Consider the following 72089-nt stretch of genomic DNA (forward strand, 5'->3'; position numbering starts at 1 on the left):
ATACATGCATATCCTAAAGAAAAGAAAATTTCAAAACTAAACTTGAATGTGTTTCACTACTTGGAACTATGTAGTGCTGCCCTTAACACCTGGATTCTGATTTTTATTAGTCATAAGTTTTCTTTAAAATATTGCAATTTTGAAACAAGAAAGATATTGTTCACCTTTTTTTAAATATTATCTTAAAGGCTTTCTACCATGATTTGTAGTAAATATGTATTACATTAGTTGTGAAATAATACATTGTTCTGCTACAACAGGTCAATAAATAGATCATGTATAATGATTTTAATTGAGTCTTTATTGTTTTGTCCACAGCAACACTTGTCAGCAGACAGTCCACAAATGACAATGGTAATTTTATCTGTTCAATACCATTAAGAAAGCTTAAGGCTGATCATTTTCTATTAAAAACATAATTCTTATAATTATGCAATGTACATGTTCTTGTAAAATTTTATGCACAACATCCAAGCAGCTTTGTATCTGCTGGATCAGTAGCTCTCTAAAACGTTTAAGCTCTTCACTCAAAGTCATCCTTCAACTTCTCCATGTTCAGTCATATTTGAAGACTGTGGACTCCATGTCCCTCCTTGGTGGTTGTGGAGGGGGCGCTGCAGCGAGCACCTGTCGCGCATACGGTGAGGTATGAAGACCCGCCTCTCTAAGCTTGGCTTCCAGACGCATACGAGGATCTGTGGTAATCTATCAAAAGAGAGAGAGATGTATGTGTGACCAGTCAACAGGGAATGCTTACTCCTCCTAGACACCTGGTTTCATCGTTGGTGTATCTAGGACTCCGTGTTTGCCCTTCTCTTCATTTTGCATTCTTTATGAAATAACAATAAATGATAAAATTCATTTTTAAATTCGGACATAACAACAATAAACACTAGCTATATAATGTCCAGAGCAGGTGACCACCATACCCTCTCACATACCACTGCGAAATTATGGGGATCAAACTCGGATCATAGCGGTGAGAAGCACGTGCATTTACACTTTATATGATTTATGTATTTTTGCTCTCTTTTTCCCCTCACTGAATTAGAAATCAAATCATGTCAGATTTTCATTTTCAATATGCAAGTAGAACTTTGCATCTAAATTTTGTAGTGAAAATCAAAGAGCTGGGTACAATAAGCATCAAAATCGGTTCTGTCCATTTGTAAAGTATAAAAATATGAACCAATTTCATGCATCCAAATTATTTGCTCAAAATCTCCTGCATATGGATATGACTTTTGTTTGGAAAATGCACATGCATCTTATAAAACCACAATGATAATGCCGGTTTTTAATTTATGGTTTTGTCATGTTTAAATAAAGTTTTCTGAAATATACCACATCCATGTAGGTACATGTACATGTACACCAAACTTTCATGAATGCATAATCACTTTGTATGGATTTTTGTAAACAAATTATGTCATAATCATCTATCCTATATTATCTGTAATTACTTACCTGTTTAGAATTAAAGGTGTTAATTTCAAACAAAGGCTTTTGGATGTTAATTTCTTCATCCTCTTCATTATTGCTGTTTTTGGCTTGCCACGCCTACAAGATAATTCATGTAAACACTATAATTTTGCCCAATAATATACATTTTAATTCAAAACACACCTCTAATGTTTTGTCCTTATAAAAATATAACTATATAAGAATAATAAATATTGCATAAATAATCGGATCGAAAACGTACCTTTGTGTCTTGCATCATTCTCACTGGGTCAAATTCTGCAATAACTCGCACCTAAATCAAGAAGGTTGAATAAACTACAAATCAATCTAATCAAATTAGGATTTAGATCTGCTCACATACTTAATTAGTACACCATGTAATATCAGGAGAAGACATTAGCGGACTTACCGGGTATTTCTGATTTGATTACTCTGAATCATACTTTTTACATATAGCCTGCGCGTCTCCTACCTCACCAATCCAATTAGAATTAAATATTTTCAATAACTTAGAAATTGACCATGCCAAGTGCAGTAATTACAAACTTTACTTTAATGAATGATGAGGTAAAAACATCACATTTATGGACAACTAGAAAACTGACAAAATCATGTAGGGCCCTGCTGTAATTTGTTCAGATCACTTATTTAATAATGCAAACCTTGTGCTTCAAAATCGATAAGTGGTTTTCTTTTACTTGCACCTAAACATGCTAAACTTCAAAACAGTGTGAAGATTAAAAATTGTTCGATTTGGCATGTGAAGAAATCTCAAGGTAATTTTCTTTTCATGACATTGACATCAAACTGCACATGTGTCTTAATCCCTGACCACTGGCCATTCAAGTCTATGATATGAAGTCTGTCAGTGCAAAATTCTCCAAGAAATCAAATATCCAAGCACCACACAATCCCACATTCAATTTCTCATATGACCTTAACCTTATACCTTTTAAAAAATGTCTTTCTCTAATTATTTTCCCTTTGAGTACTGAGTATATTGCATTACATGTATTAAAAGTGTTGCTGGACAGATAATGAGACATTTGCATGGACAGACAGATTATTAGGCTCCCACATTTTTTATTTGGACATGCAGGTTCCAGATAAATTTACTACAGTATATACCTGGCCATAAGCAAGGCATCATTTTATTAGAAAAAGAAAATTTGAACAATTTTGCACGATAAGTGAAATGTTCATGAAAATTGGGACTAAATTGACCTCACAATGAATTATTATAAAAATTGTTTTTTTTCAATGAAATATATATTGAAAAAGTGAACCGATGACAGTAGCTTAATCAAAGTTAATATGATGATACAGATATTAATACACTAGCTGTGTATATTGTAGCTATTTACATCATATATATGTCAGGTTAAACTGGTTGTCAGTTAATTGAAAAGCTAATGAAAGGCATCAACCAACAGGGAACCAAATTATCACAATGCGGAATGGCATTTTGGTACTACATGTACATGTATTTCACATGGGGCGAGTAAATTTTCCTACTCCCATACAATTTCACTTTAGCTTGCTGTGGTTGCTATAAAATTTTCAAAACTGTGAGGTTTTTTTTTATGACTGAACCATGCATATAGGTACATGTATTCAAAATTGGCCAAAAGAGAAAACAATCAAATACTTAATAGTAAAATTTGATGCCAATATCAGTTAATATTGTTTTAATTTTCAATTTTGAGGAGGAAAATTTTGGTATTTGTGACCTCATGGAGCATAGATACTATAGGTATACATGTATTATATTTGACTAATCTTTCCTTCAGAATGTTTGTTTGGTATCAACAATACCAATTTTTATTTGCTTGACCCACCAAATAAATATTTCTTTCATGTGTATAGAAATTAACTTTATGTAAAATTTTGTTTGGTTGGCCTAAATCAGAAGGTTTCTTGACTTAAAGTACATGGTGTCATTTTGAGAAGCGCAGGTCAACACTGTCCACAAATCTGCATTACGTTTTATTTTGACAATTATAAGTGGACCAATATCATGAAATAAACCCCTTTACTTGTTCCCTCAGGGCCTCCAGTCTTCTCTCCTTCTCTATTTCTTCCTCAGCTTTCTTTTCTTCTTTCACCTTTCTTTCTTCTATTTTCATGTCCAACTGCTCTTTACGATACTCAACTCTACAAAATACGAGCTCCATTTTTTTTCTGTGCACAGATGTTGCAGTGTCAAAATTTTCTTTTCTTGTCACCACCCCTCATACCTCTTTTTTCTTACCTTTTACAAAAGGCATTGATCAGTTAATGCAATCTTGGTATACTGCAGATTTCTTATGTTACGTGAGTACTTAATATCACAGGCACTTGTTTCTGTAAATAACTTATGACCTCTGTATACTAATAACACTAATACTATACAGAGGTCGTAAGTTATTTACAGAAACAAGTGCCTGTGCTTAATATGGCTAATTACCCATATACGTCAAATCACATGAATTATCATGTGGTCTGTTAATCAAGAGTTCTTAGATGTACATGTATCTATACGACAGAAAAATAAAAGCTAATAATTTTATTTTGTGAGTGATGTCTCTTGCGAAATTATGCGATAATAAAATCCTCGCGTATTATTTAGGAATCAGCAGTTTTAAGAAATGACAGTTTGGAGTGGGAAAACAATGCTGTTTTACATGCTTCGTTTGTTTGATTTCTTTACATCCCTTTGAGAATATTTCACTCATATTGAGACGTCACCAGCTGTAGGTGAAGTACCACAAATTTAGACTTATGCTTAGCGCTCGGGGTCGTAGCAGTGTGAGGGTTCATAATATGCCAATGCCTGCCACGACATGGGACATTCGTTTTTAAGGTCATATCTGAAAGACCCGTGATTCTCATTACCAAATGATGAGTATTTGGCAAAGGAGTAATCACTACCTGTTTATATCTTAAGTTTGATGCAGCCATAGCACTAATATAGGGCTCAAACCCACAACCCCCTGTCATGAAGGGAATATTCTGCCACTGAACTATGAACTGGAAAAAGTGCAGGTAAAAAACCACAGGAATATATGTTTATACATTATAATTTGTCCAAACCGGCCTCTGAGTACTCCGGCGCTCTGTCAATTCCGGTCACAAAATGTAGTCCCTAACATTTCCTTAACAAATCCTTTATCAACAATCCCCTGTACTCCGAATACTGCGTATTCTGTATATCAACCCGCTTACACAGTCCCAACTGCTATCAATTAACTTGAATTATCCTGTGTAAACCAGACAAAAAATGATACCCACCTAATTTTTATGGTCCATCGTAGTCGGTTTACATGAGGTCCAAACTGCACGTAATTAGTTTAATTATCGTCTCTAAACCAGTCACTCCACAATGACCAACCTCTCGGTATTCAGTTGATCACATGCGGTGAACACTAATAGAACCCTTCATTAGTACGAGTGTGGGATATGGAAATTCCACCGAGGAGACAAGATTCACAGTCTAGGATGAGGCTTTGCCGAGTCCTAGACAGCGAATCTTGTTCCAGAGGTGGAATTTCCCTACCCCACACGAGTTAATAATGAAGGATTATTTTTCTCACATTTTACCTACAGTTTAGTGCATAAATTTAGGAGCTTTGAGAAAATTCTAAATTATCAAAATCCTCATTTGAACTTCGATGCAAAAACTAATTAGATAGGTAGAAAGAGCGTATCCGAAAATGGTTTACACTGTAAGTGTAAACTAAAAAACCCAAGGTTGTCCAACAGAAAGCTATATACATTAAAATTTAAAGATAACAATGCAAAATATTTTTGCTTCACCGTGTAACGTAAATCTTCACCGTGTAACGTAAATCATAGAAAATATATGACGTCATAATCAAATGACGTCGCAGCAGTGTGAGACAGAAAAATCTCACATGACTGTCTCACATGAGTAAAGTCGATCTCACACTGGTGATAATGTGAGAAAAAGAGTGTCTCAAGGGGAGCCTCAGGTAAGTAAAAGAGTTCAACTGGCAATGAGTCGTAAGTTTAAAATACAACCTGATTTTTTTGGGGTATGCACTTTTCAATTGTGACAGTACCAAGCACGAGGTAATGGCGCATGGGCCTCCCCCATAATGACAGAGACAAGAACTGACATTAAAAGACAAAGTTCAATTAATCAATGAATTCGATACATTCTTGGAATGAAACAAAAATCGTAAACAATTCAGTCATGTTTTCTAAAAGCAGGGTGGACCTCTTGGAGCTCTCTGACAAGTCAGACAGTGATGATATGTAGTTAAGTTAGCTCAATCGCCATGTCCGGTCAATCACTCGGCATTACATCAGTTTCCGTTTCAAAACTTGAGACAGTTGAAAGCAATATTTCCATTTACGACGAAAGCTGGGAAAGACAAATTTTAAACGAACACAATACAAACTTGATGAACGTACATAATGTAGCACTTGAGGACGGCGATGATGTTGACGAAATCAACAATTTACCATGCAACAGAAAAGTGCGCAAATAATTCTCAGATTTCAAACTGTTTAATAAAAATTTAAACTTTTTCAAAAAGAACACGACAATTAAACACTGACATCTATATTTTCACATTTTGAATTCTTTTGTGATATATTAAAACGTTAGCAATCATTACACACGCATGCATAGACAGTGAATACAAGGGAAGCAACTCTCATACTTGTCAACATTCTGCACTTCGGACTGTGTTAACCGGCCAATTTCTTTGGAACCACACACAGGCAGTTTAGACAGATTATACTGTAGTTCAATAAATTTACTTCATCCATAGATAATTATATAATTTTGGGGGTGGTGATTAATGGAGGTGCATGAGTTACCTTTCCTTGTCGACCACCATCTGTTCTTCCATCAGTCTTCTCAGTTCCTCCATTCTCTCCTGATCACGGATAGCCTGTTGTCTTCTTTTTTCTGCTTTTTCATCAATAAACTTTTGAATCTTCAATTAGAGGAAATCAAATTAATTCTATGTGACTTACAAGACAGTTTCGTAACATTCCAACTTTAATTTACAACTCCTAAAATTAAAAACATTTAAAAAGTTGATAAAATATACATGTATATTGATTTTTGGCATCTGCAATGATCTGTATTCTTGTAGACATTCAAAAATGCAGTTTTCATTCACCCTAATTAATTTTGTAAGGCAAGTTTGAACTGTAATACCTTTGCGATAAAATAACAATATGTTTTAATCAGATTTTAACCTTGATAATGTCTTTAATGATTTAGGAGAGCGACCTGTGCAAGTTGTTAGAACTTGTTCCCAATCCTTTTGATTTGATCTACAAATATGTTCAAAACAAACAATGATTGTTCATAAGAGAAAGAGTGTATTTTTTTGTAGATATTAACGACATTATCAGAGGCCTAATCTGAATGCTATCAGATGTGTCAAAAAGCTTAAACAATTAGCTTTTTTAAAAAAATTAGTGTAAAATCATTTTCAAAAGTTGGTTTATGAAATGTGTAAATATGGCAGTAATCAATCAAATTTAGATCAATTTGTGACCTCTGTAAAAGATTAAAAACTTAACTGACAAAATGAGATGTGTTTAATAACAAATTGTTACATAGGACTACTGAATCAGATATAAAAAGTGACCAAAATTTTAATCGGAGTTATCTCTCTTATCACATATATCCTCACGGTGTAGAAGACGAGTCTTTGATTGGGAGTGCTGATTGACCTGCTAAGGGTCTTGTAACACTATGTTCATTTCTATGAGAGCAATGAGCAATCCTCAGATACCCTAGATCTTAAAGATCCTGGGGGGATGGATCATGTTCTGCTATGGGTGGTGGATACATTCATCTTCTCTTCCTTGAGTGGATCATCCACAGATCCTCACAGTATAATGGGGATGATGATTGATAGACCCCCCCCCCCCTTACTCCATCTCCCTCAGAATAAGTATAGAGAATGGTCTTACTGAAGACTTAATGATGGAAGCAGTAGGAACACAGACTGAAGCCTGGTTCCTGGTCCAGAATTTGGAGGTGATTGATTGATTGATTGTATCTTGTTTAAAGTCCCTCTCGAGAATTTTTCACTCATATGGAGACGTCACCAATACTGGTGAAGGGCTTCAAATTTAGGCCTATGCTCGGGGCTTACGGCCATTGAGCATTGAGAGTTCTTTAGGGCACCACACCTACATGTACTATGACACAGGACATCCAATTTTAAGGTCATCTCTGAGGACATGTGACATTCACACCTAATGCCGAGCCTTTGGCAATGGAACTGTCACTACCTGTTTTAACGACTTAAGTCTGTCGCAGCCGCGATTCAAACCCCGACCTTCCACATGCGGGGCGAGCGCTCTACCTCTAGACCACTGCGATGGTCATTTGGAAATGAAGAGCATTGGTAGATATTGCAGACAACCAAAACAATATCATCTAACAAATTTAGATGTTTGCATAATGATCCCTATACCAGTATATATATTTCAAAAGATGAAAGGATATAGTTGTTTAGCGGGTTTTTTCCACAGGATGATAAATTTGGCTTATTTTAGCAGTTAGATATAGCTTTCCGCGAAAATTTCACTTGCCCAATATGCACTGAATTGCAACTTCAGCATTTGCAAAAGAGATAATTCTACCCTGTCCACCAAAATTTATTCCGCTAAAATTATTAGCATACATTTGAGTCAGCAAATCACCAAATTCTGGACACGCAGAAAAAACCTGCTATGAAAGAGTGTCTAGTGTTGAGTTTACCAAACCTACACCTCCATGACTTTGTAAGAAAGCCACAGAAAATACCGTCCGCCATGCAATACCTTAGGAAGCAGATAGCCTATTGCACCCGTGTGATAACATTGTTAAACAATAGGAGTTCTCCATACACTGCACCAACATCTAGTTTACATACCTGCTCCTTTTCATGGGTCCGTCTTTTCTTCTCTCTCTCTTCTTCAAGCCTGTGTTGTTCCAGTGCTTCTTCTCGATTTCTCTCATCGATCTTTTGTTGTAACATCATGGCTTCTAACTTCTGTTCCCTCCACTTTCTTACCTACACAAACATTAGGCTGAACTGATGAAACTTACCACTAAAGTCTAAACTGATGAAACTTACCACTAAAGTTTAAACTGATGAAACTTACCACTAAAGTCTGAACTGATGAAACTTACCACTAAAGTCTGAACTGATGAAACTTACCACTAAAGTCTGAACTGATGAAACTTACCACTAAAGTCTGAACTGATGAAACTTATCACTAAGGCTGAACTGATGAAATTTACCACTAAGGCTGAACTGATGAAACTTACCACGAAAGTCTGAACTGATGAAACTTACCACCAAAGTCTGAACTGATGAAACTTACCACTAAAGTCTGAACTGATGAAACTTACCACTAAAGTCTGAACTGATGAAACTTATCACTAAGGCTGAACTGATGAAATTTACCACTAAGGCTGAACTGATGAAACTTACCACAAAAGTCTGAACTGATGAAACTTACCACCAAAGTCTGAACTGATGAAACTTACCACCAAAGTCTGAACTGATGAAACTTACCACTAAAGTCTGAACTGATGAAACTTACCACTAAAGTCTGAACTGATGAAACTTATCACTAAGGCTGAACTGATGAAATTTACCACTAAGGCTGAACTGATGAAACTTACCACTAAAGTCTGAACTGATGAAACTTACCACCAAAGTCTGAACTGATGAAACTTACCACTAAAGTCTGAACTGATGAAACTTATCACTAAGGCTGAACTGATGAAATTTACCACTAAGGCTGAACTGATGAAATTTACCACTACGTCTGAACTGATGAAACTTACCACTAAAGTCTTCAAATCTTTCAATGTTACAGGTTCAAATCCAAATACAGTATGATCTTAGAATATACAATTTTCTTGCATCCTTTGCCTTCTGGGAGTGCCCCAATTACTTATTCACTCAAAACCTGATCACTGGTACATGAGGTACAAATAAATATTACAGGTAAGGATCACAAAATATACAGGTATGTATTGTAAAATAAATAAACTTACATGTACATTTTGTATCGTTAGGTGTAAGTATATTAGTTCAGGAAGAACGGACAGCAATAAAAAATTTACTTAACAAATTTGGCCAATGATTTTATTAATAAAAATACCTTATTGTTTGTATTCATTAAAGGATAATATTTTTTTAATTAATTAGTCTTAACATTTTATAAAATCCTGGATCCACCACTGCTATAAATACTAGTATGTTCTACTTATGATATACCTGGACAGTACAGGTACCATGTCTAAGTTTTTTCTTCTTTAGAAACATAGGTGAGATAAAACAAGAAAACAGCAAATGAGATAATATGCTCTCTCAGTGCAATTATTAATTTATGGTTAGCACAAATTTTAAAATACAGTATATTCTTTAAAGGCATAGGGTCTATCTTTTATCTCACAAATGACATCACAATATTTTGCAAGAAGAACTCCAAAAAACAAATTTGTAGTATTAATTATGAGTTATCTATAGCTGCAGCGCCTTGAAATTGAAGTCATTTTGACGTTTTAGCCCTTTATAAAATTTTTGTCTGGAGGACAATATATTAAACTGATACTCCGCTGATTGGTGGCTACTCACAAATATAAGAAATGCAAAGTCAACAGGGTACCAGTTTAGGCAAATGAGAACAGGGAATTATTTTGTAATTACTATCGTATCCAATGTGTTCGTAAACATTCTGAAGAACTTTTTGTGATTTTCTAGTTATGATCTTTACTTTCCCCACCTTTTTGGAACATGCAAAATTTTACCAATATCTTAGACAATATGCCTTATCTATCATAATGCATATATATTTAGTAGAACATTGTAGCATTAATTAATAATTAGATGTACAGCCATATATATTTGTTTCAGATAAATTTTTACAATTTTTGCTAGAGATCAAAATCCAGAAAATAAAACTGCAGTGAATGTAACCTATACCTATAGCATTTATTAAGAAATAAATTCCATTTTTGAAAACGTTAACTAAATGAGGGTGTCAACTGTGCGGCACTTAATTAATGCCAGCATAATTCACGAAGTGCATTCATGAAAGGTATGTCAACGTAAAGCGTTGCAATTGATACCCTCATGTTTTTTTCAAAACTAAAATTTTATCTTTAAATTTTACTTTCATTAATTTCTATTGGAATTCCCAGATTTTAAAATAGTCGTACTATATCTATCAACATTCATATACGAAAATAGTTTACATAAAATTCGTAGCAACTGTTAAAAAATCGAAGGCGAAAACTTTGGAAATGTAAATGCTGCACATGTATCATAAAATAGACATAAATACCACAAATTTTAAAACTGTGAAAACAATAGATTGTTGATTTTAAAATGACCTGATGTGAATTTAACAGTTTAATGTATTTCTCTGCCCTAAATAAACATGTGAGGCACACAAAAAGTACAGTACCTAAGAACAATGTTGTAAATCTGTCAGTATTTTGTAACAGAGAGCATACCTTCTGGTACAGTTCCTCTCTGATTTTCTTCTGTTCCCTGCTGTACTCGGCCTTGACCTCCGCCAGCTCTTTAGCGATTTCCACTTCTATGAAGGTACTGCGGGCCTTGTTCATAAGTTCACTGCGACCTTTCCTCCAGGCCACCACCAGCGCCCTCTTGCGTTCATGGAAGTATTTGTTTGCCTCGCACCATTCCTCATGAGCAACCTAATGAACATAAACATACAACAGAGAAAATTCTAAATAAAAGTTTTAAAGCTTTCCTAGTGAAGCAACTTAATATATATGCATGTAAACACAGCTACATCATTTGTCATGTCGAGGCGAAAAGACAACAAAACGATATTTAGCGACTTTTCGTCCCGAAAAGACAACAAAATAATATCAGCTATTTTTCGCCTCAAAATAATGAAAAGACAACACATTGTAAAATGGCACAAATCAGCCACCATACCTAGCCCCTAGGCTAGCCGCTACGATCTTGTACGCAGCCTTGGTTAATACATTCTCTGGTTACAGGCAAGTATGGCAGTCTTAGACTAATGAATGCCTTTATATGCATATCTTAAAGGGATTTATCAAGGTTTTTTCTACTATCAGTAAAGGGTATCTTTCCCCTTTTACAGGTAAAATATTTCCCTTCAAGTGTAGAAAACTCCTAAATTGGACAATTTTCCTACAAAAGATTGTATAAAACTTCTAACAAAAGTCTCTTTACATATTTTACAATCATTTTCTATCAATGATCAGAATCCAATGTTTTCGATATCAGTGATCTGTCATTTATAGATATGAAATGGGTAGTAATATATAAAAGCTTGATAAATATCTTCAATATGCCAAATAGAGTTCAAATGTATTTGTTTGATAGCTTCCTAGGCTATCACCAGATTTACACAGGTATTGTTTTGTAACGGGAAGGGAGAAAATGCAATGGACCAGACCAGGATTTGATCTCAGGCCTCCTGAATCTCTGGTCAGGTGCTCTACCAACTGAGCTACCTGGCCACTGATGATCAAACCTTGATGACCACTACATTCCTCCCTCCTTATATGTCTTCACGCCTTGAAGACATCAACCCAGGATCTTTATCCCATGGCAGACATTTTCGTCTGTCATTTCCATACACTGGTCTACGACACTAAATGTAACAGAAAGTAAGAAAATGCAGTGGACCAGACCGGGATTCAAACCCAGACCCTTTGAATCTCAGTCAGGTGATCTACCAACTGAGATACGTGTATCTAGCCACCGGCGATCAAACCCAGCTGACCGCTAAAGGTTATTACCATGAACTATACAGTTCATAAGTTTAATGTATATACATGAAAGAATTTGTACAAAAATACATAATCATTTCCAGTGTTACATGTACTTAAGACAAAGCAGCAGGATAGTCAAAATAAGATGAAGAAGAAAAAAATTAACCATGAATTTAATCAAATCATACCAGACAAACAGCACCCCCCCCCCCCCCCACACACACACACACACACATAATATGCTTTACATGCATTAATTATTCAGTGTTCTTCCTTACCAGCTCATGCCTGGCTTTGTGAGGGAGGTGTCGCCTCAGTCTGTCCAGAATAAGCTTCCTTCTGTTATTGAGATCCCTAGGATACTGATCGTAATTCACTAAAAAACAAAAATGGTCTTCCTCACTCCAGCCACCATGCAGTCCTCTACTGTAAATAAAATTCTTGTTATGTACAACACTTTCTATGTGGGTTCTAATACTGCAAAATTTAACTTCCTTCCTGACATATAAGTACATTGTAATCTAAATACAAAGCCTGCTCCTGGTTCATGATGAGCAGATGTTTGAAAACAGGCAAGAGAAGTGCATTAGGCCATGATTTGAGCCCATACATTCCCTTGAAACTCTAGTTAGGTGCTCTACCAACTGAGCCTCCTGGAAACCAAATTATCATATTTGGTAGACCAACCCAGATTAAAGACTAACCTGCTTTAATTACCTACAATCTAATTAAGATTAGATCCTTTGATCTATACAAGAGAGAGGAAGGAGGGCAGCAAGAGGAAAGAGGAGGGAAAAAGAAAGGAAATAGGAAGGGAGGAGGAAAGGAGAAGGGAGGAAAGAGGAAGGGAGGAGGAAAGGAGAAGAAAGGAAAGAGGAAAGGACGTGAGCGGATCAAAGGATCTAATTTTAATTAAGATTCCTTTACCTAAGAATTTTGGAATGTTCATCTTCTAGGAAGTACAGTCTCTCTCGAAATTTTTCATCAATGATGATAAATTCCTGTAACACAGTGATCTTGAGCTCATCGTCTGAACATTCAAGGTCAAATGCCTCAGCAGGAATCCCCTCGGCAAAGTCTATATGTGGGGTCTCAGATGTCCCATGCGTTATATCCCACAGAAATCCTGTAACATAAATCTACAATGTATACAACTGTACATCTCCATTTCTTTAGGAACCATACATCCAAGACCAGATCTTTTCACGTAGCATTAAAGTAGCTGCCGGACTGTAGCTTTCTGGGATATTCTATCCAAACTTTTTCTTCACAGAGTGCTGAAGTTCTGCAGGTAATTTTGATAAGCATGATTTTACATTGACATGTTATTTCCATCAACTGTCCCCAATAGTCTAATGTATGGAATGGGGGGAGCCTACATCTCCCTTATGATATTCCATTTCTTCTTTTCATCCTCCTGTCTCTCTTTATTCTCCCCTCCATCTTCCCTTCTATTGTTTCCTGCTCCCCCTTCTGCCCTTTTCTTTCCTTCCTTCCTCCTCCCTTCCTCTTTCCTTTCTTCTTCCCTCCTATCTCCTCCTGCTTTCCTCCCTCCTCTCTCTTCCTTTCCTCTCTTCTTGTTTCCTTCCTTTATCTTTCTATCTCTTCCTTTCTCTTTCTCATCTTTCTTTCTTTCTCTCTTCTTTTTCTCTCTCCTTTCCTCATATCTCCTTACTTCTTTCCTCTCTCTTCCTTTATCTTTCTCTCTCTTCCTTTATCTTTCTCTCTTTCTTTATCTTTCTATCTCTTCCTTTCTCTTTCTCGTCTTTCTCTTTATCTTTCTTTCTCTCTTCTTTTTCTCTCTCCTTTCCTCATATCTCCTTACTCCTTTCCTCTCTCTTCCTTTATCTTTCTTTCTCTTATCTTTCTTCTCCTTCCTCTTGTTTCCTTCCTTCTTCTTTTCTTCATCCTCTCTCTTTTTTATCTTTCTCTTTCCCATCTTGTTTCTTTCCTTCTTCTTTCCTCTCTCTTTTATATCTTTCTCTCTATTTCCCCTTTCCATTTTGTTTACTCCTTTCTTCTTTCCCCTTCCCCCACTCTCCTTCCCTCCTCCCTTATCCTTCTCTACACCCCCCCCCCCCCCACAATTCACATTCTTCACCTTACCCTGTCTGCCCTCATATCAATATATCATTTATTCATGTTACATGCATAATCCCTAGTAGTACAATAACTGTTTTCAATACATAAGAATTCAAACAAAGGAACATATTTCAAACCAATGATGTAGCCCTCACCCGACTGTAATTCCCCTTCCAGACACTTTTGCTCATTATACAACTGTTGCAGTATGCTGTTTTGTTGACCTTTGACCTGATTAATGGTTTGTCGGATTTCAGCATGCTTGTCCACCACATCTGGATCCCCAAGCCTGATCCCCTCATGGTTGTCTTGAATCCAAAACTGCAAGTCCTCCCTGTTTTACAAAATATATTTCATCATTGCTAAAACAAAATTTTCAGTCACATATCTATATAATCATGTGAATAATGCAGCAATGTCATAAGTCCCATATACTCAATCCATATTTTATAAAACTTTCATAATAAGACTGATAATTAGGAGATATCTAGTTTTACACTTTCCTTTTCTCAATTTCAAATAAATTTAAGATCAATACTGCTTAGGAGGTGGTATGGAACATCAATGAGTTTTTTTGTTTGTTTGTTTTTTGGTTGTTTTTTTTAAAATACGTACACAATATCACTGTGAATATGATACAGTGGCTATTTTACATACAGAATCCGATGACAGATCTCTGCAAACGGAACAGATTTCTGTTGGTTCTATATCTCTAGCAATATCTGTTTTATTTTTATAAGATAATGAATATATCACACTCTGAATAACTAAGCTTGTATTGATGCAACTCAGTTACCGTAAATTCCATATTGGCTCACACGTATTAAGCTTAAACTTGGCAAACTCTTCATCCAGAGACGATTCGTACAAGTCAAAGTGTTCATACATTCGGCAGCATCCACTGCCTTCTGTAGCATTCTGTCGGCGGTGACTCTCCACTTCCGCCTGAATTCGTTTTCTCAGATAGTTCAGCCTCATAAATTCCTTTTGCCAAATTAGTTTGTGTTGCTTCAGCAACAGATTCTCCTTGCTTTGTTTGGACATTTGTTCAATTTTCTTCACTTTTAGCAAGCTTTTCTGTGCTGCGAATTTCTTCTCAGCAGCCATAAGTTTAAGTTTGTCATAATCCACAGGCTGATATTTATTGCTGCGGATTCCATTGTGTGCCCTCAGCTGTAACCTATCTGTGATAATCAATACTCATATATGATTAGTCTGTCTGTAATGATAAATACTTAAATATGATTTAAGTCTGTCTGCGATAAGCAATACTTAAATATGATTTAAGTCTGTCTGCGATAAGCAATACTTAAATATGATTTAAGTCTGTCTGTGATAAGCAATACTTAAATATGATTTAAGTCTGTCTGTGATAAGCAATACTTAAATAGGATTTAAGTCTGTCTGCGATAAACAATACTTAAATAGGATTAATCTGTCTGCGATAATCAATGCTTAAATATGATCATTAAAGAAATATTACATAATTTTGTAACTCTAAATCTGAAAATATTTTACTGTAAAAATGTGCTATTATGATAATTTTGTATATAACTTTAACCATATTCATTGATAAAATTAAAACTAAGTTCAAGATTGTATCAAAATAAAGATTTTGGTTCTGTTGAATATATAGCATTATATAGAAATCAATTTCCGGTCTGGAAGACAATAATGTAATTTCCTTTCATTTAGAGCCTCTGGATAGGTTACCTAACACAAATATCAATAACAAATGTTTATCAACCTTACTATTTTCTCTCATTGAAATAGTAAATCACAAATTTGCAACAAAAATTTTCAACACCCAAATGACAGCTAGTAGTGCTTTAAGACCGAAACCAAGCCAGATCATTCTGATCAAAATACACAATAAATGTTAAACGCTTCATCTCACTTATCTTTAAGGTACCAAAAAAAGAGAGGAAAATTGTCATTACAGATGTGTCTTTTATGTTGGCTAGATTACACACTGAGTCTCATTTATTTTAAAAAGACTGTGTGCAGTAACAATAGATAAATACAAATGAATTTTTCTTTAGCTTAGCTGTAAGGACAACCCATGAAAGCTTAAATTCTGATATATATATCTAATGGGGACTTTGGTGTGTTTATTGCACATATGTTGGTGTGTGTGTGTGGGGGGGGGGGGGGGGGGTCTATAGAATGAGAGGAAACATGAAAGCAAGCAGCCACCACACCCTCTCACTCACAAACACTGTCAATAACAAGGATTGACTTCAGGATCCAGAGGTTAAAAAAAATGCTACTATACAACATGTACTGGGATGCCCTTCAATTCATCTGACTTACAATGCTTTACTTGTATGAATTTATCATGAAGTGTATGCTTTTACAAGACATGTATTGGGTAGTACAAAATTCTTTGATATACAAAGGCCTCATCTCATGAATAGATACCATCTGCATTTGCATTACAGTGACATTTTGAATGGATTTGATTAATCAATAGAAATGAACAAAAATCGGCAACTTGGCATGATACGTGTAATTTACATCTACTGTGTAACTACTCCAGAAAACAATTTCTGAACATGTTAATTTTGAACTAATTTCAATTTCACCATGTTGAAATTCTTCTTATTTGTTTATGAAAGAATCTAGTTAATATCAAAATAGAAATTCAGTTGAATTATTGTGCTTTGTTACATGTATATACATGTACTCTGTATGTGCATGTAATATATGAACGACATTCAGCATGATAAAAAAAAATAGTGCATACTGTTCAGGGTAACATTGAAAATTTCACCCCTTGGTTGAGCCTCAGTTGACACAGTTTTCTTGGGGTGAAAATGTTCACTGTTACCCTCAATTACATGCACTATTCATATAATATATCATTATATGGAACGATCTACAATTCAGACTTCGACCAAGCTCTTGATCTGCAGTTAGAATGATTTTAAGAGTAAATCTAAGACAGTGCATGATAACTCTGACATTTCCTGGTTATATATGCTTCATAATTCAGCCATTTGTTGTTTTTTTTATGTATTATGTTTACAAGTGTGTCTGTGTGGGTTCATTGGGTAAATGTACAGCTGTATATAAAACATTTTCAAGCAACAACACACACACACACCCACCTACGAAAAAAAAAACTATATAAAAAATCATTAAAAAGCAATTCATCTGTTAAATATTTTGTGTATTCATGTTGTTTGTTCCCAATCTAATTAAAATTAGATCCTATGCTCCGCTCATCTACTATCTACAGTGTAGCGATAGTAGATGAGAGGATCATAGGATCTAATTTTAATTAGTTTGTGGTTGTTCCTAATTTATAATCCCTTTAGGGGCCCATGCATGATCATGGGAAGACAACAAGGTACGTATTGTTACATTCGTGTACTAACCAGACTCGTCCGATGTGTACTGAGTAATAAACGGTTTGATATCCATAGTTCTGTTTGGCCAGCTGGGACTGCTCATATTTACAGGCACCTGTTACAACAGAACCGTGTCAAAATATCACAAATACATGAGGAAATTCGAACAAATATATATATAAAAAAAATTAAAATTCAAATAAAAAAATAAAAGCGCAGAAATGAGAAATGAAATCTAACATCATATATACATACTGTTGTTCAAACGATCACTGTAATCTGAGTAAATACAAAACGCAAGCCGAATACTGACAATCAAATTATATTACTGAACATTGTCTTGGCCTTGTTTACCATCTCAACGAAAATATGATATATTCCAAATCTCGATCCCGACTTAATTTCCAAATACAGAGAGAGAGAGAGAGAGAGAGAGAGAGAGAGAGAGAGAGAGAGAGAGAGAGATGCTAAATACTAGGTTCGTAGATGCATTTATGCAAGAGTAAAAGATCAGAAAGAAATTTCATGGAAAAATCGGAGTGTTTTCCTGAATTACAAAATATGTCTGAAACTGATCTGAAAAGACTTTGAGGTCATGCAAAGAAATGTTGATCGCGGACCAATATTGATTAAACGGTATGAAAACCTCAATTTTTATTCTCCGTCCGTGCACCGCCGTCCTATGTACATGTATATGAATGAACACTTGGTTATCTAACTTTCGTCACTCTTTCTCCTACAATATGTTCAAAATTTCGAAAGCTTGCATAAAATAATGTTCAGACACTAACTATACACATAGCTGATTTATTCAATAATCTTGATGCCAAAAAAAGGGGGGTAAGAAATCTATTTACAATGTCTAATACTTTAATATTGATCTGAGTGTAATCATACTTTTCCGAAGACATTTCATGGGTGTGAATTTTTATTAATGTTAAAAATTCATGTCCTCGGCGCAGTCTGTTCACCGCAAACCAAGGCCGTGATGCGTGTCAACCCAGAAATTTGACAATTGTTTAAATTCCGTAATTTATTTCCCGTTATGGTGAAAGAATGGCAATAGCCATGAACATTTATTGATGCCCGTTAATTGCCTGGACATAGTACGTGTGAAATTTGACACCACGTAAATGTCCATTGTAATTAGTGTCGTTTTAATTAATGACAATTTGCCATGTTGAACTATTATGATATTAATGCACTGTTAAGTTTGACTTATGGTGTGTTCAAGTCCATGTACCGTTGGTGACAATTTTAGTTTGTCAAAAGAAAAAGCAGGTGTGGTCACGATTATTCAATCTCTGGTGTTGTTAATTCTTAATATATTTATCCATTTACAGAAACAAGCGTCTGTGTATTGATGTTACAAATAGTGTCATTTAAAAATAATTATACATCCCCAAATATAAATCCATGCTCACGCAACGATTAGCTTTCTTTTATATAACTACATCCACAACACATACAAAAACAACAACATCATTAATCATTTATTCCTTCAATCGGGCGATAAAATTTGTGTCTTTAGAGAAAATATTGAAGGATTTTATTTGTTAGAATCCAGAAGTTTTTGTGAAATATATTAATGACAGTCAAATAATAAAACATAATGATAAATAGTACAGGGCTTGAAGCTAACTTTTTATGTCACCAGTCCAGCCGGACTGATGGGGTATAATTTCAACCAGTCCGCAGAAAAATTTACCAGTCCAACAGTTTTCCAGAAATAATTAAATATATTTCGTTTATGTTATTAAAATGAAATTTAACTCAATATGCCTCAGTCAATATTGTAACACTTAGATGTGGGATTTATATTTACGAACCAGATTCGTCTAATATTTACAGATCGAAGCATGCCAAATGTGTGTATAAAATTTCATAAGTATAGTTCCATCGGACTGACTAAAACAAATGTATATCAGTCCGCCAGACTTTTAACCAGTCGATCACGGACTGATGGGCATTTGTTAATTTCGAGCCCTGCTTAGTACCTAGTCCCTCATTTAATTTCATTATTAGAAATTGTTGGGGTTTTTTTTCTCTCTATCTCTACATATATTCAAAGCAACTTACTAGTTCATGTATGCATTTCCGACACCTTATTCGCCCGCGTTCTTTAGTTGTTAAAAAATAAAATTGAATATGACAGAAGATGTCACAAGATGTTGCATAGTAAAAGTTTTCAATTTTAAACAATATTTTATTCATAATATGAATGGGATTGGACAGAAGGCACAGTCTATTTTAGCCCTCTCCCTACATCAAGGTCAGAATGAAAGCAAAAACACAAAATATGTAGATAAGTATAAATATACATACAAATACATACACATACATGTACATACATAAATGTACACATACATACATATATGTGCATACATTTACACACATATACCTATAAACGTAGAAAGGGTAAACAAACAAATAGATTGAGAAAAACATTTATATACAGTACCGAGAGAGAGGTGAAGAAAGAGAGAAGAAAATAAGAAAGGTGTAAACAAATACAAGATTGAACAGAAAAGAGTAGTACAGGTAAAAAAAAGAACAAAAAAGAAGAGTAATTGCATATTTGGCTAACTAGTGCATTCAACTGTTTATAATAAGACACTTATAAGAACCTTTTTGTATCTAATACACTTTTGAACAATTAAAAAAGCTCATTGTCTTTAAAACTTAGACATTTTTCACCATATTAATGTACATGTATTTCGTTAGATACCAAACAATGGGTGATATTTGTTCATTTTGTGCCGTGATTGACATATGAAGTGTACATGGAAACCGAGGAAAATGAGCAAAATTTGTCTTGTGTGCGTTTCTCGCGTGTTACCCACTGGCGTTATTCCTTTGTGTCATTTTTCTTTTAATTAAGAATTAGCCGTTTCGCTGAAGTCGTATTTTTACACAAACTACTGGGATTACAAAATTGATCATGGTAATACCAAAAGATATGCCTGTAGACATTAGATAAAAAATGTTTAATTTTCTTTTAATTTTAATTTTTGAAAAAGCTAAAAGAAATTAACGCATGCTACATCGAATTACCGTTAGTTGATAAAAAATTAAATCGATCAAAAGTTACGTCACTTCAAATTTTACCTGTAAACTACGCCACGTCTCGCATTAATATCTTTTTAATTGGAAGTATATTTCGCTAGTTGTAACGGCCATAAATCACTTACCTCACTTCGTTTTAGGGCATTTTGTTTGAACATTTCTTGAAATTATTGACAGGGTATTAAAGAAGTTAAGCCGACTTTCATTTTTCTTCTCAATCCGAATTTGCACCTGTCTGGATTCGGTCAAGAGAGATGCCTCCCCTCTCATGTTACTCTCAAAAACTGCAGACAAAATAATTAATTTTTACCCTTAAACAGAAAACGGTTTAAATTGATTTATGCTTTTTTAAAACCGTGACAGTCAGATCATCCTTTAAAAAAAAAGATTCAGTGTTTTTACCGATAGTCCTGTCTTCACAGCTTCAGTTGTAATGTTTCGATTTCACGGTAATTTAACTTCTTGTATTTTTTTCTATTTATGAGAGAGAGAGAGAGAGAGAATCTTGGGGACATATTCCTCGACTAAACCTGCATTTTATCGCGAGATAAAATTGTCATGTTTCCACAACAATGTCCTCTTAAGATTGAGCGCTTTTATTTCAAATATTCAGAAATTTTTCATTTAGTAATATATTCGCTATATGTTACAAAATGTAAAGCTTCTGAAGATTTGAAATGAAAGCGGTAAAGTTTTACTAACCGTCCTAGTGTTGTTGTTGTTTTTTTTTTGTTGTTTTTTTTTATATAAGTCTTTGTATATATATATATATATATATATATATATATATATATATATATATATATAACACAAACCAATGACAATCTATGAAACTCAAGATATAAAGGAATACGAATCGCATTAAAAGACATCATTTTCCAAGGTTTTCTCAACAAATATGAACAATAAGTACTAGTTTATTTAAGTAAATAACTGTACAAATAATAATATAACTTGGAGAGAAATTTTTCAAAAAGTGTTTTATCATTCATCATTTGAAGTTGTTTCACAGCCAAAATTTTCAATACAATGGCAGACGTTCAAAGGATGGAGAGAAAGAGAAGGACAGACAGACAGAGATCGAATACAAACTGCACGTGTTGCTGGAAATTTTTTAAATTAGACTCACGTTTTGTTCGGAGTACAGTAATAATGAATTCATTATATATATACATGTGTACCCCTTATCCATTGATATGATACTAAGCAAATAGACACACAGTCAAATTATGAATTATAATCATTAATACTATCCTACAACATGTACTTATTATTGTTTGTTTGTTTGTTTGCCTGTGACGCTGTCCCTCATTTTCCACCAAAACCTGCATTGATACATTATGACGTCATTAATTTTGGAGAATATATATAATTATGATATAGCTTTTTCTCAGGTGTTGGATAGCATTTTCTCATTTTTGAATGTTAAAAAAGGTATTAAGCTTTTTCTTCAGAGAGGTGACTTTTTTTTTTTTTTTTTTTTTTTTTTTGCATAAACGTAGCTAATTTCAAACATAAAAGTAATAAGCGAGTTAGGTATGCATTCAAATCCTTGTTTATTATCATTATAATTTTTATTTTACAGGCCGGCATGTTAAAATTATGACATTTTAGAGCTGAACTGATGAAAGGTTCGCATTTAGATAAATTTGAAACTTGTCAATCTTTGGGTAAAATTATATGAATATGAAAAATAAGATTTTTCTCAAATGAAATATTCATAAGTATATTAAAAAAAATATCTAGGCTAATGGCGATTTGAAGACTTTGCACGAGAAAATCCTCTCGGTCTATTTGCATTTCTTTTCTTGCAGAAATCACGTTAGTTCGAGAGTGCTATTTGACCACACCATGAGATTTGGAGAAAATTAACCCTCCTAATGCCCTATTGAACGTCAAACTAAGCGTATATAATATACAAGTGGGTTGCGTTTATAATCCTCTGGGTTCAAAGATTGGAAATCGGCAAATTCAATCATTTCGAACGCTGGTTCAACTTTCCGTTATTGTGTTTCAAGATTTTTTTTCTACATGTCAGATTTCACAATTTCCCCTGTGAATAAGCCCCACTTTTCGTAAAGTTTCATGGATTTTTTCTCCATAAATTTTGCAATTACTGCTGAAATATGTTTTTCAATTCATACAAGTTCTTTTCTTTTCACAAAATTTCAAGTAATGACTCAGTGACACATACTATACATGTGCATCAAATGGAATACATGTGCATCAAATGGAATACATGTGCATCAAATGGAATACATGTGCATCAAATGGAATACCTTAAAGCTTGCAATAAAATTCGTGTGCGCGCGCACACACATATAACAATACTGAACAATAAACGCAGGCTGTGACTATACATATATGTACATAAAATGCACACATAATTTTATACATATATACATACACACACACATATATATATATACTTTTCAACGTTACTATGAAACTGAAACATTCAAGACAAACTGCCTGAAGAGCCGTAAGGTGAAAGTATCAGCAGGAACTGATCGTTGATTATTATGTGATCATTTTGGATTTTATTCTTTTAAATTATATATATATATATATATATATATATATATATATATATATATATATATATATATATATATATATATCGTAAATCATATTGGTGCACTCCTGAGTTGGCCTACAAAAAGTACACATACTTAATATCACATGTGCAAGAAAAATACCGAGCATTTAGATGCACCATGATTAGCAGTACTTTGTAATACTACAGAAAAGAATAGAATAGAATATGATTTATTTCCAAATTAGGGCCCTCTCGGGCATACAGTATACATGAATGTTAACATTTCAATGTGCAATGACGATAAAAAGAAAAGAAAAATCAAAACAAGAGTAAAATATGCACTATTAGTATGAGCAATGTTCATACACGAGACATTTGAACATGATAATACTTATTTGTATTATATGTAAGTGCCACCGTGTATCCTAATGCAAAACAGTCAGAAATACACATAGGGAAATATATATATATATATATAATATATATATATACATGTATATATATATATATATATATATATATATATATATATACATGTACACAACAACTCTACATGTAATAATAGTAAAGGTAGTATAAGTACATATGATTAACTCCACTGTAATGCAAAAGATACCACGGGACGGTGCATTGGTACTAGATCAACATGTCATGTTTATAATGAGTGCATATGTGCAATATGGTTTCATATGGTTCACACATAATATACAGTAATACTAGTAGTATGAGCTTAGACAATGTACATAACATGAGACATTACTTGATGTAATATATGTAAGTACCACCGTGTATCCTAATGCAAAACAGTCAGAGATGCACACAGGAAGAAAATAATAACTACCTGAATATTCGATTCAAATCACTTTCTCGCGTCAGACTTATAACCTCTTCTTAACATGGAATGATATATATTCATATATATATAGTAAGCCATATCAAAAGAGTTTTTAGTACAATCAGCACAAGAATTACAATCAATATATCACGAATGGAGGATTTTTATAGAACGTAAAATCTATTTGAAAGGCATGGTTCAGAAACTTTCTCGAATTACAGATACCCTTGACCTTGTTTACAGAAGTTAAACATAGATGGGTTTTTCCCAGTAGAGCGTTTTAATAAAATTCATACATAAATCCTTATATAGCGTAAAGACATTTTAAGACAAAATGGAATTCGACCAATTTCGAATCTTCAAGCTTACAGTGGGCTGGATGCATGTATCAGTGAAAATCACTAAACCACCTGAAACAAAAAATGAAATAAAATACAATTTGAAAATTAAATAACATATTCGTCTTGTCTCGTGTGGAGAATTTAAGTAAACAATATGTTAAAGACGGCAATCGGAGATTACCAATTGTCTATTTGTAGTCAATTAGCTTAGTTCTGCTCCATTAAAGCGCAAATAAAAGCCAACCAATATTTGACACACCAAAGACACACTGCATGTGCTTCTTTTCTTCATCTAATTACGTTATAATAACTGCGTTCGTTTTCTCGCGGACTTCGGCAAAAAAGACGCAAACTCCCCATTGTGTTCTTTGCGCCGCACAGGAGTAATGGAATATTACGTGGAGATTACAAAGGTCAGGTTTAAACCGTCTAGTTTACCAGTCTTCCGGATGTATCGATCGTTGCTGGCTTGTTCTTTTTTCCTTCCGACTTTGCGGGAGGTGTTGACTTTCATGTAATAAAAAACTTCAAGCTGTCTCGTCAACAGTCCCTGGTACATTTGCAGACAGTCGCATTCCACGCATCATAGCCACGCCTTCCAGTGCGTGTCGTAATCTAAGCTCCACCCCTTGCACGCGCTGCCGTCTTGAAGTCTCTTCTTTCAATTTAAGCCAATAAAATTGCGGTTGTCTGTTGCCAGGTTCAAAAAGGCAATGGATCTGGTTATGGTCTCGTCCTTACAGTAACTGTTGCGACAGAGATATAAATTCTCTCATTCGTAGTAGCAGACATTATTCCCCCATCCTCTGTCGTGCAACTGGTTTGGGGGACAGAGATAGCATAACTTCCATAGGTCTCGCTGTAAGAAGATAGAATACGACAGTTTAAAGAATATGGAGTTTACAGATGTTGATGGGGTGTGTTCTACTCTGTATGGGGACTCTCTATACCAAGCATCAGTACCATCTCTTCATTTCCACGATGCCGTGTATCCGATGCATTCTGGATGGCAACACGATCCAACCCCACCACAGAATATGTTCGACCATCCAGCGTTTATGGGGGTTTCTTCTCCATCCGAAAATGATTATTCACAGACTGACATAAACTGGGACTTTGCATTATCACCTGGATGCGGAATGCAGTACGATGGAAGTGCAGACTCAACTTCAAGCGAAAAACAAGTAGTGAGCAAAAACGGGAAACCAAAACGAAAGCGAGTGCAGTCCGTGGTACAGCGTAAAGCGGCAAACGTCAGAGAGCGGAAGCGAATGTTCCATCTCAATGAAGCCTTTGACGAATTACGGAAAAGACTTCCAGCTTTTAATTACGAAAAGAGACTTTCCAGGATCGAAACCTTAAAGCTGGCTATGACTTATATCTCATTCATGAAGGACATTTCTGATGGCGAGGACCCACAAAACGTTCAATTAAAACCGTCCGCAGCCGACACCTTCAATATGTTCAGTCAACAAGAAAACACCGTCGCCAGTAGTAGTGATGATTCCCTGAGTGCCTGATGTTACGATTCCATTTACCTAATACAGACACACCAGATAGATAAAGAATCCATTCATACTCTCCTTGGATTTGTGACGAGGTATTTAGGCTTTCTATGTAGGATGAAAAGACAACTTAATAAGTGAACAATTCACCACCATTGTCGATCTCCTCATCACTTGCTTGAGGTGCTTGAATAATTTTCTAACACCATATTTATAACACTGTTGATGTTCCTTATGTCTGTAAGGCGTTGAAACTTTGTCCGTCCGTTTGTGGTTATAACACGATATAGAAGATAGCCCGTCTAGAATATTTATAAGATTATTATAAATTTAATTATGTACGTGACAGAAGGTGAAAGCAAAGTGTTAAAATATGATCACGGACATATGAAATCCATAATGTGTTCATTAGAGATGAATTAAATTCTATGTATGTATCATTATACATATGCATGTGTTCACATAAATATTTTTATACATTTATTGCAATTATATTTTTATATCATATTAATCCTTTGTTTGTGTATTTTCAGTTGTGTTCAGATTTTTTTAAAGTATGATTATACAGTTTTTATGACTATGTCGAATGATTTGATATTTTAACATCTTATTTTTGCACGGTATATGCATATTGTAAAGGGGGTAGCATTGCTAAGTAGTCGAAAAAAGTTCAACGTGTTTGAATATGTTCATTTTAATCCCAGAAACGCTCTAAGCCTTTGTGCTATGGTACGCGTTTGAATTCCAAATTCCCATTACAGTTTATGCAATGTAATATGTATTTCATCAAGTTTTTTTTTCTCCTGAAGCTGGTCGAGGTTACGCCTTGGCGTGATGCAGTCTTCCTCTGTTATATATACAGGTGTGAATACACCTGTAAAACAAATGTTTTACTATGGTTGAAATAAAAAAAAGCTTATACATTAACACGTTTTATTCAATTTGTTGCATTTTCTTGCTGTCAGGATGAATAGTTTGTTACAACAATGATATCATTTGCAATTTCAAACTACATAAGGCAGAGGGCTTATGGCGGGTGTGACCGGTCAACATAAGGCAGAGGGCTTATTGCGGATGTGCCCGGCGAAGTTGTAAACCTATTCGTAATTGCAACATTAACTAGATTGAGAAGCATGCGATTTGTCTTTGTCTTTCTTTGCCAGAATGTTCTCTGATTTCTGATATGGAAAACAGTGTGACATAAAATGAATTGAGACCTTTGGGATATATATATATATATATATATATATACACTCCCCAATCTATCTTATATCGGGTGGAGCGCTGGATTTCTCGGCGGATTACTAGTTTTTGCGAAAAACCCGCTAAATATTCCGGACGCCAAAATTACTCAATATACGACATTGTAAGCCTTACTTCTCTTGTTTTATACACAATTTGAAATGTCTGATGGGAAGGAATCATTTGCTGTTGTCGAAAGTTAGAATATTTCTATAAACGAGAGGTGATAAGGTCAGACAGAAAAGGAAACTTATGACAGACACTCAGCATTATAAATGGAAGTCACGTGTCTTTCAGATGAAACTATTCAAGACCGATGACATGTGTTGTGGTTTGGTTCAGAGCCCTCGCTACAATTGTAAAAAAAAAAAAAAGCAACAAAATTAAGGTTTCAATTTGCCAACACACATTATGGTCACAGTTCATTTACTTGATTTAATAGAGACTTTTAGTTAAACAGATTCACGCATCTAACTTATTCCTGCATGTGAAACGTTTCAATTCTAATGAGTATGATGTACATGTAGGTGATGTACAAGACTTAACATTTGGATAGGAGGGCGTGGCGTGCCTGGGAAGATGATGAGTGGGTCTATAGTGCAGACTGCCTGGCAGGGGCCCAACTACACCAAGTGCAATCTGCACTATAGATCCACTCGCTAGTAAGGTACAAAGGTTCGGTAAGAGAGAGTTGCGGGTCTTTCGGATGAATTTCCTGTGTCACGAAAGGAGTTCCGTACAGCACGATATGCGACGGTTCTGGGTGCCAAGCACTTCACTTACAGCTGGTGACAACTCGATATGTCTGAAAACTTAAAGCAAACAAAACAAGGTGATGTGTATAAATGATATCAAAATTACTAATTAAATGATATCAAAATTACTAATTAAATGATATCAAAATTACTAAATTTAATTAAATGATATCAAAATTACTAATACTATGAGTTGAATTTCTTTTCTTACAATTAGTTACAATATTTATCACAGGAGTACTCCATTCTTTTTTGCATCAATTCTGTTGGAAGAGGTTCACACTGTATATACAAATAAAATGGAAACCATGAAGGCATTCCTATCGTTAAGAATGGCTTACACGTCACTGATGCTACATTTGGATGTGGTACAGGAGTCAGGTATGGATCATTAATGCATCTAAACAAAGAAAGAGATTGGTCCAGATTTCTCATAACGAATTTATAAACTTCCAAAATTGTTTATAAACTTCCAAAATTGTATGGATACAGAATAAGCGTTTCCATTTATTGATGTTTAAACATAGCGAAAAGTATTGTCTTATAATTTGTGTTTTCTACACTCAACAGAGCTAACGTTTACGGTCACATTTATTATAATGAAAACATTTTTCGAATTGTTTTTACTTAACACTAAAGCTCTCGAGACAAAACACAGGAGCGTACATGTAATGAACGTGACGGTAATTTATTGCAGTATACATAATTTTGGGATGAATAAATGTCTTGATCCGTCCCCATATTATGTTTTATTCGTGAATTTATGAATTGCACTTATTCGTTTGTCGTATACACACGTTTGTCACAATAACAAAATACGAAGTGTAGATCACCAAAACATGCTGACTTGTAGAATACACCCGATCAATAGGTAAACAAATCAATCTTTTACGATTCCTGAATGACACTGTTGTGTCTCTTACCTGTGTGGTATTTCATTCATGCCCAGGTGTGAGGCTCCGCCCCCTCGTCGTGAAATCCCGCCCATATCTCGCCCAGCACGCGACTGACTGTATGCTTGGTTATTTACCTACCTGAGCGAATAGGAAACCGTCGATCTGTTACCTGCACGCTCTCCGGATGATATATTGAATGAATATAGATATACATCAAAATTTTATTTCTTGTAGCACAGTTTTAAGAACCTACCACATCTTTTGACAGATTTTGTTTCGCAAACTGTGGTGTATGTGAAAGAATTTGTAAGGTAGAGTTTTCATTTTATAGATTAAAATTAAACGCCCAGGAACACACAACCTTTTCTTGGGTCAATGTTATAGTGCTTGTAAATTTACGAGAAAACTACGGATTAAAGAAGAAACTGATTGATTTCTAAAGCGTCTTTCCAATCATCGTGGATCTGAACGCGTGACTGAAGGACTCGTATATCACCGTAAAAAAGAACTTTGCACTAAATGCTATGTCTAAACTCCCCGCACTCTTCCTGATCCTCTAGGTGTGTGTAAATGTTAGGTCTGAATAATTCTCACTCTTCCTGATCCTCTAAGCGCGTGTTAGACTTGGGAATTTACATTTAATACCGTTTGCTTTAAAATCTAAACTTAGATGCACACTCATTAACTTTCTATAGAATTTGATGCAAAGCAGAAAGTATAAGAAAAAAAATTGAAGTTCTCAGCGAGTAAAAATGTTTGTATTGCTGAGTACACACCACATCTTTGTTGCCTACAGCTGACTTTCTTGAAAATGTCAGCATGGTAACTACATTTTAAGATTTACAATGATGCATGTAGAAAAAGGTGAAGGTATTTTGTTTCATCTCCATCATGGATTAATATTTAATATGTATCAATATGCTTTGATTAATGAAATGTCTTTAGATGAAATAAAACAGAATCTAGGACATAATTTAACTTCTAAGATGTAAATAGTTGAAATTAGGGCAGTTTGTAGACTCTTAATTACAATATCAAAATTAATTGAATCTGTAACAGGGAACGTTGCAATGTTAAAAGAGTTTGATTGATAAGCAAAGAAAGCAATACTTCGGATCTCAAGTAAATGACAACCTAAGAGTACTGTTTTTAATTGTTTGTTTTATGCCCTTTTGAGAAATTTTCCGTTTGTCAGTTACACATGAAGATTTCCATATTGCTTATGACGGCAGTAACCCGTGGAATTCTGGAAAATGAAATGTTTTAAACATGATTCATTGACGTACGATCAAATGGACTGGGGACGAGTTTTGTCAATTTGCAGGTACAATATACCTCTCCTTAGATATAACAAATAGATGTCATGAAAGAAATCATCACACACACAACCTACTGGTTGTACATGTGAAAATCATATATAAACTATTTGAATCTACAATATTCAACTATGAATTTTTGCACAGGGGCGAAAATATTTTGTTTTGAACAGTATAAAAGACAAATTTACATTGCTCCAGAATACATGATATGAATATTCGGTTGGAGAGAACGTTTCGAGAACTGGGACACTTTTTATATACAACAAAGAAGTGATGTGCATATTTCTGTTTTAGATATAAATTACACCTGTTCCTGCTTGGAGGACCATGCAGACCGAACAAGGCGGTGATTTGCGCCAGTTAATGTTAACGGCCAACGTCATTGGTGACAAACAATCAGTGTTCTTCACGGGTTGTTTGGTTCTTCACGTCGCCGATTCTGTGATTTATTGTACGTGAACATTACAATTGCAAGCCTGTCGTATCTCCAGCTGATGCTACATGTAGGTATAATTCATATAGTTGAATATACACCCATTTCCAAAAAAAATTAAAAAAAATTCCTTCCATCAATTTGTTGTGTTGTTTTATTTTGCGTAGAATTTTTAAGTTTCTATACACATATATATGTAATGTATACGTATAGAATATGCAAATAGATTTGGGGTAATCTTAGCTTTGAACATAAATCAATTTAAAAAGCTTAAATAAGAAACGATGTCATACATCTTCTTTATTGTACAAGGTAGTTTTCCCCGTCTGCACTCTCTATACATTTACCCACGTCAATTCAAAATTCACAACACCACATGCACTTTCTAAAATAACAGTTCAATCATCATACATAAAAAAAATTACAAATGATTTCTAAACTTGCATTGTGTATGGCATCTGCAAATAAGTTGGAATCTGAGTTTAATTCAAACAATAAAAATACATTCCCGAAAGTTTACACCAAGCGTGAACGATGGATGGGTGCTGGTAAACACTCTCTCCAACATTGACGTTTATCTAATAGACAGTGATGAGATAGTTAGTTGGAAATTGAACCCTGAATTCGAAATAAAAACTATTTGGATGAAAAAAGCACACGCTTAGGCTCCATAAATAAGTAAAAGAATGATAATGGCATGAGGTATTTTGGACATTGTGCACTGTGTGTACATCCTTCTTTCTTTGACACTTCTTTGCTGGCAGACAAGGCTATCACGTGCCGCTAAAGGAAACCATCCTGGCATCATCATCAAGCATGCGCACTCTCGGTAATGACGGAGAACGGTCCTCGTTCAAGCCTATTTTGTTCCTAATTAAGGATTATTCATTAATCAGGCACGCCTGCATTTGTCGATGCACATTGTTTATATATTGGGCTCTTCCGCGATGGTATATTGGCAATTTTCCGTATGTGACGCTTGTCAATTTACCGGTACAAAGAAATTATAGGATATGCTTAAATTCTGACACGTGACGATAAGGACACTAGAATCAACCACATTAATAAGCGATTAATTATTAATCAATCCGTCGTCATTATTAGGTTATTGTACATAATTGATAATGAATTGCCACTTCTGCACGCACGTGTTGTGTTGTTATTTTTGTGCTTACACTCGATTCCATACGCATAATAAATGAACGACAAATACAATAATCATAAATGTGCACCGTGCTATTTATAATTTTCTCGAAATATAGATGAATTTAGCTGACAGATATATGCATCATTGTACGATAATGGGAAATGAAGTACGTTATAATTTGAATATTATGCTTTCAAATGCAAGAAACTGTTTTGATATGGATGAATAGTATAACTTGTGTACTGCACGTATCGAAGTAAATAGGGGCCTCAAAATTTCACGCATTCAAGAGCAAATATATACTAGTTTGCGATTATTGATAACTTGTACGTATATGTAACGAATGTTCAAAGACATTACACCCCACATCTTTAAAAAATTCCACTGTATCGGCGGTTGGGTATCTTGCACGTCGCAATGTATTTTGTTGCTGTCCTTTATTCTGTCACATACTCAAGTGGTGGCCTAAATTGGTAAAACGCAACAAAAACGATAAATTCACCACCACAGCGCGGAAACCCTTAGATATACCAGAGACGGAGTTCGTGTAACAAAAATCCCATTTTTCATATTTGTAAATAAATAATTGTAAAACTCCATGGGCCAATGCACGGGCCTTCTGGTATTAAATCCGTTAGAGATGATGAATTTATTTCCAGTCTTTCTATTGAGCTCTGCACGCTTTTAAACTCCCCGCGTATTTCTTTACAGCTGCAATAAAATAAAGGACAAAAGATGGAGCGAGTTTTATATTATTTCTTTCTTCTGCCTTTCTTCACTTTTATTCAATAAGTTAAATATCCCTCCTTGCTCACTCTGAAAAGAGAAGTCGTGTAAATAATTCCAAACATAAAAAGGTAGAATTTTCCCTATATCTTAATATTCCATCGTCTTCGCCTCAGTTACCATAGTAAAATATTACAGACGCAATCGTATCACTTCCGATTGAATGACTACCCGCACATTTCATCGCTTGATTATGTCCCCATCTGAAAAACGACAATTTTCAAACCGTTAGTCCATATACGATTCAGTAATATCACATTAGTAATTTGCAATGTCATTTGTATAATTCCGACGAAAACAGATTTAAAAGGTAGTGGAAGAAGTTTTCTTTAATGTCCTTGGCGACGAATTTCATTATATATTCAATTGTCGATATTTACAAGATCAAAGAAAAACAATGTTTATCATCTCGACATATCTTATCTAGACTCATTGTTACTTTTAAAGAGTTGTCCAGTGATGAAATGTACATGTATATGTACTCTTTTAAGATTCTGATTGAAAATTTACTTCCTATTTTTGCATATTCTCCATGCTTGACAACCTTTTCCACTTCCACGTTCTCCATATTGCATGTCATGTTATTAGATATGTTAAAATCCATATCATATGTCATGTATCAGCCCGAAGGCCGAAGACCAGATGAATTTTGCGGTCAAATGATTGAAAAGAAATAAATGATTGAATATTCATGAAATGTAAACTCGCTAAACAATCTCAAACATCGAAACTGCATGATTAACGGGTAAAGCACATCTCTCTCCCCGCTAGTGGGTTTAATTAGATCAGTAATTCTTTTTTGCGAAAGAGGTTGAAGGGGAAGGTGGGTTTTTTCCCAATTAGATGGAACATTTACTTGACTTTCTTCGTTAATTATGATAATACTTTTGATATTTCTAAACAAAATGGTTTTTATTTCATCAACATAGAGGGACAATTGGCACCAAGAGAATATTTTGAAAAAAAGATAGATTTACATGAAATATATAGTGAGAGTTTTCTATGACCTCCATTGTAGTGTTGTAACTGTTTTCTGTATAACTTCATTTCTCTATTACTATACATGCACTATATTGTAACATATGAAGATTCCATTGATCTCGGTACATGCCTTAATTTCTAAAATTAGGATGTCGTATATCCGTGTAATCGATCATTAAAATGTTTAACGGATGATGGTAATGGTCTTCCTCTTTTAAAAAGAAAAAAAAATTACTTATTGCTAAGACGACACACACTGTATGCGTCACAGAAGACCGGCGTCGTGTTGGACACGGGAAGTTAGTGACCTACTGCTTTCCCATATAAATAATTTAAGACAATTTCTATGAAACAAACTGAATTTCAGATCATGTTCAGTCAACTGGATTAAAATTTGATTGATTTTATATTGTTTAACGTCCCTCTCGAGAATTTTTTACTCCTATGGATTGATTGATTAATTGAATATTGTTTAACGTCCCTCTCGAGAATATTTCACTCATATGGAGACGTCACCACTGCCGGTAAAGGGCTGCAAAATTTAGGCCTTTGCTCGGCGCTTATGGCCATTGACAAGGGATCTCAGTTTTTGCGGTCTCATCCGAAGGATAGCCCCATTTAATCGCCTCTTACGACAAGCAAGGGGTACCAAGGACTTATTCAAACCTAGATCCCCAGGGCGAGTCAACAGGAAAATTGAAATGTAATCAATGGAACGCCTTCAACTGGAACGGTTGCGAAAGTTACACATGTATTATATATGCGACCATCATTCTATAGCGTTTCTCAATATTCTTTGAACATGTCAAAGTGAATTTCTTTGAATTTCAAAATTTTTCATTTTGCGTGGATGCCTGTATAAACATGTATCTCTAAATGTCCGCAGGTGATTTTAATTTAACCATGATTTAATTGTTGTATTAAGATAATGCGTTTGAATATATAGATGTTAATTTTAAATTTTCATTCAATGGAAGTCTTAAATCTTAATGTTGTACAGTAACTGTTACATTCCATGCAAACAACCCACTGTTTACTCAGCTTGTTGAACCGATTTGCTCTCCTCTCAAACCTCCATATATTTAAGTACAAGGAGACAGAGCAATTAATCGATACTTTAACTGTTTTTTTCATTTGCCCGAAGACATGGGATACCCCCAAAACATTTATAGATGTTTGAATATTCTAAAAACCGATATTTACCACAAAATTTTCCAATGAATGCACCCATGTATTTGCATTTTTCAAAATTTTCAATGGAAAAATATCATCCCAAAATTTCATATCCTTCAAACACGTCTTTATTTTTGGTCCATGTCATGTATTAAGGAGCGATTTACATTGTCGTTTGATGAAATACGTGTAATAGGAAATCCCATGTAAACACAGTAAAATTTTACTTCATTTGATGCGTCCACGATCTTGGGTATCCTATGACATTAAATGGATAAAATTAGAAGAAACACAGGCTGTTGTAAGCAGGTTTTGTGACCCCGCCGAGGTTTACAACTTAGCTACCGTTTGTGAAAATAAGATGGTATTAAATTATCATTCCTTACACGTATACAGATGTTTGATCACAATACGATCGCGAGGTCCAAAGTCTTCAAGGGTGAAACCTTTGTACCAACTTTGTGTCTGGTGACCTATGATTTTGTATTTGATGCAATGACATTTATTTTTCAAGCACTTTTCAAGACATTCACGCCCGGGGGCTCATTCTCACACACTTCACAAAGCCCCACACACCTTTTTGAAAGGAAAGTATTATCATCTCTTGATATGATATAAAATCATAACTATAGATACATGTAGTTTATATACATAACATATAATTCGGCACTTTTTTATGGACTTTTTCACTTCGGAATACATAAAGGAAATCTCACACACTTACTTAAAATAAATAAATACATTGTAAGGATATTTTTAGGAAAAGTAAGCAATTTCCCAGGGAAACTTGATTGATCTATAATAGAAAATCTAATAAGATATTGTAGATATGTTTCTAATCTAAGCTCAGTCATGGTCTGTTCGAACCCATGACTGACTTATTTCAGGGTATTGATGATTATTGAGGGCATTATAATTACCGCTGACTGCAGAATGCATTTTTATTTCAATGCACGTCAGCTTGACTTTCGTTTTGGATTGGTATTCATTCGTGTGGTCTCCTCAGCGTGCCGCTTACCACCCTGTTTATCGCAATTTCATTCTGCTTATTTGGAGTTGTTGTACATGTATCAAAGTAGAAAACGAGGTTAACAGTTAAAGTTCCCAAGCCGTAGTAAATTACATGTCCTACAAGGAGGCACACTTATATCGCTTTCGTTGTTTTGCGTGACATTACAGCCTAAATCATCGACATCCATCCCTATTTTACGTAGGAAAGAGCGTATTTGATACAGTCAGTGTTGTTCCGCCGTATGTGAAAAAAAAACCCTGCGCCGTGAAGTTTTGATATCATGAAATACAATCCATATGTATTATTGGTGAAATACGGTTTATCCTGTTATCTAGATGTGTAATTAATTCGCAATTAAGAGGCGGCGTTATCACTCTTATCAGGGCCTAGATAAAGATTAGGGGATTAGTTTTTGTGATCACGTAATTTTAAACTCCGCAAATTTTACTTCCGGGTTGATATCTAAACCAAGTTGTACAAAGAGTGTTCTTGCGGTTTTAGTTCAAAAAGATTATTTAACATAATAAACTTCATATATTCAGTTTTCGTTTTTCTGTCACAAAACTTATCTCGCAAAATTTTCTTAAATGTTGCCTCCGATTTTTAAAATAAAATTCATGTTGCAGATTTAAGCTGATAAATAATGCTGACTCTGAGGAGTTTCCTAGGATTTACACGGCACGGTCAAATTACCCCAAATTATCAATATTTTCGCCAAATGTTACCCGACGATAGAGTTTTAAGTTACCCGAGGTTAGATACCATATCGATAAATCTTCGGATGATAAGTACAGTTGTATCGCAACACTTGTGAACGTGATGTATCGCTAACATAGGAGACGTTTAGTGTAAAAAGGTCTGCTGAACGGTTTAAGTTTTATATGAAGATGTTACACACACAGATTCATCACACATACACACACACACAAATATATAGATAGGTAGATATATATAGATAAAGATAGATACATAAATAGATAAATAGATAGACATATATAAAGATAGATAGATAAATATATTTGATAGATATTGATAAAGATAGATAAATAGATATAGATAAAGATGCGAGCCGAGTCGAAAATTAAGCAACAGTGTCGTGGCCTCTGCAGTGCTTCTGAACACATATACACACGCGCACACACACACACACATACGCTTTTGTTAAGGCCCATTGCTCCGCTTTAGCTTCGCGGCAAATTGTTTCTGTGTTGCTGCCACACTAATTACAATAATTATCTAAGGACTTTGAGAGTACTATTCTGAATATAAGTACTGAAAGGGGAGTTCTAATGCTTCAGACATTTTCGTGATTTGTAAATCTTCATACATAAATGTTAATATTAGAAATATTCTTCGCATCCCCCCCCCCCCCCCAAAAAAACAACCTTACTTTTTCGTCAGGATCATTCATCTTCAATCTTAGTAATAACGAGATGTAAAAAATTCTGAAACTGACAGATGCATGTGTTTTTATTAATTTTGTTGTTGTTTGTTTGTTTTGTTAAGCTTTATTAGGGTTAGTATTAGTATATAAGAAAATAATTAAATAATATAACAATCAACTGATTTAAAGGTTAAATAGGAACGTTCGAAATGAGAGCCCTACATTTTTAGTGGGTCATAACCCCATGCAAAAGTAGGGCTCACATTTAATACATATAAAACAAGCAGACATAGATTTCTATGGATGTACAATAAAATTTCAATGTATCATTATAATAACAAAGACTTTAAAACGTCATGATACTATCTCCATAAAATTTCATAATTTTATGTCATTAAAATGTTATGGGTATATGATTGAAGAAATAAATGTAGAAATTGGACCTCGTTTTCTTCCTATTAGAATAAAAGGTACCATTTATCACCTGTCTTTAATATGAATTGTAGCCGTTACCATTAGAATGGGCACAAATGTAAAAGACTCTAATTGTAAAATACATAAATCCAAAGTTATCAAACATGGAAATACCGTAATAAAACTGCTCCGCGGCATTTAACGAGATTACGACCAGCTAATATCTAACCCAGTCATCTAAAAGCATGGCATCGCATTATCTTGGTCCTAGAGCACATACAGTAAATGTAAGCCTATCTACCCTACATGTACAGAACATCAGCACATAGAAATATCATTCCCCAAGAAGAGATTTATCCAATCCACACGGAGAAATTTAATACATGTCAATGCGCTTAATGTAATTACAAAGCTGTATGTGTATTTTAAACGGAATCAAAAAGGGTTAGATTTCGTCAAAACAAAAATTCAAACTTAAGTTTGAGTTTTCTTAATTGAACAGTCAAATTTTGAGTAAACTCTCAGGTTTAAGTCCAAGTTGCGCGAAATCCAGGTCTGAACTTCCTAACTATGTGTAGTTACTCGGGGAAGAAACCTAGGTGGTCCTCAGTACATCTGCCACCCCCCAACAGATGTAATTCTTTACATAGACCTTTCTGGATAAGAAATTACTCTGAAATAATTGTTATGCATAACGTATAATGCTCATTATATTATCAAATGTTCAAAATGAACAAACGAAGTGTCGATCCGCTTGATGAGTGATGTTCCACATGATTTGGCACATGTGAATGACCTTACTCCGTTGCGTAGTCTACTCATATGATTGATATATATTCATAATTGGTTCCGAGAACCTTGTTTGTACGAAAATTATTTTCAACTTCTACAATCGTCATTGATAAATAAACGACAATTTTCAACCAACACTATACGTATTGTGTTCTTAATCACTGCCAAGAAAAATAAAGCTGTGACTCTGGGAAAAAAATCGGTTTCGTCAAATGTATTATTCTGAAAATGGAGAACATGTTTTTTAAAAACAACAATACACACGATAATGGCATGACGGTTATAGCGTCAATAATGGGATATTTCTTTTTCCCCCTCAACTATCTTTTAAAAGCGTACATGAAAAAGTGAAGATAACGAACAGTGATCAATCTCATAGATACTACAAACAATGCAAAATTGAGAGCAAGATAAAAACGGGCCCCAGGAAACACCTGTTAGAATGTGGTTCTATTGTTTTAAAATGGTCTGTTCAAACTCAGGGAGAATGATATGCAATTGTATGATTTTGAAAAATATATTTGAAAAAATAATACATATATAAATTAGATGCTTTCATAAGACAGTAATACCCACACGCAAGTGTTTGCCCTAATTACACTTTCCGGCGTACATGTACTTGTGTAACTAGCAAACAAGCCACAGTAGTTATCATATAACACATTGTTGTTGCACATTTCAAGATGCAATGAGTATTCTTTAGGGCGAATGCCCTGGGGTCATCCAAAACACTCTTTCATAATAGTTGAAATATATTCCAAACAATTGAGGTCCTGACCCTTAAACCATATGCATTCCTGCTGCACATATAATGTATCAAGATGTTTTGAGTATTCTGATGGGCAAGTGTCCCAGGGTCATCCCAACCCCCATCATTTTTTGATTGTTCAAATATCTTTGAAATGTCAAGATTTCAACCCTTAAAGCAAATATGTTTTGTTGCACGTGACAATGTACTGGGCACCAGGGTTTTGTTCGTCGTTTTCCGTCCCATTCGCCCCTCAATGTGAAAAGATAATTCCAAATACTAGTATTGCACAGCTACAGGGCACGACCAATCACCTCCCAAAAGATGATTTGGCTACTGTATAAAATGTAAGAGGAGTTCTGGGAACAAGGTTTTTCTACATAAAACTATCATATTTCAACCCCCAATTGGCCGCAGGTTGAAAATGAAAATTCTGAAACCCTATTGCACATCTATAGGACACCAACAATAGCCTTCCAAAATATGATTTGACTACTGCGTAAAATGTAAGAAGAGTTTTGTAAAACAGGGCTTTTTTTGGTCGAAATAACGTCTTTTTTATCCCCATTTTGACCCCGGAATAAAAACGACAATTCCGAAACCTTATTGCACATCTACAACACACCTTCAATCACCGTCCAAAAGATAATTTGACTTTTGCGAAAAAAGTAAGATGAGATCTGGGAACCAGATTTTTGTAAACACACACACAAACCCCATCGTTTCCGACCCCTAGATTGAAAAGGAAAATTCTGAAACCTTCTTGCACATCTATAGGACACCATCACAGGCCTTATCGGTCACATGAGTACTAATGAAAAAGTATCACTACTATCAAGTTCTATGAAATCTAGAAATCATTTCCTATTCTGGATATCTACGCTAAATTCTAATGTTCAGCAACAGTATAAAACCAAGATGTGTTTTAAAAACTTCAATGCCCTCAAAGTGCATACACTGAAGAAAGGCTTTACATGATATAGTAGGTGTATTAACATTAAAACATTAAAAGATATGACTAATTTGGACCCATCCTTGAGTGAGAACCCTGTGTTGTGAAATTCACCATTTTGGTACATCCTACTCTGCTATTATTAAGCATGCATTTAGATTTTATACAGTATCAACAAACTTACACATAGATACTATACACTAAGTTTGGCCCACCCTAATACAAAAAACCCTACCCCTGGGATCATCAAATTTACAATTTTGGTAAAGGACTACATGCTCTTTCTAAATATTCATTTAGTTTCAATCTAGAATCAATGACGCACAAAGAAGATGCTATTTAAGTGTTTCACACATAAACACTATATAGTAAGTTTGGCCCCGCCCTGGGGGTCAGAATCTCTTCCCTGGGGATCATGAAATTTACAATTTTGGTAGAGGCCTTCCTGCTCTACATCACTATGCATTTAGTTGTTTTTAACATGTGCGGTTGTAGAGTTTTGAAAACTGGTCAATTTTGAACAGTTTCCCCCGCCCCTAGGGGTGTAGCTAGGAATCCTGAAATTTACAATTTATGCCCCCCCCCCCCCCCCCTGTTCCAAAGATGCTTCATACCAAATTTGAAAAGAATTGGAATGATAGTTATCAAAAAGAAGTTCAAATTTCTATTGTTCACACATTTAATAACTGACAATTTTGGTCCCACCCTAATACCAAACCCCTACCCCTGGGATCATCAAATATATGATTTTGGTAAAGGAGTACAGGCTCTTTCTAATTATCCATTTAGTTTCAATTTAGTATCAATAGCACTGAAGAAGATGTTATTTAAGTGTTTTACACATAAACACTGTATAGTAAGTTTGGCCCCGCCCTGGGGTCAGAACCTCTACCCCGGGGATCATGAAATTTACAATTTTGGTGGAAGCTTCCTTGCTCATCATTACTATATACTCACTTTCTTTGCTAGATGCCCAGTAGTAAAGAAGAAGATTTTAAAAGAAATACATCAATTTTACAGTCCTTTACCCACTTAGGGTGGGGATGGGGATCATAAAATTTACAATGCCCGGTCTCCTTTACCTACAGATGCTACATACCAAACTTGGTCAAGATAGGCCCAGTAGTTTCTGGGAAGAAGTTAACGGACGACACAGAACGCACGACGGACGCAGACCAATAGCAATAGGTCATCTGAGTGACTCAGGTGACCTATTGATAAAATCCAAATAAGGAGAAGTGAACAAAACATATATCCAAACACTGTAAAGGTATGCGTGGATCCATTCTTTTAATTTTAGGGGCGTGCATCCCTTGTAATGTCATCCAGATGGGAAGTCCAACCAATATAATTACACGTGGTATATGTACAAAGTATATTAGAACTTGAAGTGCATAAATATAGGCTAATATATGAATTTTTACCAATCCCAATGAGGAAGGTGGGGTGTGTGTGTGTGTGTGTTCCGGGCCAATGGTTTTCCCCTCTGTATCCAAGTCATAGGGTTTGAACTATTAAAATCTAAAGGAGGCATGACTCGCTGAGTGTAAACGTTTTTTTTTTTTTATATATATAGAACATCATTTTCTATATAACTTTCACTGATGTAATTCCTCTTTTACACTTTTATAGTAAATAAATACATAATACTAGTTCTAAAGGCCACGGTACGCGCCTCCTATACACAGTGAAGGGTTTATAGAGTATAAGATGTTAAAAGTGATGCAAATAAATTTTAGTCTTGATTTTAAAATATCATTTTATGATATTATCTTGATTTACAATATTTATATATTGTACTTAACTTGATTGCAGAATTGAATTGTGGATTGTAGTTTTGTCAATTTCCCAATTTCCGTCAAATGTTTCCAATTTGACAGAAGACGTATAGGAAACTTGGATTCCCAATGTCTGTTCAAAGACCTTCTCTGTGTTCTGTCAATTCGTATAATTGAAATGTTTAGCCAGATTTCTTTCTGAAAAGGATAACTTTGGTAAATGTTTACCAAAGTTATTGATTTGCGGTCGAACTCGCCAAACACTTTCGTCAACGAAGTCAGGTGAACTCATTATGAAACAGACAACGCCTGTTTGAGATCGGATCCCTCTGTATTTGCCGAAAAACAAATCCAGGGGATTTAAAAAATTGCACACAGATTATGAAATCGATCTAGAGAAGCATTTCAAATAAAAAGTACCCTTTACTTTCAATAAGTTTTAAACAAAATTCTGACAACGAACTGCAAGGAACATTGATGAAAGAATATGAATGAAAATCAAACAGCGAATCATTTGTTCATCATGTGTTGCAGACGTTAATCATGTTGATGTAAATGTTTGGAGTGTATTAATGAATAACACTCACTTTGATATCATGGAAACAGACGTTGATTTCGTTTATTCACAGACTATCGTTGTTACAGAAGCAGAGCGTGAAATGATGTTTGCCTGTCGTACAGGTGACCACGTCTTATTGTGGCAATGGAACATATTGTGTATGATCAAAATAGCATTTTTGTAGAATGCTCGATCTCTTTCACAACCTGAACACCGATTCATTCAGGACGCATGCATAATTATCGTTCTTTTTAAGTCTTCATTTCTCAATCTTCGAAATCAGATGGCACTAATATGAATAGAAAATACATTTGTCGTTTTTCTCTCATTTTCCCTAAAGAGAAATGTATGTGATATTAGTATTCCAAAATAGATGAATTACACAGTTATAAAACCTTGCCCTGCAGTTCGGATCCTATTCCATTGCCCGTGTTCCCTACTTTCCATTGAAATGTATTAGATATGCTAACGAACTGGACCTAATGATTCATAAGACATTGCAAACATACACACTACGAAAATTCAGCACCGACTTTATATCTGTAATAAAATTGTCTGCAAATGTAAAACTTATACGGTACCAATTTTGATGCACCAGATGCGCATTTCGACAACATAATGTCTCTTCAGTGATGCTCAACCGAAATATTTGAAATCCGAAATAATAAACTTGTACGAGCTATTTTAGGGGAAAAACAGAGTGCCAAAACCTGAAGTCATATTCGTCTAAGGATAAGAGCTTTGCATGAGGGAGATAATGTATCCTTTCAACTGCACTTGGGTTCATAAATAAATGTAGCTTAAATGTATATCTATATACTTTATTTAATCAGAATGAATGACAATGGGAAAAAAAAATTAAATAAGAAAAATTGATTAATAATCTGAATATTAATTTTGCATTTGCTGTTTCATGAGATTCGAATATTCAGTGTTTCTTATTATGAAATGTACTTTACACTTTACATACCGCACGTTACAGAGAAATCACATTGGCTTCAGCTGTATGGTTTGACGTCATCGAAGTATTTCAGAGAGAAGAAAGAAATGCAATATGGAATCTGTCTGTACCGTGTCCATAGACGTCACCCGGATGTGGACGGGGCAATATTCAATGAAATTAAAAACTAGTGCTGGGAATCAATATACAAGTAAATCTCTACACGTGTTACCCGGATAAATATCACAGGTCACTTTTGCACCAGCTGCATGCGGTTGATGACAAAATATGAAGTACCTGTGGCTATGGAGAGTTTGGTTCAAGGTGCATGTGTCTCTCCGATTGTTTTCTGTAATTTGAATTGTTAAGATTCCAAACAAATTTCATTTTTCTGAATGTTTTGGGAAAACGACTCTGGTCGATCTTTTTAAAACAATATTATCATGTAAACAGTAACATAATATACATTTTGAGCTATTATCGATACATCCTCAAAAAATAGAGTGTGCTTTCCGACAAAATTCTTTGAAGAATCTGAACATTTTATATTGTACGTTTTCATTTTCTGAAATTGAACTCTGTCAGAAAGAGCAGTATATGCACAGTCTCCATGCTGTCAAATAAAAGGAAAATTATCACTCGTTAATTCTAGTGTCACGGCGGGAAAGATCACTCTCTTGTTTTACAGTTTTTGTATAGACCTTTACTGGGCTATCTTAAAAGGGGTATCAAATGGATTTATCAAAAGGAGCAATGTTATCGTACAGATATTTCGAATTTCCTGACGCTGTCAATCATTCCCTTTTATGAAATGTAATTATGATTACAAATTACGCATTCAATGGAAAGTAAAATGTCGAAGGTTTAAATTTTTTATAATACAAGTTGTAAAATGCATAACTATTGTTTTATTTAAATGATAGTCTCCTTGATTGTCACTGAGACAGAGAATAAGCTTGATCCGATTTCATATTGCAAATTTCTGTTTGTTGAAAACATATTCAAGTGTTGACAAAACATTTTGCCGTGCCGCAGACTGGTTTTCAAGTTTGAAAAGTATACAAAGGCGTTCTTCCTGGCACGCGACGGGAATATGACCACCATTGAAGGCAGTCCCGCACTGAATGACGCAAACGGTCGTGATCGGTCGTCAAATTAGCCAATTCAGTGGTGCTAAAAAGTCTCTTTGTTGAATAAATGTAGTCAAATTTCTCTTTGACTAAAAAATCACTAAAGTCGGTAAATTGACATCATTTACCATACATTGCTGTTAAGTTCAATGTATCAGAACCCATTTAACTCTCTAAAGTAAGCAAATTATTATAATTAAATGCGAGCGTTGGTAATTACCGTTGTCATTATTATATTGCTATAGACGGGGTATTCGGGTCTAAAGTATGAAACATCGAAAAGACATTGAAAAAATAAATAAGTGGAGATTCTTTCCCATTTTGAATGAGCCTGGATCTGTTATAGATATTGCAACGATAGCAGGATGCTTTGTCATAGTAGCGGTACGCAATCACCGCAGTATAGACACCACAATTAACAAAAAAAAAAATCTTCTATGATAAAAAATGTGAAAATACAAAACACATTGTATTTCCTTGGTATTAATGATCACAAGTGATGTATTGGCTGCGGTTATTTGACGAGGAACAACATCAATTCATTCGAAACATACATATACTGTCATTTGTTTTTATCACCCCTTTCCTTAACAAAACATTTTTACTTTAAGTACATAAAGGATTTGACAAAACCCCTTAGTTATGAATCATACATTTTAATTGTAATACCATATTACCCAAAATTATCTAAACACATGCAAATGGTGTTTGGATGAATGATATAGTTTCGCATCAAACTTAAATACATACTTGTACATAAGCATTGTGTTTACTATTCAAAATGCCAATATTTAATTTTCCCTGTTGAACTCATATTTACCTAACTTTAGTTTACATCATACATTCAACTCAAGTCGCTCAATATTTGTCAATACCCAAGCGTGACATCTGTATTTGGGTTGCAGTCTGAAGAAAACCAATTTTTCTCCCGTGAGCAATAATTTCCATGTAATGCTTAAAGCCCTCAATACCACACGTGCATGTTGATTACACATAGATCATGTGCACGTGCATACCTGCGCATTTTAATTCTCGATTTCCCGGAATTAGCGCCTTGCAACTGTCGTTTATAAAATGGCCATTCGCCGACCGTGCATCAGTTATGTCTTTGATAATATTCCCGATTTCGCGTACAACGCACTGCAATGGGTTTCATTGACAATGACGTATTTCAACGTCTGTATCATTGTTTTATCAGTTTTACTTTACTCAAGAACTGAATTCAAGTCCTGATGCATAACATCGAAGGCCATTTTCGCTTTCATCGAGCAATAATCATTATGTCGAACAGATTTAACGGTCTACCGAAAAGTATTATGAAAATATCACGCAAAGGGTTATTAACATTGGGGGTTTGGAAGGTTTTGAGATTTAAAGATTAAAATGTGAGTTACAAATGTAAGATGTAATTGTGCTTTGCAACGGCATGAACAACAAAATCGGTAAGATTAGCGAGAAAATATACAGAGATAAATACAATGTATCCGTTAATACTTATTACGACTGGATTAATTGCTACATGTATGTATGATGCGTGAAGCAATCATTTTGAAATGCACCAAACGATGCTTACTCCACCGAGACTCCTGGTCCCAGGGTCATGTAATAAACGCAGACTTAAGTAAAAATTTCAGTCACCTATATTTTTGAACGGAAACTTAATTTGCAGACACTAGACATTTGATGAAAAAAATATTCTCAATCGTTTTATCGCAATGTTCAGCTCAAGAGGTTTCATGATCCTGGGAGCTAACCCCACCAGGTTTCCGTGTTTCCCTTTCACTCAACTTTGTATTTTTCATAGAATTTATGAGATTGATCACTGTTCGTTATTTTCACGTATAAGTCGTAATTTTTACTTTTTCATGCTTCACCCACAAGTAAATTAATTACGAACATGTATATTGTTTAACGTCCCTCTCTAGAATTTTTCACTCATATGGAGATGTCACCATTGCCGGTGAAGGGCTGCAAAATTTCAGGCCTATGCTCGGTGCATACAGCCTTTGAGCAGGGAGGGATCTTCATCGTGCCACACCAGCTGTGATACGGGGCCTCCGTTTTTGCGGTTTCATCCTAAAGACCGCCCCATTTAGTCACCTCTTACAATAAGCATGGGGTACTGAGGACCTATCCCCACGGGACAAGTAAATGCGTAATAATACACAATCACCCGGTTCCCGAACTACTTATATTTCACTAGTCTTACACTTGGAAACTAGAAACGTCAGATGTTCAGTTTTACAAATGTGTCAAGTTTCATTAAGTAGATATACTGACATTTGTGTGTCATTCTGACGATTGAATTATCACCTTGAATTGTACACATGTTCCTCTTCAGATACAAGTTCGTGTGAGGCGTGCAGGCGAATTCGAGCTACGTTGTCATACTTGTTCCAACACTGGCATCGTATGTGAGGGAGGTACAGCCGGTACATGCCTCATACGATGTCGTCATGTCTAGGTTAGAGAAATTCACTTAACATTAATCTTAGCAAGATTACATTCAGACGGAAGGGATTTGGCTAACTGGCAATGCCAAAATATACCCTCTCCTAGCAAGCATTGACATCGGTGAAACAATTTGATATTGCATGTACATGTATTTTGTACGCTAAATATTTTTTGTTTACATGGAAACTAGTTTCCTTCAAAATTTTGATTAATAATGTATTTCTGATACAGCATGTTGTTTAATCTAGTAAATAATTTGATTTATTATTTATTATGCAATGCACTTGTAAGTATACATTTTGAATGGTTGGTACTAATCGTTAAATTGTTTATGATATACCATTGTTTGCTATAAAAATATTCTCTTTTGAGGTCTGTGCAACAGCTTGCGTAAATCAACGCAACCACGGCGTGCTTTTCAGAGTAATGAAAACCATTCATCATATTGCCTTATATTCTGCACAATAATCAGAACGAACTAAATTTTTGGGCGGATGGTCTTCCCAGAGAAAAAAAACTGGATATACGTACGATTTTCTTTTCGGTGCTCTCTGATTGCAAGTTTAATATTTTAATTAACATCATTGACGAAACAGAAGTTTATCAAATTAAAACCATACATTGTATGGCAAGTTGAAAGTGTCTTCATGAGTAGATTTGGAATAACATTTTAAATAATTTGCTAAAACTGCACGATAATTTTACATCAAAATTAAACTTGCCTCTCTTTCCCGCAAATTTCAACATGGATTTCTGCGCAGTCTTTTATACTCACACTTACATGTACGTTTTGTGTCTTTTACTCATGACTGTGTACGATCACGAATAAAAAATACATTTTTACTACCCGGGATTGAACTCACGACCTGCACAACCAAATCTCCTAGCAGCATGTGAACAGCCCGCTCTACCATCTAGGTAAGTCAATAAACCTTTTTGGTTCCGCAGGTCGTGAGTTCAAACCCGTTTAGGGACGGAAGTGGGTTATCCAATTGAAATAAAGTGATTTTTTGTTTGTTTTATATCAAACTATTTCTTCACTTAGCTAGGGCAGTTATGTTTATCGAAGATTGATTTTGATTGACGTTTATATTGTTTTAACGGTTCCGTGGGGGACAGAATGGGATGGCCCTTTGGATGAGACCGCAAAAAACCGAGGCCCCGTGTCACAGCAGGTGTGGCACGAAAAAGACTCCTCCCTGCTCAAAAGCCATAAGCGCCGAGCATAGGCCTAAATTTTACAGCCCTTCATCGGCAATGGTGACGTCTCCATATGAGTGAAATATTCTCGAGAGGGACATTAAACAATATACAATCAATCAATTTATTGTTTAAAATCCCTCTTGAGAATTTTTAACTCATATGGAGACGTCACCATTACCGGTGAAGGGTCTCGGTTTTTTCGGTCTCATCCTAAGGAACTCCCCATTTAGTCGCCTCTTACGACAAGCAAAGGGTACTGAGGACCTATTTTAACCCGGATCCCCACGTGATGTTTATGGAAGAGTTCATTGCCATATCAGTGCGCTTAATCGCAACCACTCTCCATATGAAATCCCCACTAATTCTGCATAGTTTACTATGTCAAAGTTCTGAAACTTGGACAATGCACACAGTATCTCTGTTAATCTTAAGGCCAGGGTCAGATATGTTTTTTTTTAATATAAATAATTTTGAGATCCCGTTCAGTCATCTTATTCAAATTCGATATTCCGCAAAAGCCTAAAATGCTCCAAGGCATAAAGGAATTACTATATTTGTAAATACAACTTTTTACCACTATATTTTCTTTCAACTCTTTCAATTTGCACTATGACCTTATAAATCAGTGCTGTAATTTCTTAGAGTTTTAAAATCTTCCACTGTTTATAAATGGGCCTTACAAGTGTTCAAAAATGGTCTTTCTTTAACATTGAGGTTTAAAAACGCCTTCGTGACACGTGGTTATGGGGTAAAATATCAACCCTGATAAAGGACTCAATCATTTTAATCTTTCCGACAAATTCAACTCTGCCTTTGCGTAAATATTTTTTTTTATTTTACTTTTTGGGAGGAGAGAGTGTTCTCTACTGATACTGTTAAATGTTCGAAGATATTTCTGATTTTTTTAAAAATTAATCAGAACTTACCCACATGGGTTGCAGATTCAGAGCTTTCAATCGAATATTTGTTTTATACGGGGATATACCGATTTATATTTTATGTATTGTCACAAGTGTTACGAATGGCAATAAAGGAAACAACTCCCAAGACATATCTAATTTTTCTTCGTACAGAAGTATAATTTACAAGTAATTCGATTCCTTACAGTGTCAGTCTTTGATTTTTAATATGAGGTACGCGCAAAAGGTATTCTTGTCTACCAAATCTTTACATTTTTAGGAGGGCATTAATAAAGGTATGTTCAACTATTTCAGGATCAATTTCATGTTTTTTGTACCTTGATTCTGGCCTATGGAAGTTTGTACTAGTGTACCAAGCGCCCGGATGTTTACATCGCTGGGTTTACCTAATACCAAATGGATTTGGCTGCAGGCTTATACGTGATTAGCTGAATTCCAAAATAAAAGAAATACTACCCGTGTTCTAAGCAATCGAGATAAGAAATTAATACATAAAAGTGAGAACAGGAAAGATAATTATCCTTGGAAATGTCTGTTTAAAATGCAGGCCTGGGTGTCATTCACTGCGAATCGCGACATGTTGTAAATTAAGATTGATTGAATATTGTTTAACGTCCCTCTCGAGAATATTTCACTTATATGGAGACGTCACCAATACCGGTGAAAAGCTTCAAAATCTAGGTCTATGTTCAGCGCGAACGGCCTTTGAGCAGGGAGTTGTTTTTTTTTTATCGTGCCACACCTGCTGTGACACGGGCCCTCAGGTCCCCACCCCCCACCCCCGCCCCATTTAGTCGCCTCTTACGACAAGCAAAGGGTACTGAATACCTATTCTAACAGACGTATACAACTATTTTCACACTATATATATTGAGAGTTCTGCGTTAATAAATGGTACTAGTTGTGGGGTGTTGCTAAAACGCGGAACGGAATTTAAGAATTAGAATGATTAATGCAGCTAAGATAACACCAAAAACCGGAAGACAATACTTTGATATGATTAAAATCAAAATTTGGTAATTTGTCTACAAGCGATAAAACAGTTTTATCTTAAAATTCAGCATTATAAAATGATTAAGCGACGTTTAACGTGCAAGAATTTACAAAGCGTTTTCCAAGAATTTTGAAATGTCGGTATTGACAGATGTTTTAGCGAGCAGCGACACCTATAGGTAGAGAATGGAAAGAACACACGTACTTTGCATCCCACGGTAGCAAAATGTCATAAACGAACATTTACATGTGATACCGTGTATGTGTATACTTACGACAGGCAGTGTGCTACATTTATGTATAAAACAACGACAATTCGTGATCTTATTAAGTCAGCATTAGTTAAACATCTTGTGTTTGATGCATTATTTTTTAACTTACAGATACTTTGTGACCGCAACACTCCAATCCTAAATAGGGCGGACTTCTAGCAGTTTATTTATAAGCTAAATACTTGTATCTTTTAAAATATTTAGATTAATAATGAAACAACCTTTTAATTCCATTCAAGCATAAATTGTCTGTTATTTATTGAGCTATTTCATATCTGTTAATTCCTCAAACTATGGATCGTAAACTTCACCTTAGTTTTCATTGGTTCTGTTTCAATTTGTCTTTCTCGCTGTACCTTTTTGGGTTCAACACTAATCCACAGAAATGGGTTAAATGTACGGACTTGCGCATAAATTAATCTCAAATGAGGCACACCTTTTCTACACATCGGACTCGTTCACTTTAAAATTTGATGTGATACATAAATACATACATGTATACCAGGTGAAGATAACGAACAGTGATCAATCTCATAACTCCTATAAGCAATGCAAAATAGATAGTTGGGCAAACACGGACCCCTGGACACACCAGAGGTGGGATCGGGTGCCGAGGGGAAGTGTATATATGTTTATAGCGACATTTTGTTAATAGTTTTGCTTTCAGAGGACCAGGATTAGTATCGTATAAGGAATAATACTGAGGATTTGGGCTTTAGATTTCCCCCCGGTTTTTAAAGGTTATTGTAAAAAGATCGAGTTCACCCAATGAAACCCCAAATTTCTGCACAAGATACTAGTAAAACTAAATTTCTTATTCATTTTTGTTTCAGGAATGGAACTTTGCATTAGTTTTATAGCTCTTCAAAGTTAAACCACCGCGGTGGTCTAGAGGTAGTGCGTTCGCCCTGCATGCGGAAGGTCGGTGTTCGAATCCCGGAAGCGACAGACCCAAGTCATAAAAACAGGTAGAGACGGTTCCATCGACAAATGCTCGGTATCAGGTGTGAATGTCACGGGTCTTTGGAGATGACCTTAATATCATGTACCGTGTCACAGTAGGTGTGGCACGCTAAATAACTATCAATGCTCAATGGCCGTAAGCGCCGAGCATAGGCCTAAAATACGGAAGTTCCGAGTTCCCCAAGAAATATTTCCCTTTGTCGAACTCTTCCGTAAATTATGACGTAAAACATGATGACAGTGGGTACATTTGCTAATTACTATCGTTGTATTATTTCTTAAAAGATGATATCCAGAGTTTCTGAGACTAATAGGATCCTTCATTAGTACGAGTGTGAGATAGGGAAATTCCACCGAGGGGACAAGATTCGCAGTCTTGGACGAGGCTTTGCCGAGTCCTAGACAGCGAATCTTGTTCCAGAGGTGGAATTTCCCTATCCCACACGAGTAAATAATGAAGGATTACTTTTCTCACATTTTAACTACAGTTTAGTGCATGAAATTAGGAGCTTTCAGAAAATTTTAGATTATCAAAATCCTCATTTGAACTTCGATGCAAAAACTAATTAGATAGGCAGAAAGAGCATACCCGAAAATGGTTTACACTGTAAGTGTAAACTAAAAAACCCAAGGTTGTCCACCAGAAAGCTATACTACATTAAAATTTAAAGATAACAATGCAAAATATTTTTACTTCACTGTGTAACGTAAATCTTCACCGTGTAATGTAAATCATAGAAAATATATGACGTCACAATCAAATGACGTCGCAGCAGTGTGAGACTAATAGAATCCTTCATTAGTACGAGTGTGGGATAGGGAAATTCCACCGAGGGGACAAGATTCGCAGTCTAGGACGAGGCTTTGCCGAGTCCTAGACAGCGAATCTTGTTCCAGAGGTGGAATTTCCCTATCCCACACGAGTAAATAATGAAGGATTATTTTTCTCACATTTTACCTACAGTTTAGTGCATAAATTTAGGAGCTTTGAGAAAATTCTAAATTATCAAAATCCTCATTTGAACTTCGATGCAAAAACTAATTAGATAGGCAGAAAGAGCATACCCGAAAATGGTTTACACTGTAAGTGTAAACTAAAAAACCCAAGGTTGTCCAACAGAAAGCTATATACATTAAAATTTAAAGATAACAATGCAAAATATTTTTGCTTCACCGTGTAACATAAATCTTCACCGTGTAACGTAAATCATAGAAAATATATGACGTCACAATCAAATGACGTCGCAGCAGTGTGAGACAGAAAAATCTCACATGGCTGTCTCACATGGGTAAAGTCTATCTCACACTGGTGATAATGTGAGAAAGAAAAATCTCACATGGCTGTCTCACATGGGTAAAGTCGATCTCACACTGGTGATAGTGTGAGAACATCCTATCTCAGGGGAAAGGCAACTTTAGTGAGTTTATGAGTATTGGATAACAAAATGGCTCAAACAAATACTGTTAATTGCCATCTTCCTTTGATAAAAGCGTCACTCATGTAGAAGAGGAAACGAATAATGATTTAATTGCCAATTTGATGATCTTATTCAAACAGATTATGCTTGATATGGCCAGAATATACATACCAGTGATTGATATAAACAAAAGTTACGCTTTTATTACATTAATCGTACGTAATCGTTATGTACAATGCCAGTCTACGATATAATGTTCACATTATGTACCCACCATACGTCATAAAATGCGAAAGAGTTCGACAAAGGGAAATAATTTTTGTGTAACTCTGAACTTGCGTATTGAAGCCCATCACCGGTATTGGTGACGTCTTTTTATGAGTGAAAAATTCTAGAGAGGAACGTTAATCAAGATAAAATCAATCAATCTTCAAAGTTAACTGTCAAAGTCAATGAGGAAAAAATCCGATTCTATCGTATCTACAATACATTTCTCGTTTAATGTTAATCAAGTCCTTGGGAATGATAACCTTGCTTTTCAATCTAAGTAAAATTAGATCCTATGATCCGCTCATCTACTATCGCTACCCCTATTTGTAGCAATAGTAGTTGAGCGGATCAAAGGATCTAATTTTAATTAGATTGCTTTGCTCTTGGGACTGTAACCCTAGATCCAAAATTTCAATGTGATTGATCACTGTTCGTTGTCTTCACCTTTCATTTACAACTTATGTTATGATTCTTGTTCCAAAGATGTCCCGTGGGGATCCGGGTTAGAATAGGTCCTCAGTACCCCTTGCTTGTCGTAGAAGGCGACTAATTGGGGCGGTCCTTCGGATGAGACCGCAAAAATTGAGGTCCCGTGTCACAGCAGGTGTGGCACGATAAAGATCCCTCCCTGCTCAAAGGCCGTAAGCGCCGAGCATAGGCCTAAATTTTGCAGCCCTTCACCGGCAGTGGTGACGTCATATGAGTGAAATATTCTCGAAAGGGACGTTAAACAATATTCAATCAATCAATCAATTTTACCTTTGAATAAAAAATGGAATGTTGGTTATTAAGAAGTTAAAAATGTTTAATGGTTGACACATTTCATCACAGACTATTTTTGCCCCCACACTGATACCAAAACCCTGGCATCATCAAATTTAACTTTTCGTAAAAGACTACATGTGCCTCCTCTTTCTAAATACTCATTAAGCTTCAGGGGGCCGAGTAGTTAGTGCATCGCGATCAAAATCACACGGCCTCTCACCTCTGGTCGGCGCGGGTTCGAATCCCGCTCGCGCCGGTAAGTGAGAAAGTTTCCCAGTTTACTTTCGGAAGGTCGGTGGTCTCTTCCCAGCTACATTGTATCTGGGTTCTCTCTTCCACCAATAAAAACTGGGTGCCACCAGATAACTGAAAAATTGTTGAGTGTGGCGGAAAACATCATTCAACCAATCAATAAGCATCAATAGCACTATCCTATACATCTTCGCTAGCCAAGAATTTACGATCCGCTCCGCTTGGAGTCAGATCCTCTCTCCAGGGGATCATGGAATTTAAATATGGTAGAAGCCTTCCTCCTTGTCTCAAAAGATGCTTCGTAACATATTTGAAAAGCATTGGAAAGATATTTATGAAAAGGAAGTTTAAAAAGCACGAAGATGTCGTGCGACGACGGACGCAGACCAAATGCAATAAGTCCCAAGTCACTGAAGGACCGAAATTCATTATGTACTTATTTCAAAAACGCTTGCGAAGGGATGCCCTGATTTTCGAAACCATTGTTTATCTTGGCCTTTAAAATAAAAGAATTCTTCCTGAAGAAGTAAAGAAACCAGTCAAGTACATCTATACTCAATCGGCAAAATTTTATCTGCATGTTGAAAAGAGTTAATCGACCCTTGCGTTTATCAGCATCACTTTTAAACTATATTTTATGATGGGAAATGTGCATAGAGGAACGAATTAAAAGTTTTCATTAACGCTGAAATATGATGAAGGTTGTCAATTGTGCTCTAGTTTTTTTATGTTTCCCCCAAAATATAAAACTTTATTTTTACACCATTTTATGTCTTATACCACCTTCTAACAAAGACATATACTTAAGGAGGTTATGGTAATCATTTTCCGTGGATTACACAACAATTGAAGACTTTCATATTTGAATTTCAAAGTCTAAATGCTGCATGTCTGAAAGTTTCAGTCCATAAATATCATTACCCTTATGCCCTCGACATGCCCTGATTACCACAACTATAATGCAGTTCGAGTGTTTTATTCCATGTTCATGGGGGTCGTTTTTATTTTCCTTTTAAATGGTTAGATGCATGAATTGATAGAATTTTATATAACTCAGCAGAAAACACATAAAACATTGTTCGAAATTCGCATCTGACCTATGCAATAACAAATTTAAAATAATAAATCATTGAAAATATTCATGTCGGATTTATCAAATATGAATATGTGTTCATCGTCTAAAAACTGAGTTAATCCCCTTAGGAAGAGGACAAATTTAAAAGGATATTCCATGTGGTATTCTGATATTGACAAGAAATAAGATATACTATTATGTATAAATACAAATGTATAAGATTAGCTGTACACTGGGGACAAATGTTCTGAATTAATCCTTTACAACACAATACGCAAGATCGTAAATATCGAGTTAGCGAAACTCTCTTGTAAAGAAGTCCGGCAAAGCGTGTCGATCTTGGGCATTTTTTGTTTATTCAAACATGGCATCGGAAGAAGATTTAACCCTTGCTTTCCACAATTAAAAGCATTTTTAAATGAAAGGTGCGTAAAAACGTCTGGATACAGGAAAAATGAACTCCTGAATTTAGCTCGTGAAGGTATATGTTTTGACGCAAGCTCTTCTCAGCTTTGGGAATTTCCTGGCTGACAGCAGTGGGAAAAATCCACCACATTTCCATTAAAATCTATCATTTGTGGATATTTCTGCGTATTTTGTTTCTTTCTTGAATCATTACTACAGTATACTGCAATGCAATAATAGTGTGCCAATGTTAAAATCAGTTGAATCGATCACGACAAAAGTTGCAGAAGTAGTATTATTTACCAACATGCCCAAATTCTCGTATATTCTGGGTCTCGCGAGACTTTGAAAAGGGAAAGTAAAATTTAAAACCAAGACAGAAAAAGTAGTCGCGATCTTGTGTATTAGAAAATAATCACATTAACAGAAATATTTTGATGACTATCAGAAAGATTAAGGTGTTAATTACTCTGGCTGTTTGTAATCTAGTCACTTAATAAAATAATATTGTAATAAGAAATTGATAAAATTATTTTATACCTCATGTATAGTCAATCACGTTTGAGCATGCATGTGTCTTTTATTTTTGCTTAAAGTTGAAACTAAAACGAAAGTTTCATTAAAATGTAGTCATGACTGAATAATGACGTCAAACTAAAGATAGGCCATTTATTTTTAGGAAATTTATATGTATCGGGGGAAAAAAAACAAAAAAAAAACCAACCTGAAAATTAGGACTGTCACGGTTCAGACATTTTTCGGTTCGGTACAGGAAAAAAACCCTCGGTTTTCGGGGTGTTTTGGTTCGGTTTTATTTTGTGTAATAAAATGAAATAACTTAATGACTTGAAGAATAATGAAGGCTCATAAGTAAGTATTTTTCTGTACAAATCCAAACATCAATTTTTTAAAAATGCATTTTATATAATAAGATAAGAATTAGTAATATTTATTTAATGACGATAATATAACAGGCAACATAAGCTCTCATATTTGGCTGACACACCATGTACATACAAATACAAACGCGCATGATCTCATTTTGGCACAAAATTACACTTAGTAAAGAAACAAAAATAGCAAATATCCTGTTAAAACCGAGTAATAATATTATATAAACCAATAAGCGAAAGAGATTGCTGGGTTCAACAACGTCTCCAATATCCTTAATAATTGCGGACTTTCAAACATTTGGTTATTATTTTAAATTCGAAGCAGGCTACTGACAAACAAGTTGATGGTGCAGGGGTTCCAATACTTTCGTTTAAAGTCAGCATTTAGCAAAATCTGTTGTCGTTATAAAGATCTAGTTAGCCAATACAACCAATAATTGGGTCAAATGCTGTCTGATGCGTTTCATGCTGATTGTTAGTCCGTTCTTGGCACACTGATTTCGACTACGGATAACTCCGTTTACCTGATCAAGATATAGGGTGTGATCGATCGACAGGGTATGCTTACTCCTCCTAGGCAACTGATCCTACCTCTATACCAGAGGTAGGATCAGTTGCCTACAGGGGTCTGTGTTTGCCCAACTCTCTATTTTGTATTGCTTATAGGAGTTATGAAATTGATCACTGTTCGTTATCTTCACCTTTCATTTGGCAAAATAACGCATGTAATCCAAATTGGCTAAAGTCAAAAGTAAAACTTATTCTACTCCATCAATTCAAGCGAAAGTGGATTTCTGACATTAAAACGCTATCAAAAACTATGAACTGTAAAATGTGCAAGGATAAATTAAAATTCGAAAAATGTTTTAGTATCCTACCTAGCAAAGATGGAAAGTGGATGCTGGCGAAATGAGCCCAGAGAAATAAGACTTTGTAATAAATGTGATTTAAATGAAATTGGTGATGAATTTCACTAAAAGTTTAATTGCTAAGAAAAAACAATTTTATCACCGAAACAAATACATTTCAAAAATAGTATTATATTTGAAAATATAATGAATTCAAACAAGCAATCTTTTCTAAGAAAATTATGTACCTTTATAAGAAATATTAATGAAATATGCTCTCCGACCCAATGACTACTCAAATCTTAAACTGCTTAAGTTGCCAATCTTCATACTCGTACATGCTTTAAAACACTTACTGAGTTATTACCATCACTTTTATGTAAAATACTAAAACTCCGTATACAATTGTGTAATTGTGACGAGATCAATGAACGAAAGCAGAAGTGAGCAAGCTCACATACCCCACGTTCCAACATCGCTTGACAATGCCTCGCATAATGAATGGTAATGCTATGCATTACTGCAAGAACTGGACAGACGGGCTCCAAATTATAAGTTCAAAAGGGGCATAACTCCTTAAAAAAAATTGAATCAGAATTTCCTGGGAATATGCACATCTACAGAGTGTGTCCTTATTAACTACAAAGTTTCACGAAATTCTGTTGAGCGGTCTCAGGGGAGTTGCGCTGACAAAAAAGGGACTGACGGACGGGTCAAAAACATTATACCCTCTGCAAGTTCATTGCATGGGGTATAATAAATTAAGTTCAGTATAATCGGCTATACGCTGTAGGCGAGGTACTGCATGTAGACATATGTATGACGCTTACTGTCGTAACAGTAAGGGTTTTTAAAAGTGAAACATCCATACAGTAAAATATAAAAATCATAATATGACATCTCCAGCTACACAGTAGTTGCATCGCTGGTTGTTGAAAGTGTTTACTGAGTTTTTGTCATGGAAATTAACGTTTTCTACTAATATGCTTTTAAGTCATTTGTGTTGCATACTTTAAAATTGTTTGCTAGATAACTTATAATTCGAATAAATCTTCGATTTGCCGTATATACCTATGAATAGTTTGTCCCAAGTTCTGTTACAAATAACCCAATGTTTCTATAGATATCTGATATAAAGGGCTAACCATCCGATATTTTTGATATCAGAGAGCTTCCTATGTCTCAGGTGAGAAGTTAATCCCCTGTATGATATCCATTTTGGATGCACATTGCACACACAGTGTAAAAATTCAGAGATGTGATAAATTTAATTTATAAATACCCTTACTGTCGATTTTACGTGATATAGAATCGTGTTATCAGATCTGATATCTTACTTAGACGGCAAACCAGGATATGCTAACATATCAAATACTATAAAGTGTTCCCAAACACAAATCTAATTTACAAACTTACGGTCGAGAGTGTCGTATATCGTTAATTGGAAAGACATTTCACTCCGAGCTAGTTTTCGACAGGTTCCGAATGTATCAAAGATAAGATAGCACTGATTTCAGTGTATCGAATATCCTTAAAATACTGATATTAGATACACCTAATATTGCAATGATAAAAAGGAGTGTGGATGGCGCACGCTTGCACGCCGTGAAATGATCTAGAGATGCATGATAATTCTTTACTATACATATCAACAACAGCATGACTGTTTGTTTTTTATATACGTGCATATAATGGAATTGACAATGCGTTTAGACACCGAATAGTTAAAGAGGATTCAAGTGTTTATTTCCAAAACTCGATAGTGATTACAGGAAGCAAACAGAAAACAGTTTTTATGGTGGTTCCACCTTCGTGTGATTCAAGTTATTAATAAAAATAGTTCAAAGTAGAAAAACTATATTAATTTCCACTTAATAGTTTAGTCTAATCAATAACCAAAGAAAATGTCTATGTCGCCTCCTTTTTAAAGCTGTTAAATATACATGTATACATCAACAGAACTATGTATCAACATCATGTATACATAGACAGAAGTATGTATCAACATCATGTATACATAGACAGAAGTATGTATCAACATCATGTATACATCAACAGAAGTATGTATCAACATCATGTATACATAAAAAGAAGTATGTATCAACATCATGTATACATCAACAGAAATATGTATCAACATCATGTATACATAAAAAGAAGTATGTATCAACATCATGTATACATCAACAGAAGTATGTATCAACATCATGTATACATCAACAGAAGTATGTATCAACATCATGTATACATCAACAGAAGTATGTATCAACATCAGAAGGTAGCGCAGTTTTATTACATAGCATCCACACAAACTGTCTAAAATTGCAAAATTTTAATATCAACAGTTTTAAGAAACTACTACTGTAAAAGTTTATTGTAGATATTAGGGAAATCATTGTTTAGTAGACAAACCAGCATAGGAGACAGTGCCCTTGATAGCATATAAACTTCTACAGCATCAAAGTTCTTGCAGTTGTCTTTTATACCATGTGAATAAAATCCCTTCAAATGATATATTTCTTCTCATTCACAAAGTTTGATTATATAAAGATTTTGCAAAAACCTTTGACATCACGAGGGCGGGGAGGTAGATACAAAAAGAGGTACTGTGAGCAATGCTCACTAAGAATATCCCCCGCTTACCCCAATCTCCCAAAGGGTGTTGGTAATAGGTATAAACTACCTCTTTTCTGAGTGTAAAAAACAAATGGCATGACAAACCTTGGGTATTCTCGTTTGTAGGGAGAAATGGATTATCCAGGAACACAGCATCTCCATGCGATGAAAAAAGCCGTTAAAGAATTTAAATGAAAACCATATTGCTACTTCGATGTCCAGTGCACGTGACCTTTGACCCCAAAATCGATAGGGAACATCTTCATTCCATGGGTAGTCCATGTGTATGATATGGTGACTGTAGGTGGAAAGGATAACGCTTTAGAGCCCGGAAACCATATTGCTACTTCGATGTCCAGTGTGCTTGACCTTTGGACCCCAAAATCGATAGGGAACATTTTCATCCCATGGGTAGTCCATATATATGATATGGTGACTGTAGGTGGAAAGGATAATGCTTTAGAACCCGGAAACCATTGCGTCTACAGACGGACGGAAGGACGGACAACCCGATTCCAGTATACGCCCCCCCACAACTTGTTGCGGGGGGTATAATGAGTGTGTGTTTGAAGAAATTCACAACTCTATACCTTTGGAAACCCTTGTGAAGATATGACAATGTATTTTTGGAGTATAAACACAAAGGAAACATAAGATAATTAATTGATGAACATGGTTTTGCAGAAATGACCCTATACCTGTAAATTTATATTCCCTACCCCGGTATACTACACAATATACCAGAAAACTTGTTTTACGTGTAAATATACATGTATGTTTATATCAGCTACGTGTATATTGAATATCGGAATTATAATTTCGTCTCCGTTTTAATATTTAGTATGACCAACGATATCTCGTTTTCTGCATTAGCTGGGGGCAACTTTTCAGTATAGGAATTAGAGTATTAAGCCCCAGGATGCGTAACCTGTTACCCCAAGATTGAGTGGAGGTTTAAATGTTTCGGTGTTGCGTGATTGGCTAATATCAAAAGAGAAATTATTACAGGTTTAAGTTTCATGGTAAAATTTTAATGTAAAACTTTAAAATTTTACTCATTGCCTAGTTGCCAAGACCAACAACAGCCACAATGGGGAGGGGTGGGTGGGTATTGTTTTAAAATACAATAAGTGCAAAAAATAAAACTTGTATAGGTAAACATATTGTTATGTCTTTATTTCCATCCCAGGACAAGGTCAGCTTGCACGTACAATGTACACAACAAACTGCTATCATTTTGAAGTTTTGCAAGGCTGGTCTATAATAATATACATATAGTGCGAGGACCAAAGGCTAGTATTGATGTCTATGGGAAACGAATTGATACTCCTTTTCCCTATAGTACGTCACATGTACAACGAAGAGACCTCCTCCCGTCGTTGCCTATTGCGATATCATTGCATAGCAGTCAGTTGTTATACGCTTATTTGAAAGACCAGTGATTTGAAATCATTTCAAATGAAGAGCGTCTGGCGAAGGAGCAATCACTGTGTCTTAGGGTTGACGAGGCTCGATCTCACCACTTCCTGATTACGAAGCGGACGCTCCACCAATGAGCTACCCCGGTGGATGCATTTAAACACTTTTGTTTTCAGAATGATATCATGTAATTTCTATTATTCTGTTTGACCTTGAAAATATGATTTAATAGACCTGATGTACACGAGTGTCAAACCATAGTTACATGCGAACTGTTATTGATTAATTGATTTTCTATTATTTAACGTCCCACTGAAGAATTTTTCACTCGTTTGGAGACGTCAACATCGAAGGTGAAGGCTGAAAAAACCAAGGTTAATGCTCGATCGCGGCGCTTACAGCCTTTGAGCAGGGAGGGGTCTTTATCGTGCCACACCTGCTGTGACACGAGGCCTCGGTTTTTGCGGTATATCTGAAGGACCGCACAATTTAGTTGCCTGTTATGACAAGCATGGGGTACTGAGGACCTATTCTAACCTAGATCCCCACGGAAATTGTTATTAGTTAAGAACTTCAGATTCACAGGATTGGCAAGGGAATGAATCTGTTAGTATCTATACAAGGTATTTATTTTCTAGTCCGTAGATACCTTATCTGTTCTTTTAACCATATACGAAAGATCGTGTTAATGTGGTTTCATAGACATAGTTCATACAAGGTTTCCAATAGTATAAAACATTATTAAGTTCATCACTATAAGTAAAGCCATAATGTTAAGGTTAGTTAACTTTCATTGTTAGTCAATTTAATGTCAGAAAGATTTTGAGCGTATCGCAGTTAGATGTTTATCATATATCCTTACCGATCAAATATGAAGATGTGTAAACGATCATATTTCACTTGTATCATTTACCACCGGAGAGACCACCTATCACAAGGCTCTGCAGGTTATCACGATAGCAACAGTTAATGCAGATCCGTGCATAGATAGAACGTTTTCTGCTCTCTCTTCCATGAAATTGCATACAAATAAGTCTGTCCCAGGAACTCGATTTAAGAAAAAAAAATTCATGAGGTACGCCCGCGTGAAGTTCATACTCTCATATATCAGAGACTGTGTGGGTGTCTCTTTCTCTCGCTCTCCCTCTTTCCTTGAGGATCAGGATTAGAATAGGTCCTCAGTACCCTCTTGCTTGTCGTAAGAGGCGACTAAATGGGGCGGTCCTTGGGATGAGACCGCAAAAACCAAGGTCCCTTGTCACAGCAGATGTGGCACGATAAAGATCCCTCCCTGCTCAAAGCCCGTAAGTGCCGAGCATAGGTCTAAATTTTGGAACCCTTCACCGTCAATGGTGACGTTTCCATATGAGTGAAAAATTCTCTAGAGGGACGTTAAACAATATACAACCAACCTATTTTCCACAACATTCATTTTTGGATCATACATGTACTGTACGAGTAAGAAGAACAAACGACAGATTCTTTCCGTTGAAAATATTATTGCACATTTATTTTCAACAGAACATCACAATAATTCGCATACATTCCATGAATGCACATATGTATTTTACAATTCAACTATTATGCACGAGTTGGGTTATCATACCCCACGCAACGAATGTTTTAGACCCGTCCGTCAGTCCCTTTTTTGTCAGCGCGACTCCTCTGAGACCGCTCTATAGAATTTCCTGAAACTTTGTAGTTAATAATTAAGGACACACTGTGTAGATGTGCATATTCCCAGGAAATTCTGATTCAATAATTTTTCTGGGAGTTATGCCCCTTTTGAACTTAGAATTTCGAACCCGTCTGTCCTGTTGTCAGCGCAAATCCTCTGAGACCGCTCAACAGAATTTCATGAAACTTTGTAGTTAATAATGACACACTGTGTAGATGTGCACATTCCCAGAAAATTTTGATTCAATACTTTCTCTGGGAGTTATGTCCCTATTGAACTTAGAATTTGGACTCCGTCTGTCCAGTTCTTGCAGTAATGCATAGCATAACCATTACTCATGAGAGGCATTGTCAAGCAATGTTAGAGCGTAGGGTATGTGAGCTTGCTCACTTCAGCTTTCTTTCATTTCTTTTTTATACTCCCCGAAAAAAATTCTAGGGAGTAGACGTCCCCGAAAAAAATTCTAGGGAGCAGATGTCCGTCCGTCCTTTTGTCCGAGCTCATACATGTATCATCAGAAGAATTTATATAATTGATCACGACAAGGACTTGTGGTTCAGGGTCTTTCAAGGTCCTTTTTGAAAGGTCATAGTCACTCAGAACGTTTAGAAGTTCCTTATTTCGGAAAGGTCAAGCTCACTCAGAACATATACCTTATATAAGGTAAAATATTCCTTATTTCAACAGTTTTTAAACAGGTATTGATCATATACCACACAAATAAGTAACGGTTAAATGACTTTAAGACAAAGGTCACACAAGGTTGTTATGTAAAAGTCAAGGTCACTCAGAACATATACATGTACCATATAATTTTAATTTCACCAATATTTCAACAGTTATTGATCTTTTGGACCCATGTCTCAAAGTCATTTTGGAAAGGTCAAGGTCACCTAGAACATACCTTCTATGAGGAAAACATTTCTATTTAAATAGTTTTTAAACAAGTATTGATCATACATGTATATCACACAAATAAGTAATAGGCAAGTGGCGTTAGGCAAAGTTCACTCAAGTTAATTTTGTAAAGGTCAAGATCACTCAATGTATACCTTACATATATATTTAAAAAATCCTTCAATATATTCAACAGTTATTGATCATTGTGTCAAATAAAGTAGTTCATTGGTTAGATGCAGTTCGGAGAACATCCATCAGTTTTACTGATATTCTTGTTTAGTTAATGAAGTTACCCTCTTTCATTTCTAGTGATTACACTTATGATTAACTTATTAAAGTAATTAATTGATTGAGTGATTGATATTTTCTCAGTATTGCTGTGCGCATTATTTCATTAACTTCCTCAATTTTTAATACTATTCACACTTTCAACAAAGAAATTGAATAAAACTTGATTTTTAAATGATAAATTGTTTTCTTTTCACAGTATGAACATTACAATTGGGACTACTTGCCGCAATATTCATCCATGACGCACAAGATTCCTTCAATTTTACGTTATACATATGTATAAAATTAATTATTTTGTTTTCATTTGAATACTCAAAATAAAATTGAGTTAAAGTTATCTTATTGCTCAAATGTATTGATTTAAATATATATATATATATATATAAAGCAGTAAATAATCACAACTAGATACTGAAAATTTTCGCCCCAGCCCGTTACATATGTATAAAATTAATTATTTTGTTTTCATTTGAATACTCAAAATAAAATTGAGTTAAAGTTATCTTATTGCTCAAATGTATTGATTTAAATATATATATATATATATATAAAGCAGTAAATAATCACAACTAGATACTGAAAATTTTCGCCCCAGCCCGGGGTCGAACCAGCGACGTACGGCACCCACCGCCTAGCAAGATTGTCAAACCAGTGCGTAAGTCCACTCGGCCACAACGTTTAGATCCTAGGGGTAAACGTAAGGTTGGGTGTTATAATTGTTTGTTTGTGCTTTATATATATATATATATATATATATATATATAGGTGGCATATTTCTATAGGTATATTTTCTGCGCAATATTGTTTTCATCGTCAATACAAAGACAGCTAAAAGTGGGATAACACAAAACCTGCAAAATCGTGCAAATTTAGATCTTTTGATGAAAGAATCCTTCCGCCACAAAATATAGTCCTTTTCAACGTCTTTCAAAAGCAGCATACAAATTCTCAACTGGATAGGTGTAGATAGTAATGTAGTATATAATATACATGGACCAATAGAATAAGGTGTTGAACCATTATCTACACAGTAAAAGCATTGTACATAGTTATGCTCAAAAGATGGGAGTTACATGTACATGTACCTTCCTTTAAAACGTATTTCCTCTATGCAATATTATTTTCATGTACATTATGCAAACGCGAGTGCTCACCTAGTACATGATAAAAATATCAATAGAAATACAAAAGTCAACGCAGGGATGGATCCAGGAAATTTTTAATGGGCCCAAATTTGTACCTTTTCCGACCAAGAATGGGGAGGGGGTTACAAAAATCCAAAATGGCAAAAATAACCCTTTTTGTTGTATACTACATCGTTATTCAATGACTGTCTGTGAAATTCGACATTTAAAAGCATAAAAAAATGAAATTGAAAATGTATGTTATATGGTGATACTATATTTGTATTATAAATGTGGAAGTTGAAATAAAATCTGAATTTGAAAAATCTTAAGAACTCGCAAATAGAATTATATTTAAGAAGAAGAAACTATTTGAAGGAAATATGAAATCGATGAGGGAAAAAGGTACACATATCTGCATTTGATATTTCGTGGTCCTAATTACATGTATGTATAAAATGAAGTGAATGCACGATAAATCCTATGCTGATAAGTCAATGTAATTTTAAAAGTGTAGCCTATATATACATATTTTTGTGTGTTTTGTGTAATAATAAACGTATTAAACTAATCCATTTTTCACAATTTTTATTTTAGAACAGAAAGATACATTTTTACAGGTGACCTTTATCGTTGTAATATACGAGTATACATCAAACACGAAAGAATGAAACTTTCTCACCAACAAATTTCCTTCTGCACGACTTTTAAATCTTGTAAAGATACCCAAAAATTTCTCCATGCTTCCTTAATTTTATATTTCACTAGTTTAATAGAATGATTTTTCAAACCTGAAACTGACACCGAAATATACAACCTGTCTTGAGCAAGATGTGACTTCCTCTAGAATTAGTCAGCTTTAAGACATCACTTATAAAGTAAAAAGAATTAGCAAGAGTTCAGCAATGTACAGGAAGTTTCTTTTTATATACAAATAAACGATTTAACTATTTCAATGGATTTGATGAAAGAACACTTAAAAGATTTAAAAGGAAAAAACATTAAATTATCTTAAAGAAAATCGGAGTGATGAAATGAGTTTGAATAAAACTGAATTATCCAGGTGCAGAGATGGGTTTTTTTTTTTCAAGTATCAGATTTAAAAATGGCTTTAGCAACACGCGCAACACTAAAAATATCGACGACGAGGCACAAGTATTAAACACACCAATGACAACTCGACGGGCCGCTTTTGATTTACACTCTCTCTGGATATCCTACATAAACAGAAACTACCATATTGGCGCACGTTTGAAGTGCAATTGGAAGAACTTAACAAACTTAAATGCCATAGAGAGAAGAGATTTACTACAACTGCACTGCAGATTTGAGATGGGGCTTTCAGGACACAAGGGGCACATCTTGTTAATGTTAAACATGTGAAGTGCATTCCCTACTTCAATACAATACTCAGTTCTTGATTTCACTTGAAATTAAAATGGGAAATGTTTCCAGCAATTGAGTCTGAATTGCGTGACGTTGGACACCGTAAATGAAAACCGGGTGTGCATCTTTATATTCTTATTACTTTATTTGTCTGAGGTTCTTTAATTGCATCAAACTTGGATTTTCCGAAGAAATATCAAATCTAAATTTTAGTTTTCTTCTATTTGAGTAGTCAAAATTTGAGTAAAATTTCAGACTTAAGTCCAAATTTCGACTTAAACTCTTTTCGGGAAATTCAGGCCAGTTGCCTAGAAGGGGTACGCATATATAAGGAAACACATTAGCCAGTTTTGTTGCGCCTGAAACATTGGTGTTAAGATTTTTATATATTTTTTTTATTTTCACTAAGATTAAATTATCTATCTTCATCTGATTTTTTTTTTTAAATTAAGTTTCATCAAATTTGTTCCTGTAGTATACGAGAAGTAAAACAAAAGTGCGAGAAATTATACATGTAACGAAGTAAACAGTTTGTACATGCGTCTATTTGTAAACAAACAAGTGACCTAAAACTACACGAAGGCGTGCCTGTATCGATATCGTACTAAAAATGAAATGACCCCTCAATATTAATTGCCGGAATAGTAATATTAGGTCAATTAAGTTTTGTATCAGACCACCTAGGTCCTTCCGTTTACATACAGACAAAAACAAAGAAATTGGTATATTTAAAAGCAAATTCTAAATATATTCCGGCCCTTGTATCAGACTGATATTCTCGACTCTGAAATTAGGGAAACACCGTTAAATACATTTGAGGTTTATGCAAACTTTCAATTTGTAGGTTTATATCGTTCTTTACATAGAGAAAGGCATGGACCTACAAGTGAAAAGTACACTTTATTACTTTGTTAATGCTATATATTTTCATTCACTCAATCTTTTTCTCTTATATTTGTTTTGAAATTGACATTGCTTTTATCATAGACAATGAATACATGCTGGTCGCAAACTAGTTCAATCCAGTTTTTAGTGACACCTGTCCGCGTAATCATTACCAAATATGGAGGGTCTTCAAACTCAACGGTTGCATTGTCTGTTCCGTTTAAAGAAACGAATGGGTCAACGATATGGTAATTTAGTACTTAAATCTAGTTCTTTTGAACCTTTATTTTAATGAATCAGCATCTATGTAGCTGTAAGAACTTCAGTTTTACGTGGGTCACGTGTCAGTCATATTAAACCTCCTTAACAAAGTTTACGACAGATGTACGTCTCGTAACACAAAATAAAGAATTGAATATTGCCAGATCAAGCGTTAAATAAAGGCACCCGTTTTTACAAAGATATCTGCACGATCACGCCTTTCACATATAATTATATAATATGATATCTTGAAACATTTTCCTCTAATCTAAAACTCTAGCCATGAGCGCCGTTACATACACAAATCAGAAGAATATGAATGACAAGGTTTGCACTTTACACGATATGAGTTACGTCGGTTGCATAATTAGATGATATTCGAGTTATATGGAATCATTTATGATGTAAATGTACTTGTTTGTCCTTAATTTAACTTAGAACATTTGAAACCCAGAAGGAGCATGCACACATTCAATTTACTGCCCAAAAAACGCACGGATAGGTAACGATGTCAAAGGTCCGAATACAAATATTGTGATATAAATCTTAATCCGTCATAACATTTTTTTCAACATCTGTTATTTGTCTCCAGCACAGTTAACATGTTGATCATCAATTCAATACGCATATTTTAAAATGTCATTGAGTTATTGCATATAATAATGGACGAAACAAATCGGAGACAGACAGACGGACGGACAAAGATCGTTGTGTATAGGGGCTAACTTGGGTTAAACTATCTGATGTTAAGTGTATCCTTGCATGCGCACATCCATTTTCTCAAAATTTATATCTTTTTTTTTCCATCACAGAACCTAATCCCCAGTATTGCTAATGATGATTATTTCATATATTCACGTATTAAAAAGGTCAAGAAATATTGCTATTTACATGTACAATCTTGATTTTGCCAAATTATGCAAGATATAGTTGCCATTTTTTGTGTGGAAAAAACTAAATGAATAGAACAATATTTTAAGTCTGTCTGTCGATGTTATATTCTCCTAATTTGTGCGGTCACTATGAGATATACTTTGAAGTTTACACCAAATATTTAAGCAGAGAAATCTTTAAAATCTTCCTCTCAAAAACTGCGAAGTACACGTATATGCAAACATTCCATCTAGGGTAGTGTCAATTTTGTTCAAGACATTCAATGAAGCCACAAAAGGTTCTTTACAATAAGTGTATCAGGCTTTAATAAGAGTTTGTCTCTGCGCGAGTGTGGCGTCTCGGTCCCATATTCCTCTCGTTAGAGAACTCTATATTTATGGATTATTTCAGTCTTGATTGATTTGCGATTGTTTAAGGTCGAGAATTTTTCACTCATATGGGGACGTCACCATAGCCGGTGAAGGGCTGCAAAATTTAAGCCTATGCTCGGCGCTTATGCCTTTGAGCATGGAGGGATCTTTATCGTGCCACACCTGCCGTGACACAATGCCTCGGGTTTTTGTGGTCTCATCCGAAGGACCGACCCATTTAGTCGCCTCTTACGACAAGCAAGTAGTACTGAGGACCCGAATCCCCACGGAATTATTCCAGTCTTGAAATACACAATTCATCAATATGCAATTAATTTAATAAAGAATTTATAACGAAAGTTTATAATAAAATAGTTAATAACGAACAGTTAATTATTAGATATTTCTTTACCGATGATTTCATCGCTAAACTCGTATTTGTCTTTCATGAATAAGAGAACTCACTCCAAGTCCACAGAGTCAACATGATAAATTGTAGACACGTGAACATCTGAGTTTGGCATTAGGCTCCACTTCATCGATACCGTTGTAATTATCTTTCGCTCTCGCTGTCAACGAGCACTGGAAGTTGTTTTGTGTCATTTGCATGTTCTCGATAATTTTTCAAAAGTTGTGGCACCTGATGCAGCCCTACAGAGGAACGTGGTTCACAGTAACGTGATGTTTACCTTCTTTGAGAAATGAATTAATGTCTCTTCTCCATGAAAAAAAAGTAATCCAGGACGAGGCTTATTGGAAACAAAAATCGTTTACAGTGAACGCATGTCTTTTTTAAGGCATTCTAGACAAATGTCTTAATTTGAAAAGAAAGGAAAATAAAAAACAAAATCACAAAATACATCACAACAAATAACAATGAAACTTTAAATTTGATATAGTAACTATTTGGTTTTGATAGATATTAATAAAAATCAATGATATAGAAATGAAACTCCCAAATTTCTGTTGCAATATCAGGTCAGGAGTGCAGTGATTTTTGGGGGATATTTTGCTTTCCTACTCTGTGTTACTCTTGAATATATACACTTCTGAATTTGCAGTCATTTATAGCTAAAACAAGATTGGGTAAGCGAACTAATTAGCAAAGAGTGAGTTGATGAGAAAGACAAATAATGGCAGTATATATTTTTTAGTCAATTCTCTGATGTAAGCACAGCCAATTCATTGTTATGCAGGATTATGTAATGTGCAATTTTAGAAGGTAGTCATTTGTTATTTCAATAAATGACAAATTCACACAATGGTATTCTTTCTTATCTTTTCAATTGTAATGTACAGCAAAAGCAAACTGCAAATTACCAGAATTGTTTTTACTTATATTCTTCGGGAAAAATTGTGAATATATTTTTTTCTCTCGCAACTTATCGTGCACTGGTCAAGGGGGGGGGGGGGGGGGGGGTTAACCAGATTTTAACAAGTGATGCATATTTCTTTATGATCAGCCCTTACACATTATAGTTATCACTGACAATGTTGTTCTTGAATATTGTAGATTTAAGAGTCTTATACATTTCTTTTAAAGATAAAGATTTCCTTGCACATTAAATTGAAATTTTTACAATAACTTAGAGTGAGATCATATTAGCCTATAATTCATATAAAATTAAGAAGACTTGATATTGTATGAAAATAAATGGATGCATGAGTTAATATTATAGGGTTATTGAACTTATATTGGTGAATATTAGCACGAGTTGGCTGTCAAAATGCACGAGCTTGCGAGTGCATTTTGACAGCCAACGAATGTCAATATTCACCTATATAAGTTCAATAACCCTTTTATTATATAGCTAAAGTATTTAGTTGTTAAATTATATCCCTTTTCACTCAAACTACTCCAAAATAGACGAGAATTCATCAATATTGGCAGTGTGCAAGAACAGCATGCATTTATTAACTGTTCAATATTTAACCCGTCATTAATGCATGAAGCAAACTGATTTTGTAAATGGGGACATCATAATTTATGTACAGTAAAACATTTTGCTTAAGTTAATATCAAATACCAGCTCTGTCAGATTCGGAGGACCGTTGTTTGACATTTTGGCTTGTTTACGTCGTTACGGTAACGTCAATATTGAACGCTCATACTCGGAATGTTTCGGGCGCATACAATTTACGCAATGCAAAGTTAGCGTTCAATACATTCTCAGGATATTGAACGCTAACATTCTCTAGATTTTACGCAGATTTTATAATAGACTATTTATTAGCTATATAATAAAATTATATATTTGGCTTTGTTTGGTTATATTACATGTATATATAAACATAGAATTATTGAAACAAATGGGAGTTGTAAATTTGCTATAATGTTCAAAAGTTATATACATGTATCATACATTGTAATATATGTTTTACCCCTCCCTATACATGTATAACTCTATACAAATGTTCCCCAATGATTTGGACCTAATGGAGAAATCATAGGAATGAATTAAATTCGGTAAATTGTGTTTATTTTACTTATAAAAACACAAATTTAGTTCTCTGAAAAAAAGTTTGTTTGCAATAAGTGTCGTTAAGTTCAATGTTCAACAAAAGCAGTGGTACAGTAGGAATTTGAAAATATTAACTGTGTACATGTATGCGTATTGTATGATAAGATTGTTTGCCCAACTCTTTATTTTGTATTCCTTATAGGATATGTATGCCTTCATTGGGATGAAAGAATAATGGGTAATACCAATGATCTTAGATATGGGGAGCATAAAATATGTGTATGACCAATAAATAATAAACCATTCTTTGCATGATATTTTTATTGAATAAGAGGACTCTCTTTATGAATGTACAAATATTGAGATTGCTTGTGTGAGAACTTCCTTATAGGTAACCTATTTAAGTTTGTTCAAATATGACCGAAGTATGGGTGTGTAAATGGGGATCGGATCATTGATTATAATGGGAAATGTAGTATTGTCCTCACAGTTGTCCTCTCAAGAACTCTATGTTCAAAATCTGTTTTAATTAAAATGTAAGTATTGGTATATTGCAGTTTCTGTTCTATCTTTAATCATATTCATATAATACACCTCGATGTAGAACTGCAAGTCTCTCAGGGAAGTATTAGGATGTAACAGAGAGCAAAACTCCACCACTCAAAATTAAAAAAAAAAAACCAAAAAAATAAAAAAAAACCAACCAAATTTAA

At 34.9% G+C, this 72089-nt stretch overlaps 2 protein-coding genes across 3 annotated transcripts; one reads left to right on the forward strand and one right to left on the reverse strand.

Annotated features, from left to right (window-relative positions):
- Positions 1–282: 282 nt before the first annotated feature.
- LOC125666837 (coiled-coil domain-containing protein 148-like) lies at positions 283–18033 on the reverse strand. Of its 2 annotated transcripts, none has more exons than XM_056152015.1 (13): positions 17908–18033; positions 17680–17767; positions 15096–15483; positions 14455–14633; positions 13145–13343; positions 12496–12640; positions 10955–11161; positions 8355–8495; positions 6292–6410; positions 3501–3618; positions 1706–1756; positions 1468–1560; positions 283–705 (listed from the first exon to the last, which is right to left on the reverse strand). In XM_056152015.1, exons 2-13 carry the CDS (start codon positions 17753–17755, stop codon positions 556–558), a joined length of 1866 nt encoding a protein of 621 aa, XP_056007990.1. In that variant the 5' UTR covers positions 17756–17767; positions 17908–18033; the 3' UTR covers positions 283–555. The 2 variants fall into 2 exon arrangements, with proteins under 2 accessions (XP_056007990.1, XP_048756121.2); XM_048900164.2 differs by having other exon boundaries at positions 12496–12643.
- A 7135-nt stretch (positions 18034–25168) lies between these two features.
- LOC125666315 (transcription factor atoh7-like) lies at positions 25169–26859 on the forward strand. Its single transcript, XM_048899493.2, has one exon. It carries the CDS (start codon positions 25327–25329, stop codon positions 25951–25953), a length of 627 nt encoding a protein of 208 aa, XP_048755450.1. The 5' UTR covers positions 25169–25326; the 3' UTR covers positions 25954–26859.
- The last annotated feature ends 45230 nt before the right edge of the window (positions 26860–72089 follow it).

Source organism: Ostrea edulis, chromosome 10 (assembly GCF_947568905.1).
Source record: "Ostrea edulis chromosome 10, xbOstEdul1.1, whole genome shotgun sequence".
NCBI classification, from domain to species: domain Eukaryota; kingdom Metazoa; phylum Mollusca; class Bivalvia; order Ostreida; family Ostreidae; genus Ostrea; species Ostrea edulis.

What these genes read in the sequence shown, in the direction of transcription:
- LOC125666837 (XM_048900164.2), bottom strand. Translation starts at nt 17,755, where the DNA reads ATGAGCAGTCCCAGCTGGCCAAACAGAACTATGGATATCAAACCGTTT. An exon ending in ACAAAGCCAGGCATGAGCTG is followed by an intron (nt 11,162 to 12,495) that starts GTAAGGAAGAAC and finishes TATGTTCATTAG; the next exon opens with GTTGCTCATGAGGAATGGTG. An exon ending in GAATGATGCAAGACACAAAG is followed by an intron (nt 1,561 to 1,705) that starts GTACGTTTTCGA and finishes ATTATCTTGTAG; the next exon opens with GCGTGGCAAGCCAAAAACAG.
- LOC125666315 (XM_048899493.2), top strand. Translation starts at nt 25,327, where the DNA reads ATGGAGTTTACAGATGTTGATGGGGTGTGTTCTACTCTGTATGGGGAC.